General features: G+C 36.9%; 1 protein-coding gene and 1 non-coding gene across 2 annotated transcripts; one reads left to right on the plus strand and one right to left on the minus strand.

Moving 5' to 3' along the window:
* The first annotated feature begins 3274 nt into the window (after window positions 1–3274).
* LOC101103112 (phospholipid scramblase 1) lies at window positions 3275–36678 on the plus strand. Its single transcript, XM_027959555.2, has 7 exons — window positions 3275–3367; window positions 4898–4937; window positions 15031–15251; window positions 24090–24251; window positions 27025–27186; window positions 27488–27489; window positions 36582–36678. The coding sequence occupies exons 1-7, from the start codon at window positions 3275–3277 to the stop codon at window positions 36676–36678; spliced, it is 777 nt and encodes a 258-aa protein (XP_027815356.2).
* A 19742-nt stretch (window positions 36679–56420) lies between these two features.
* On the minus strand, window positions 56421–56492 carry TRNAW-CCA (transfer RNA tryptophan (anticodon CCA)). The gene has a single exon. It is a non-coding gene; the product is annotated as a tRNA-Trp (tRNA).
* Window positions 56493–72089: the final 15597 nt, after the last annotated feature.

A 72089-nucleotide genomic window follows, 5' to 3' on the forward strand; every position in this document is an offset into this window, starting at 1 on the left:
AAGACATTATAGGAAAAGAAAGCTACACATCAAAAAGATTTTTTAATAATTTAACACAAAAATTCTCAAGAAAGTATAAGCAACCTAAACCCAGCAAGATAGAAAAAGAATTACATAACAAGAATAAGCAAGCTTTATTTCAGAAATGCAAGGTTGATTTGAAACTGAAATCAGTTAATACATCATACCATATAAATAGAATAAAACACAAAAGGAGATAATCATCTCAACAGACACACAAAAGCACTTGAAAAAAAAAGTTAAACACCCATTTGTGAGATAAAAAAAATAAAAGAACTAGGAATACAGGGAAAATTCCTCAACCTGGTAAATAACATCTGCCAAAACCAAAACAAAGAAAAGCAAAACCCACAAATAACATCATATTAAATAAAGCCTGTTTTCCCTATAAATTCAGTAGCAAAACACAGATATTCCTTCCACTTCTACTCAGCACCATGCTAGAGGTTCTAGTCTGATCAAGTAAGAAAGAAAATGAAATAAAAAACATGTAAATTGGAAAGAAAGAAGTAAAACTTTTTCTATTTGTAGACGGTACTAACAGAAAATCCAAAGGGCTCCACTAAAGCAAAATTAGAGTTAAGTAAGTTCAGTAAAGCTGCATTACTTAACATAATTGAATCAAATCAATTTTAGTTGCATAAAACTGCAGTGAACCATACTAAAAATAAGAAAATTTTATTTACGATAGCATCAAAAAATAGGATACTTAGAAATAGTTGTTTTAAAGATGTACAAAGTTCTGAAAATCAGAAAATATTATTGAAAGAAACGGAAAAGATCTAAATGAGTGGAAATACATCTAATGTTTATTGATAGGAAGTATTGATATCGTTAGAATGACAATACTCCCTAATACAATCAATGGATTCTATGAATCTCAGAATCACAGGTAGCTTTTTTGTAGATACTGACAAAATTACCCTAAAATGTATGTGAAAACTCAAGGGATCCATAATACACAGAGCAATCTGGAGAAGGAACAAAGTTGAAGGACTCATTCTTCTACATGTCTAAATTTACTACAAACTAAAGTAATTAAGACACTGTAACTGACTTAAGGTGGGCATATGTATCAGTGGAACAGAATGAGAGTCCAGAAAAACACCCTCATGTTGATGGCCAATTGATTTTTAACAAGGATGCCAAAACAATAGAGGAAAACATCTTCAACAAATAGTGCTGGAACCACTAGATATTCCTATGTACAAGAAAAAGTTGGACTTCTACCTCACAGTATACACAAAATTTAACTCAAGGGATGAAAGATCCAAATGTAAGAGCTAAAACACTATTAGAAAAACCAGAGGAATAAATCATTCTGATTTTGGATTAGAAAGTGATCTCTTAAATATAACAGCTATAGTACAAGCAAATGACAAAAATTTTGTACTACATCAAAATTATAAACTTTTGTGCTTAGTGGACATCATCAAGAAAGTTAAAGACAACCTACAAAATGGGAGAAAATATTTGCAAATCTTATGTTTTATAATGGGATTTTAAAACTGTCACAGTTCAACAATAAAAATGCAAGTATTCAATAACATAAGGAAAAAATGCATAAGAATTTGAAGAGAGTTCTTCAAAGAAGATATACAAGTGGCCAATAAAACATGAAAGGTTGCTCATGAACATTAGTTCAGTTCAGTTCAGTTCATTTCAGTCGCTCAGTCATGTCCGACACTTTGCGACCCCATGAATTGCAGCACACCAGGCCTCCCTGTCCATCACCAACTCCTGGAGTTCACTCAGACTCATGTCCATCGAGTCAGTGATGCCATCCAGCTATCTCATCCTCTGTCATCCCCTCCTCCTGTCCCCTGTCCTTCCCAGCATCAGAGTCTTTTCCACTGAGTCAACTCTTCGCATGAGGTGGCCAAAGTACTGGAGTTTCAGCTTTAGCATCATTCCTTCCAAAGAAATCCCAGGGCTGATCTCCTTCAGAATGGACTGGTTGGATCTCCTTGCAGTCCAAGGGACTCTCAAGAGTCTTCTCCAACACCACAGTTCAAAAGCATCAATTCTTTGGCACTCAGCCTTCTTCACAGTCCAACTCTCACATCCATACATGACTACTGGAAAAACCATAGCCTTGACTAGACGGACCTCAGTCGGCAAAGTAATGTCTCTGCTTTTGAATATGCTATCTAGGTTGGTCATAACTTTTCTTCCAAGGAGTAAGCGTCTAGACACCTCCAAATTTAAACCTATAGCTACTAGATGACCCAATTAAACTAAAAAAAAAGAAGAAGAAAGAACATAGCTCTTCAATTTGCATTTTCCTCTTTTCCTAGGATCCTTTCTTCACTTCTCTTAACGTCAACTCTCATTTCATAGCCTGATTCTTTAGACTGCAACCTATTATTTAAAACTCACTTTTGTTTTCAGTAATAAATATTTTTCCAAAATACATCTTTCTCTCACTACAACTGATAGTCATGTCTTACATTAATTTTGTGATGTCTTGTTTGTTTTATTTTTTAACATATCAATACCTGAGAGTAAAACATATATTTGCCCCTAAACAAAGTAAGTAAATTGTTCAATACTTTTAATGTGTTTATCATCACTATTAGAATCATTTTTTAAAACTTTGAGCTGGAAGCATGGGTTTGTAAATTTATTTCATAGATTTAATCCTGATGCAAGCTGAAGAAAATACAGAGAATAATGAGAATTTAATAAATGCCAATTAGAAAATTTTGACTCCATATATATTTGTTCTGTTAGGACATGGCACTACAGTTAGCACCCCAAACCTCATTTTTAAATAGTTTATCTGGTCTTTATGCAGGATAAAATGTTTTCATGTCCACCATAACATATCCCTCAACAGTGGAGGGGAAATGTTTATCCAGTCACTGTCAAATGATTCTGAGCCTAAAGATTTAATTTTATTTAAATAGATCAAGGCCACATAGGAATGTGTATAACAAACACTCAGTTTATTACTCTTATATTAACTGGGGACTTCTTGTAGTCCTGAGGTTCCTTTTTTTTTTTTTTTTTCTTGAGAGATAGACTCTGTAAATAAAACCATAAATATTTCAATTGAGAACACTTTAAAAAAATATGGATGATGTTCACCATTTAATTTAATGCTTACCATTAAATGAAGAAAAACTAAACCTGAATTGAGGTTGATTCCTGTCTCTAACCATGTTAATGTTTCTGTAATGTTAGATTTTGAAGACAAAAGGAGAAATCTTTCCAATCTGTCACAGTCTTGAGTATTTACATAATCTCGATTATGGCTTTTTGTAATATACAACCCAGGACACACTGGATGCAAACATCAGGGTCAACAGCGAACTGTCCACCTGGATTAGAATATTTGACTCAGGTACAATAATGTGTTTCTTAATTTAGTTGATGGAAAATAATATGAAGTTCGATAGTTTCAAAATATTATTTGTTACTGGAAAATATTTTTACTATAGATTAAAATACTACACTTATAACTTCAAAAATTTTACATTTTATTTAATTTTAGTTTCTGATTGAGGCAGTAAACATAATTTAAATACAGTCATTTCTTTGGAGAAAGAAATGGCAACCCACTCCAGTATTCCTGCCTGGAAAATCCCATGGACAGAAGGTCCTGGCAGCCTACAGTCCATGGGGTTGCAAAGAGTTGGACATGACTGAGTGACTGAGCACATCCCTCGGCATCTATGGGGAATTGGTTTCAGGACCAGCCTGGCAGATACCAAAACCACAGGGTTCTCAAGTCCCAGAGCCCACCCTCTGAATATGTGGTTTGGTGTCCACAGATACAACCAACTGTGGATCATAAACAGGGCATGGTCAGAGGTTACCTGAATCTGCAGATGTAGAACCAAGAACTGTATGCTGACTATATAGTTACTCAAAAGAATCTGCTTATAAGCAGACCCTAATAGTTCAGACAATGTCTCTTAAGGCCCAACTATGGTAAAACATTGTTTTTTTATAAATTTATCATCTGGGAAACTTATTTACAAGGCAACCCACTCCAGTACTCTTGCCTGGAGAATCCCATGGAGGGAGGAGCCTGGTAGGCTACAGTCCATGGGGTCGCAAAGAGTCAGACACGACTGAGCAACAAACTACTACTACTTTTTAAAACAGGAACCTGGATTTGGGGAATGTAAGTAAAAATTACTTAAGGACTCTTCAGTTCATCTAATGCTTAGATAGTACAAGCCTGGTTTACAAATGTAAAATATGAACACTAATATTAGAAAAAATATCTATTCTCCACAAAATTTAATGATAGAGAATAATTATCTTTGTGACATCAATTCTGATTTAATTTCCTGTAGGGCTATCTCTGAATAATAAACTTTGGCATTTCACATTACTAATTACTGGCTACATCTTATTTTTTAACTCTTTAAAAGTGAAACAGTATGCATGTTCCTTCTTAAAAAGGTTATTTACATTTTCAGTGCTTAATTGTAAATTTGTTCCAAACACTAATAAAAATCTAATTTCATTTTTTAATATGGGCAAAAACTACAAGAAACTTTTTACTTTAAATTGCAATACAGATATTTCTCTCTGAATTTCAAAAATATATTTCATAAAATTATTTAAAAATTTTTGTGAACAATAATGTTGAGACATTAACAATAGAGCAAAGAGAATACACTTTATAGATTATCTGATAATATTTTGTCATTTCCTTTTTCTATGGTAAAAAATATTAAAACTTCACATGTAGACTCATATAAAGGTATGATATTTGACAGAAAAAAATGAGAATTCTTGATAATGAATCAATTACTTTAAATATCCTAAATGTAAGTATGAATGTATATAAGTATTGTTATGTGCTTTAAATTTAGTTTGATTACTCCATTCCACATATGTTTATTTTCTACTGTAATAGATAAATCACTTATTCGTGTGTCAACGTTTTGATCTGGAAGGTATGTACCAAATGCACTGATATATTAATTCTTAAATATGTAATTTGTTTTGCTATAGATCTACCAATCCCTATAAATTAAAGTGCTTCTTTTGTCTGAAAAAAACTAAACCTTGAAATATACGGAGATTGTATAGAAGATCTTGAGATGATGCAAACATGAATATGATCATAGTCTTCTCATGGGAAGAGAGGCAGAAAGATATTGGCTCCAGATTATAACTGAAAATTCTAGTCTGCATTAGTCTTGCTAAGAGCAGGTCCATTTCCTGAAAACATTCACCCGTCCTGAATTCCTTTAAGATAGGTATTTGAGAGAAGCAATGATTTCAGATTCTTCGGGAATTCTGAATAGAAACAGGATACAAGTAAAGTAATGGGGAGTCCAATCCACTCTTTAGTCTGAGAAATTAAACTGTCCTTTAGAATGCAACTGTTTACCTTTATCTCAACTTAATACCAAGATACATTGCTAAGTATAAAAAGCAGTTAGAAAGTAGTGCATATTGTAGTTTGTGAGTGTATGTGTATATAAAATACATTTAGTCTTTGCATATGTTTAAGATTTCTCTAGAATAATGCATATGAAATTGGAGAAAGGAGAAGGAATACAATAAGCCTAGAAGGAAGAATTATTTTAAATGTTATGTTCTTTGCATTTTTGAATTTGTGCCATGCATATGTAATTTCTAACCATAAAAGGAAATGAAATTTAAAAGGAAGCCAGAAGGTTTTTTTTTTCATAAATTTTGAGTTATAGTCTATCTGTGAATGTTAAATAAAAATGAATACATTCTAAATATGTTGGTACAATATGAAGACATAATTATGTTCATTTTTATGAATTATGTTCACTTTTTAACGGTTAGTGGAAAATATTGTAACTAAGTTTCAAAGGTCGATATTAAAACAAAATGTTAAACGTATATTAGAACAACATATATTCATTATACATATATTCACTAAAGAACATTTTAAATTAAGAAAAGCAGAAGATAACCATCTATGCAAAACTACTGATAAAGCTGTTCTGAAGCCTTTTAAAAAATATTCCTTTGATGAGGCTTTTTGAAATCATTTTTACTCATTGTCCATGAAATAAAATATATTGAATATAGTTCCCTGTGCTATACAGGAAGATCTTGTTTTCCTGTTTTATGTATAGTAGTATAAATGTGTTAATTCCAAACTCCTAGTTTATCTCTCCCCACGTCCCTGCCCTGCTTTCGATTTAGGTAACCATAATTTCATTTTCTATGTCTTTGAATCTAGTTTTGTTTTATAAATAAGTTCATTTGTATCATTTTTTAGATTCCACATATTCAGATATCCTATCAAGAGATATCATATATTATTTGTGTTTATCTGAGTAACTTCACTTAATATGATTATGTCTATCCATGTTACTGCAAATGGCATTTTATGGCTGAGTAGTATTTCTGTTGTATATATACACCACATCATCTTCATTCAATCATCTACTGATATACATTTAGGTTTGCTTCCGTGTTGTGGCTATTGTAAATAGTGCTGCTATGAACACCAAGGTGTATGTATCTTTTCAAATAGAGTTTTCTCCAAACGTATGTCCAGGAGTGGCACTGCAGGATGATTTGGTGCTAGTTTTAGTTTTTTAAGGAGCTCTTAAAGTGGCTCTACCAATTTACATTTCCACAAACAATTTAGGAAGGTTCCCTTTTTTTCCACACCCTCTCCATTTGTCATTGTAGACTTTCTAATGATGGCTATTCTGACTAGTGTGAGGTGATACTTCATTGTGGTTTTGATTTACATCTCTCTAATAATTAGTGATGCTGAGTTCTCTACAGATATATGCCCAGGAGTGAGACTGCAAGATCATATAGTAAGGAACTATTTTTAGCTTTGTAAGGAACCAACATAATGTTCTCCATAGTGGCTGTACCAATTTACACCCTGACCAATAATGTAAGAGGGTTTCTCTTTTTCACACCTTCTCCAGAATTTATCATTTATAGACGTTTGAATGCTTGCCCATTCTGACAGGTGTGAGATGATACTTCATTGTAGTTCTGTTTGCATTTCTCTAATAATTAGTGATATTTAATATCTTTTCATGTGCTTATCAGCCATCTGTATGTCTCTTTCAGAGAAATGATTATATAGATCTTCAGCCCCTTTTTAACTGAGTTGTGTTCTTTTTGACTTTTAGCTGTGTAAGCCATTCATATATTTTGGAAATTTGATCCATTGTCAGTAGCATCATTTGCAAATATTTTCTCCCAGTCCTTAGGTTGTCTTTCCATTTTGCTTATGGTTTCCTTAGCTGTGAAGAAGGCAGATACAAAAAATTCTTACTACAATTTATGTCAAAGAGGGTTTGGCCTATGTTTTCCTCTAGGAGTTTTATGGTATCCAATCTTACATTTAGGTCTTTAATCTATTTTGAGTTTATTTTTGTATACAGTGTTAGAGAATATTTTAATTTCATTCCTTTACATATAGCTGTTCAGTTTTATCAGCATCATTTATTGAAAATACTGTCTTTTTTTCCATTGTATATTCTTACCTTCTTTGTTACAGATTAACTGACTGTGTCAGTTTATTTCTGGGCTTTCCATCCTGTTGCATTGATGTATATGTCTGTTTTTGTGCTACACTGCTTTGAATACAATAGCTTTGCAATATAGTTTGAAATCAGGGAGTTTGATTCCTCCAACTCCATTCTTCTTTCCCAAAATTGTTTTAGTTATCCGAGGTAATTTTTGTTTTCATACAAATTTTGAGATTTTATTTTTGTTCTAGTTTTGTGGGTAAAAAAAATGCCATTGATACTTGATAGGGATTGCACTGAATTTATAGTATAATCATTTTAACAATACTGATTCTTTCAATACAAAACCACTGTATATATTTCCATCATTTGTGTCATCTTTATTTCCTTCATCAGCATCTTAGTTTTCAGACTACAGGTCTTTTGTCTCTTAGGTAGGTATATACCTAGGTATTTTATTCTTTCTGATGCTACAATAAATGGGATAATTTCCTTAAATTTTCTGTCTGATCTTTTGTTGTTAGTGTACAGAAATGCAAAAGATGTCTGTAAATAAATTTTGTATTCTGCAACTTCAACAGATTCATTGTGAGCTCTAATAATTTTCTGGTAGCTTGCTTAGAATTTTCCCTATGTTTTCCCATCATGTTTTCAGCAAACAGTGATAGTTTTACTTCTTCTTTTCCAGTTTGGATTCCTTTTATTTCTTTTTCTTCTGTGATTGTCATGGCTAGGACCTCATAAATATGTTGAATGAAAGTGATGATAGTGCATTCTTGTCTTGTTCCTAATCTTAGAGGAAATGCTTTCACCTCTTCACCACTGAATATGGTGGTAGCTGTGGATTTGTCACATATGGCGTTTATCCCTGGTGCTTCATAAGGTAAAGAATCTGCCTGCAATGCAGGATACTGAAAGGTTGTTGTTGAATGAAAAAAAGATGCCGTGATTCTTGGCCCCTGAAGGAGAAGAATTCAATCCAGGGCCAGAGACAAGGCTTGATCGTTCAGAGCTTTTGTGTAATAAAGGTTTATTAAAGTATAAAGGAGATAGAGAAAGCTTCTGACATAGGCATCAGAAGGGGGCAGAAAAAATACCCCTCTGCTAGTCTTTAGCTGGATATTATATAGTCACTAGCAGTCTCTTAATGAAAGAAACAGAAGGCAATGGCAACCCACTCCAGTAATCTGCCTGGAAAATCCCATGGATGGAGGATCCTGGTAGGCTGAAGTCCATGGGTTCACGAAGAGTTGGACACGACTGAGTGACTCCACTTCACTTTTCCTTTCATGCGTTGGAGAAGGAAATGGCAACCACTCCAGTATTCTTGCCTGGAGAATCCCAGGGACAGGGGAGCCTGGCGGGCTGCCATCTATGGGGTCACACAGAGTCGGACATGACTGAAGTGACTTAGCAATGAAAGAAAAGAATGTCTTAAAACTCAGAATGGCACCAGGCTCCTCACCCATAAGATGCATTTTGGGATAATCTTGGCACCAAATGGTTTATCCTGGGCCATAAAATGATTAACTTGAGTCTTGAAGAAGGACAGATCACCATACAAATAGTTTCATTTACATAGATTAGGGGAACAATATCTGAGTATAACATGCTGGTTTGTCAAGGAGGTTCTGAGCCAAGAGGCGGAACAACTTGAAGACAGAGTATGGAGTAAATGCACAGTATGTTAGCATAGCTTAAGATAAACATTTCCAGAAGAGAAATGCATTGGTTATCTCTAGGTTTGAGAATAGTTAACTTCAGGTGAAACCAGGTGTCATTATGGCAGCACAGTGTTTTAAGAGAAACCTCCTTTTAAAATTCTAATAGATGGAGAAATATACCATGTTCATGGATCGGAAGAATCAATATAGTGAAAACGAGTATACTACCCAGAGCAATCTATAGATTCAATGCAATCCCTATCAAGTTACCAACGGTATTTTTCACAGAACTAAAACAAATAATTTCACAATTTGTATGGAAATACAAAAAACCTCGAATAGCCAAAGCAATCTTGAGAAAGAAGAATGGAACTGGAGGAATCAACCTGCCTGACTTTAGGCTCTATGACAAAGCCAGTCATCAAAGACAGAAATATAGATCAATGGAACAAAATAGAAAGCCCAGAGATAAATCCACACACCTATGGACACCTTATCTTTGACAAAGTGGCAAGAATATACAATGGAGTAAAGACAATCTCTTTAACAAGTGGTGCTGGGAAAACTGGGCAACCACGTGTAAAAGAATGAAACTAGAACACTTTCTAACACCATACACAAATATAAACTCAAAATGGGTTAAAGATCTAAACGTAAGATCAGAAACTATAAAACCCCTAGAGGAGAACATAGGCAAAACACTCTCCGACATAAATCACAGCAGGATCCTCTATGACCCACCTCCCAGAATATTGGAAATAAAAGCAAAAATAAACAAATGAGACCTAATTAAATTTAAATGCTTCTGCACAACAAAGGAAATTATAAGCAAGGTGAAAAGACAGCCTTCTGAATGGGAGAAAATAATAGCAAATGAAGCAACTGACAAACAACTAATCTCAAAAATATACAAGCAACTCATGCATCTCAACTCCAGAAAAATAAATGACCCAATCAAAAAATGGGCCAAAGAACTAAACAGACATTTCTCCAAAGAAGACATATGGGTGGCTAACAAACACATGAAAAGATGCTCAACATCACTCATTATCAGAAAAATGCAAATCAAAACCACAATGAGGTACCATTTCATGCCAGTCAGAATGGCTGCAATCCAAAAGTCCACAAGCAATAAATGCTGCAGAGGGTGTGGAGAAAAGGGAACCCTCTTACACTGTTGGTGGGAATGCAAACTAGTAAAGCCGCCATGGAGAAGAGTGTTGAGATTCCTTAAAAAACTGGAAATAGAACTACCTTATGACCCAGCAGTCCCACTGCTCGGCATACACACCAAGGAAACCAGAATTGAAAGAGACACATGTATCCCAATGTTCATCACAACACTGTTTATAATAGCCAGGACATGGAAGCAACCTAGATGTCCATCAGCAGATGAATGGATAAGAAAGCTGTGGTACATATACACAATGGAGTATTACACAGCCATTAAAAAGAATACATCTGAATCAGTTCTAATGAGGTGGATGAAACTGGAGCCAATTATACAGAGTGAAGTAAGCCAAAAAGAAAAACACCAATATAGTATACTAATGCATATATATGGAATTTAGAAAGATGGCAATGATAACCCTGTATGCAAGACAGCAAAAGAGACACAGATGTATAAAACAGTCTTTTGGACTCTGTGGGAGAGGGAGAGGGTGGGATGATTTGGGAGAATGGCATTGAAACATGTATAATATCATATAAGAAACTAATTGGCAGTCCAGGTTCGATGCAGGATACAGGATGCTTAGGGCCCCGTGCACTGGGATGACCCAGAGGGATGGTATGGGGAGGGAAGTAGTAGGGGGGTTCCGGATGCGGAACACGTGTACACCTGTGGCAGATTCATGTTGATGTATGGCAAAACCAATACAATATTGTAAAGTAATTAGCCTCCAATTACAATAAATAAATTTAAATTTAAATAAATAAATTTGTATGGAGAAGGGAAAAATCTTGCTAGCTTGTTTCCTCCTGTTGCTTAAGAGAGATAAAAATGTCTGACACCTGCAGGCTATTTCCTCCATTTGGAGATCCCTGACCTTCCTGCCTGTTACCCTCTCAATACCCAGGTTAGATCTCTGGATCAGGAAGATCCCTGGAGAAGGGAATATCTACCCACTCCAGTATTCTTTCCCTGGGAATTCCATGAAAAGAGGAGCCTGGCAGGCTACCGTCTATAGAGTCACAAAGAGTTGGACATGACTTAGCAACTAACACTTTCACTTTCATATTCCCTCTATGTCCAGTTTCTGAAGATTTTTTTACAATAAATGGATATTTAATTTTATCAAAAGCATTTTCTGCCTCTATTGAGATGATCATGTCTGTTTTATTTTTCAATTTATTAATGTGGTATATCACATTTAACGAGCTGCAGATATTGAAAAATCATTGCAAACTTGGGGTAAAACACACATGATTATGGTGTATGATCCTCTTAATGTATTGCTGGAATCAGTTTGCTAGTATTTTGTTGATGATTTTGCATCTATATTTATCAGTGATACCTGTAATTTTTTGTGTGTGTGCGATATCTTTGGTATCAGGGTGATTGTGGCCTTTTAGAGTGATTTCAAAAGTGTTCGTTTCTCTGCAGTTTTTTTGGATTAATTTCAGAATTAGTTAAATCTTCTCTAAATGTTTGGTAGAATTCACCTGTGAAGCCATCTGGTCCTGAATTTTGTTTGTTGGGAGTTTTAAAATTACTGATTCAATATTTTTTGTTCCTTCTTGGTTCAGTCTGAGATTGTATCTTTCTGAGACTTCTTCCGTTTCTCCTAGAGTATCCATTTTATTGGCATATAGTTGCTCATACTAGTCTTTTCTAATCCTTTGTATTTCGGTGGTTTAGGCTGTAACTTCTTATTCATTTCTGATTTTACTGATGTGGGCCTTTTTTTTTTTTTTTTGGATGAGTCTGGTTAAAAGCTTACCAATTTTATCTTTTTTAAGAAACAGCTTTTAGTTTCATTGATTTTTTTCTGTTGCTTTTCAATCTCTTCTATTTCTGCTTTTATATTTCTGATTCCTTTCCTTATACTCACTTTGGGTTTTCTTTGTTATTCTTTCTCTAGTTGCTTTAGGCATAAGGTTAGGTTGTTTATTTGAGATTTTTCTCATTTCCTTAGGTGAGATTTTAAAGTTATAAACTGGCCTCTCAGAAATACTTTTGTTGCATCCCATAGATTTGGATTGTTGTGTTTTCATTTATTGCTAGGTATTTTTAAAATTTCCTCTTTGATTTCTTCATTAATCCACTGAATGATTAGTAGCATATCATTTAGCCTCCATGGGTTTGTCTTTTTCGTGTGTGTGCCCCCGCCCCCCCCCCCCCCCCCCACCACGTTGTTGATTTCTAGCCTCATATTGTTGTGCAAAGAAAAGAGCCTTCATGTGGTTTCAATTTTCTTGAATTTATGTAGCCTTTCTTCGTGGCCCATCTTGTGATTTACCCTGGATAATGCTGCATGTGCACTTGAAAAGAATGTGTATTCTGCTGCTTTTGGCAGCAGAATGTTGGAATGCTCAGTTAAATCTGTCTGGTCTAGTGTGTCATTTAAAGCCTCTATTTTTACTGATTTTACTGTCTGGATGATCTGTTCATTGATGTAAGTGGGATGCTAAAGTTCCCCAAATTATTATGTTGTAACTGTTCATACCAGACCACCTGACCTGCCTCTTGAGAAATCTGTATGCAGGTCAGGAAGCAACAGTTAGAACTGGACATGAAACAACAGACTGGTTCCAAATAGGAAAAGGAGTATGTCAAGGCTGTATATTGTCACCCTGCTTATTTAACTTCTATGCAGAGTACATCATGAGAAACGCTGGGCTGGAAGAAGCACAAGCTGGAATCAAGATTGCTGGGAGAAATATCAATAACTTCAGATATGCAGATGACACCACCCTTATGGCAGAAAGTGAAGAGGAACTAAAAAGCCTCTTGATGAAAGTGAAAATGGAGAGTGAAAAAGTTGGCTTAAAGCTCAACATTCAGAAAACGAAGATCATGGCATCCAGTCCCATCACTTCATGGGAAATAAATGGGGAAACAGTGGAAACAGAGTCAGACTTTATTTTGGGGGGCTCCAAAATCACTGCAGATGGTGATTGCAGCCATGAAATTCAAAGACGCTTACTCCTTGGAAGGAAAGTTATGACCAACCTAGATAGCATATTCAAAAGCAGAGACATTACTTTGCCAACTAAGGTCCGTCTAGTCAAGGCTATGGTTTTTCCAGTGGTCATGTATGGATGTGAGAGTTGAACTGTGAAGAAGGCTGAGCACCGAAGAACTGATGCTTTTGAACTGTGGTGTTGGAGAAGACTCTTGAGAGTCCCTTGGACTGCAAGGAGATCCAACCAGTCCATTCTGAAGGAGATCAGCCCTGGGATATCTCTGGAAGGAATGATGCTAAAGCTGAAACTCCAGTACTTTAGCCACCTCATGCGAAGAGTTGACTCATTGGAAAAGACTGATGCTGGGAGGAATTGGGTGCAGGAGGAGAAGGGGACGACAGAGGATGAGATGGCTGGATGGTATCACTGACTCGATGGACATGAGTCTGAGTGAACTCCAGGAGTTGGTGATGGACAGGGAAGCCTGGCATGCTACGATTCATGGGGTCACAAAGAGTCGGACACAACTGAGCAACCGAACTGAACTGTTCATTTCTCCTTTTATATCTGTTACTATTTGCCTTATGTACTGAGGTACTTCTATGTTGGGTGCATACATATTTATAGTATTTTCTTCTTGAATTGATCCCTTGATTATTATGTATCATCCTTCTTTGTCTCTTCTAACAGTGTTTAAAGTCTATTTTGTCTGATATAAGTATTGCTTGCTATTTCAGTATTCGATTTCTATTTCTGTGGAATACCTTTTTCCATCCCCTCACTTTCAATCTGTATGTGTCTTTACATCTGAAAGGAGTCATTTTTAGGTAGAAAATATATGAGTCCTCCTGGTTTTATATCCATTCAACCAGTCTAGGTCTATTTGTTGAAGCATTCAGTCCACTTACACTTAAGGTAATCATTGATGAATATGTTCCTAACGACATTCTTTCAATTGTCTTGGATTTGTAGATCTTTTTCTTCATTTTCTCTTTTGTTCTCTTGTGATTTGATGACTATCTTTAGTATTGTGTTTGGAGTTTCTTTTTCTTTTCTGAGTGTATATCTATTAAAGATTATTGTTTTACAGTTACCATGGTGAAACCCAGCATTTTAAATAGATACCCAATAATTCTCAAGAAGGGATAATACATATTACCTTTCGCTGTTAAACATTTACTTTGCTTCCATTTTATTTTTTCTAAGTTGTGTAGCAGTAAATATTTGGTACAGAGAGCGATTTTTAAATTTTTAGAAGTTTTTGTGTGATCAGGGGAGTAAGATTATTAGGACAAAAGATAATATTTCCATTTTCTTGCCAAAAAAAAAGGTGAATTCATTATCTTATGTGGACGATATATGAGAGTGCTCACTGTCTCCCCTAATTTAAGTGAAATATTTTTGCTTGGTTTCTATTAGCCAGATTGAAGACTAATAAAGTCATTTTCATGACCTATAGGAAGAAAACTGGAGAGGAGCAATTTTTTTTAAAGTAACTCAAAGCCTATAGTTACAGGTTAATTTCCCTGAACTTCAAAAATGAAATGCTATGCATGGAATTTTAGCATAAAAGGAACCAGAGAACAGCTACCATTTCTTTTATTTTTCTATATGGGGAAACTAAGAAAGTAGTGAAGAACATTCCTTAAAGCCAAGGGGTTTCTTACTCAACATTATGCAACTTATTTGTATTTGAACATAATTTGGTATGCAGTGTATACAGATCATATACATATTATTCATAATCACCATTTTATTTCATTCTTTAGTAGTCAGTCCCTTTGAAACTAATAAAACATATGATGTCATGAATAATCAAGGACAACGACTTTACTTTGCAGAAGAGAAAAGTAATTGTTTCATCAGACACCTCTGTGGACCTTCAAGGCCCTTTACCATGACAATTTATGATAATGTAGGATGTGATGTCATTACTCTGCATAAAGCTCTAAGATGGAGCTGTTGCTGGAGTAACTGCTGCCTACAAAAGGTCAGTAAATATTATTTCTACAATGTGATTAAAATGTATTTGAGTTCCTTCAAAAAAGCCTCAACACTGGGAAGTATATTAAAATTAAAACACTGGGACAAAGGATAATCTGGAATAAAATATGTCAGAGTGAGAATTATATAATATCTCATACTGTCAGAATAAGACCCATGTGTAACACTGTAAATATTTTTCCGGCAACGAAAGTTAAAAGAAGTTTAGATTTTTAGAAGTTTTCTATTGTAAAATATCATTGTGACTTTTCCAAACTTTAAACATCTTATTTTGTATTGTTGGTTAACAATTTTGTGGTAGCTTAAGGTAAACAGTGAAGGGACTCAGCCATTTATATACATGTATCTATTCTCCCCTAAACCTCTCTCCCATCTAGGCTGGCATATAACATTGAGTAGAATTTCATGTGCTATGCAATAGGCCCTTGTTGGTTATCCATTTAAAATATAGCAGTGTGTAGTGTGTACATGTGGAGAAGGAAATGGCAACCCACTCCAGTATTCTTGCCTAGAGAATTTCAGAAGAGCCTGATGGGCTGCTGTCCATAGCGTTGCACAGAGTTGGACATGACTGAAGCGATTTAGCATGCATGTATGCATTAGAGGAGGAAATGGCGACCCACTCCAGTATTCTTGCCTGGAAAATCCCAGGGACAGAGGAGCCTGGTGGGCTGCTGTCTATGGGGTTGCACAGAGTTGGACACGACTGAAGCGACTTAGCAGCAGCAGCAGCAGTGTGTACATGATCTTCCCAAAATGCTAACTATCCCTTCCCCCTGCAACCATAAGTCATTTTCTAAGTGAGTCTCTTTCTGTTTTGTAAGTTCATTTATATCATTTCTTTTTAGATTCCACATATAAGGAGTGTCATAAGCTATTTCTCCTTCTCTGTCTGACTTCACTCAATATGACAGTCTCCAGGACCATCCACGTTGCTGCAAACGGCATTATTTCATTCTTTTTAATGGCTGAGCAATATTTAGTTGTATATATGTACCACATCTTCTTTATCCATTCCTCTGTTTATGGGCATTTAGGTTGTTTCCATGTCTTGGCTATTGTAAAGAGTGCTACAATGAACACTGGGGTGCATGTATCTTTTTCGATAATGTTTATCTCCAGATGTATGCCCAGGAGTGGAACTGCAAGGTCACAGGGTAGCTGTTTTTAGTTTTCTAAGGATCTTCTATACTATTCTCCATATTGCATTTCCCTGTGTGTATTTATTAGCTACTGAATATATAGTGTTTAAGTCTTTTGCCCTTCCTAAACTAAGCCAATTCATCTTACTGAGTTAGTTATACGCATTCTTTAGATAGTGTGAATACAAACCTTTTCTCAGATATGTGCATTGCCAATATTGTACCCAGGATTATGGCTTGGCTTTTCATTTTATCACCCTTGGAAAAAAGGAGGGTTTCAATTTTGATAAAATCTAATTTATCATATATATTCTCTTATGGCCCATGCCTTTAAGAAATTACCTAAAAAAATTTGCCTATCACAAAATAGCAAAGACTTCCTTATATTTCTTCCAGAAATTATATATTTAAGTCTAGTTCCATCTGAAGTTAATTTTTTGTACCTGTGAGGGAACAGCTGAGATTTCTTTTTTATTATTTAATGTCCAATTTTTTGAACACTATGTTTTGAAAAAAGACTACCCTTACCATAGAATTGTCTTTTATATCTTTGAAAATAAATTGTCAATATATGTGTGTACCTTTTTCTGGAATCTGCTCTCTTCCACTGTTCCACTGATCTGTTGTTGTTGTTATTGTTTAGTCACTAAGTCGTGTTCAATTCCTTGTGACCCCATGGACTGCAGCATGCCAGGCTTCCTTGTCCTTCACTAACTCCCAGGGTTTACACTGATCTATACATATAGCTGTATACAGATATGTCCCCTTATGCCAATACTACATTGTACTGAGTACCTAGCTTTAAAGTCTTAATACTAGCCAGTATAAGCATTCTAATTTTAGTTTGCTTTTTTAAAATTGTTTGATTCTGTTAAGTACTTTGCACATATAAGTTTCAAAAGAATATTTCATATTACTTGAAACTTCATGCCTAGATAATGATTTGGATGGCATTGAATCTATTTGTTAATTTTGGGAAATAGTGGTTTATTTGGCTCCCCAGGTGGGCTCAATGGTAAAGAATGAAGGAGGTACAGGAAACACAGGTTCAATCCCTGGGTCAGGAAGATCCCCTGGAGTAGGAAATTGCAACCCACTCCAGTATTCTTGCCTGGAACATTCTGTGGACAGAGGAGCCTGGAGGGGTACAGTCCATGGGGTCGCAAAGAGTTGGACAAAACTGAGACACTGAGCATGATTTATTTTACTTATTTATTTATTTTAATTTTTGGTTGTGCTGGATCTTAGTTACTGTGTGTGGGCTTTCTCTAGTTGTGTAGAGCAAGGGCTACTCTTTAGTTGTGGTGCATGGGCATCTCATTGCAGTGGCTTCTCTTGTTGCATAGCACAGGCTCTAGACTCATGGGTTTTAGTAGTTGCAGCATGCAGGCTCAGTAGTTGTGGCACATGGGCTTAGTTGTTCCACAGCATATGGAATCTTCCTGGACGAGAGACTGAACCAGTCTCCCCTACATTGGCAGGCAGATTCTTATCCACCGTGCCAGCAGGGAATTTCAGGAAGTGTTTTTTTACTAATATAATATCTTTGCTTGATGACTATGGTATAGCTCTCCTTAGATTTAGGTCTTCTTTAATAACTCCTGGTATTTATTTTCAGTACATAGTCTTATAAGTACCCTATTAGGACTAAATGAATATTTAGTCCTAAATATTAAAAATACTAAAAATATTTCACATTTTTAGATACAATTAAATGAATGTGAAAGTTGCTCAGTCATGTCCGACTCTTTGCAAGCCCATGGACAATAAAGTCCATGGAATTCTCCAGGACAGAATACTGGAGTGGGTAGCCTTTCCCTTCTCCAAGGGATCTTCCCAACCCAGGGGTCAAACCCAGGTCTCCCACACTGCAGGCAGATTCTTTACCAGCTGAGCTACAAGGAAGATACAACTAAAAATATATTCAAATTAAATATTTCATTTGTGTTGCTCACATATAGAAAAACAATTGAGCCTTGATTATTGATCCCTTACCCTTTGACAGCCAAAAATCACTTATGAATTCTATTAGGAATTTATATATTCCTTAAGGTTTTCTCCAAGTACATAATAAGAAAAAAACTTTTACTTTTGCTTTTCTTATCTGTATGCTTTTTATTTATATGTGTATATGTATAAATGTCACATTTATTTATTGTCAACTTTCTAGTCAAGAAAACTATTATAATATTGAACATAAGTAAGAAAGGATAGTCTTGCCTTTTGTACTGATTTTTAAGATCTAATCTTTATCATTAAGTATGACATTCTTCCGTAGTTTTTTTACATATAAAAAACTTTGTTTCATATACTTTCTTAGGTTGAGGAACCTCTCATTTATTCCTAGTTTTCTGAGTTTATATCATAAATAAATTATGTATTTTGTCAAATATTTTTCCACATCTACTCATTTGATTATGACTTTTTTAATCTGTGATTATGTAAACTGCATCAAATGATCTTTTTAAATGTTAAATCAACTTGACATTCTTGAGGTAAATTGCACTTGTACACATTTGTTATTCTTTTTATATATTTCTGGATTCACTTTGCTAATAGTTTGTGTTTATGTATATGATATATATGCCTGTATTATTCCTTTAAGTTTTTGTGTGGCTTCGGAACCAGGATAATGTTGGTTTCATAAAGAAAGTTGGAACTATTCCTTATTTGTTTCTAAAAAAGCTTGTGTAGGATTTGTATTATTATCTTATTTAAATATTTTATTATGTTCTTTCAGTTCAGTTTAGTTGCTCAGTCGTGTCCGACTCTTTGCAACCCCATGAACTGCAGCACGCCAGGCCCCTCTGTCCATCACAAACTCCTGGAGTCCACCCAAACCCATGTCCATTGAGTCAGTGATGCCATCCAGCCATCTCATCCTCTGTCGTCCCCTTCTCCTCCTGCCCTCAATCTTTCCCAGCATCAGGGTCTTTTCCAATGAGTCAGCTCTTCGTATCAGGTGGCCAAAGTATTGGAATTTCAGCTTCAACAACAGTCCTTCCAATGAACACGGAGGACTGATCTCCTTTAGGATGGCCTGGTTGGATCTCCTTGCAGTCCAAGGGACCCTCAAGAGTCTTCTCCAACACCACAGTTCAAAAGCATCAATTCTTTGGGACTCAGCTTTCTTCACAGTCCAACTCTCACATCCGTACATGGCCACTGGAAAAACCATAGCCTTGGCTAGACGGACCTTAGTTGGCAAAGTAATGTCCCTGCTTTTCAATATGCTATCTAGGTTGGTCATAACTTTCCTTCCAAAGAATAAGCATCTTTTAATTTCATGGCTGCAGTCACCATCCACAGTGATTTTGGAACCCATAAAAATAAAGTCAGCCACTGTTTCCACTGTTTCCCATCTATTTCCCAGGAAGTGATGGGACCGGATGCCATGATCTTCATTTTCTGAATGTTGAGCTTTAAGCCAACTTTTTCACTCTCCTCTTTCAACTTCATCAAGAGGCTTTTTAGTTCCTCTTCACTTTCTGCCATAAGGGTGGTGTCTTTAGTGAAGCTATTTCAGTCTGTAATAGTGGGTGTGTGAAGGATTTTAGACTTATATTCAAAACTTGTTTTAAATATATATATAGATAATCAGGTTTTCTTTTTCTTCTTAAGTCCATTTTTGTAATTTGTTTCTTTCAAAGGATTTGTCTATAGAAGCTGTTGAATTTTAATTGGCATAAAGTTGTTAATATATTCTTTACTTTCCTTTTAAGTTTGCAGATTATGTAGTAATAGCTCCCTTTTCATTTCAAACAGCAGTAATTTGTGTTTTCTTTCTTTTTTCATGTTTAGCTTAAGGAACTTTACTTTTGGTTTTGTTTTCTCTTTTTTGGTCCATTTCCTGTTTCATTTTTTTCCTCTAATCTTTTATTATTTCTTCCACAATTTCTCCTACCTCCTTAAAATAGGAACTTTTATTAAAAAGTCTTCACAACCTTGTACAGCACGTACTGGGGCCAGACCTCAAATAAAAAGCCACAAAAAATCAAGAAACTCTCAACCAGTGCCATTCCCTTTTTCCAGATGTTGAGTCATGTCGTTTTTATCTTCAGAATCATTTTAAGAGATTCTAATAGGAGGGCAGAATTCTAGGAATTTCCCTTCTGTTTGATTGTGTAATGTTAGGAATATGGTTTCTTGGTTCTTTTTGAGATTTACCTTCTCTTTACACCATTTCCACCTTTACCTGAACTTCTCTTTCTTTAACCTAGATCTTCCTGTCTTATGCAGTTTTTATTCTACTCTCTGTTATGAAAGGGAATCTTGGATGGATGACATTGTAAAAAGTTATGTCTAGACATCAGCCCCAGTAGGTCCCCCCATCGTCTTCTTGTACTGACAATGGAGGCAGTAGGGGCTGTGCTGTCGCATCCCATTTTCAGTTATGTTTCTCAGACTGGTCCTTTGAGATTCTTTTTTTTTCTCTTATTGATTCTTGCCAAATGAAACACCTCCCATGACAAGAGTTATCCGCATATGTTTGTAAAGTACTTCTCCCTCTGTTTATACTATTTTATTTTCTTTTAAATTTATTTATTTTAACTGAAGGCTACTTATCTTCTGAGGGGGATCTGTTTCTCTTTGTGATGATACTGGTGAGTGGTATCTGGATTCCTTGTATCTCAGGAGTTATCTTGCTGCTGTCACTTGTTTTACTACATCTACTTGTATTTTGAGATGTGAGGCTATAATTTTTCCATCTACTTTGATAAAGAATTTCACAGTGGTTTTGTTTGGTTTAGCAATCATACTTACTGTGTCCTTTCTATGAGGATTTTGAGAAGACTCATAAACTATATCACCACTACCACCTTATTCACTTAAGGTCTTATTTTTTGATAGAATAATAAATACATATGTATATATAAAAAGGAGGAAGTTAAAGAGGAAAGGAGAAAGAGAAGGTGGGAGAAAGAAAAAAATAAAGTTAGCAGAAGTATATTCAGGAAAAATAATGTCTGTCAAACTCTTAGTTCCCATGTCTGCTTTATTCTTCTTCAGAAGCAGCTGCTATTATGAGTTAAAGAATTATTCTATGAACATTTGTATAATAGATGCATCAGTTCACTTCAGTTCAGTTGCTCAGTCTGTCTGACTCTTTGCGACCCCATGAATCCCAGCTCGCCAGGCCTCCCTGTCCATCACCAACTCTCGGAGTTCACTCAAACTCATGTCCATCGAGTCAGTGATGCCATCCAGCCATCTCATCCTCTGTCGTCCCCTTCTCCTCCTGCCCCCAATCCCTCCTAGCATCAGTCTTTTCCAATGAGTCAATTTTTCACATCAGGTGGCCAAAGTATTGGAATTTCAGCTTCAGCATCAGTCCTTCCAATGAACACCCAGGACTGATCTCCTTTAGAATGGGCTGGTTGGATCTCCTTGCAGTCCAAGGGACTCTCAAGAGTCTTCTCCAACATCACAGTTCAAACGCATCAATTCTTTGGCGCTCAGCTTTCTTCACAGTCCAACTCTCACTTCCATACATGACCACTGGAAAAACCATAGCCTTGACTAGATGGACCTTTGTTGGCAAAGTAATGTCTCTGCTTTTCAATATGCTATCTAGGCTGGTCATAACTTTCCTTTGAAGGAGTAAGTGTCTTTTAATTTCATGGCCGCAATCACCATTTGCAGTGGCTTTGGAGCCCAAAAAACTAAAGTCTGACACTGTTTCCACTGTTTCTCCATCTATTTTCCATGGAGTGATGGGACATCAGATGCCATGATCTTCGTTTTCTGAATGTTGAGCTTTAAGCCAAGTTTTTCACTCTCCTCTTTCACTTTCCTCAAGAGGCTTTTTAGTTCCTCTTCACTTTCTGCCATAAGGGTGGTGTCATCTGCATATCTGAAGTTATTAATATTTCTCCCAGCAATCTTGATTCTAGTTTGTGCTTCTTCAAGCCCAGAATTTCTCATGATGTACTCTGCATAGAAGTTGAATAAACAGTGTGACAATATACAGCCTTGATGGACTCCTTTTCCTATTTGGGACCAGTCTGTTGTTTCATGTCCAGTTCTAACTGTTGCTTCCTGACCTGCATACAGATTTCTCAAGAGGCAGGTCAGGTGCTCTGGTGTTCCCATCTCTTTCAGAATTTTCCACAGTTTATTGTGATCCACACAGTCAAAGGCTTTGGCATAGTCAATAAAGCAGAAACAGATGTTTTTCTGGAACTCTCTTGCTTTTTCCATGATCCAGCGGATGTTGGCAATTTGATCTCTGGTTCCTCTGCCTTTTCTAAAACCAGCTTGAACATCAGGAAGTTCGTGGTTCACGTATTGCTGAAGCCTGGCTTGGAGAATTTTAAGCATTACTTTACTAGCATGTGAGATGAGTGCAATTGTGCAGTAGAAGGAATGTTTGAGCATTGTTTGGCATTGCCTTTCTTTGGGATTGGAATGAAAACTGACCTTGTCCAGTCCTGTGGCCACTGTTGAGTTTTCCAAAATTGCTGGCCTATTGAGTGCAGCACTTTCACTGCATCATCTTTTAGGATTTGAAGTAGCTCAACTGGAATTCCATCACCTCCACTAGCTTTGTTTGTAGTGAGGCTTTCTACGGCCCACATTCCAGGATGTCTGGCACTAGGTGAGTGATCACACCATCATGATTATCTTGGCTGTGAAGCTCTTTTTTGTACAGTTCTTCTGTGTATTCTTGCCACCTCTTCTTAATATCTTCTGCTTCTGTTAGGTCCATACCATTTCTTTCCTTTATCGAGCCCATCTCTGCATGAAATGTACTTATGCTTATCTATCTATCTATCTATATATACTCACATATATATGTGTGTGTCTGTTTGAGGTGTGTTTGTAACACGGTAGATATTTTTTTGCAATTTTTTAACTTAAAGATTATATTGGTATGTATAGAACTTCCTCAATCTCATAAATGGTTGCATAATAAGCCATTTTATGGGTGATATGCCATAATTTATTCAACTAGTCTATTGATTTTTATGAACTGGATTTTAAATCACAATGAGCATAAAGAACTTCAATGAAGTCATATTTGTATTGTCATAAAGGTACAAAAGTTCTTGGCATATTGGATAATAAACAGTTTTGGTGTGATTTGTGCTTTTAAGGCATATCTAATAGGCATAAAAATTTAAAAAGTGATCCTCATAAGCACCAACTGTTATTATCATCCCTCTTTTACAAGTGGAAAATTAATTTCAGAGAGGTGAGTGATCTGTCCATATTTCATGTGGTTAGTGAGCAGCAGCATTAGATCTCAATTCAGGGATTTCAACATCCAAATTCTTCTTTTTCACTTCCATGCACGTGGGCTAAGTTGCTTCAGTTGTGTCCAACTCCTTGCAACCCTATGGACTGTAGCTCATCAGGCTCCTCTGCCCATGGGATTCTCCAGGCAAGAATACTGGAGTGGATTGCCATGCCCTCCTCCAGGGGATCTTCCTGGCCCAGGGATCGAACCTGCATCTCTTGCATCTCTTGCATTGGCAGTCGGGTTCTTTACCATACCACCACCTAGAAAGCCCTTTCACTTCTGCATCAGTCCCCAAATATAGGGCATGCCTAAAACTCAAGAGTTCTGTTCACATATACAAAAACTTAAGTAAAAGGTGGCATATAAGTAAATATAGTATTATTTACAAATCAAATATATCTAATTTGATTAATACTATATGTTTTTTAATATTTTGTAGCTAAAAGTTGAGGCGCCTCCTGGAGAAATAATTGGATATATTTATCAATACTATCACCCATTTTTGCCAATGTTTAAAATAAAAAATGAAAATAAGGAGAATTTAATGAAAATCAGAGGGCCATGTGTGGTTTCTAGCTGTCTCAAAGATCTAAATTTTAATGTGAGTAATTCATTATGTTTTAGGATATCATGCTCAAATTAGTTAATAATTTGATACTTTTCTAATGCAGATAATTAAGGTGATTAAAACAAAATTAAAACGTTATAATTATTACTATACCTATTTGCTTAATTTTAAAATTGAATTTTTAATTCATAATTTCTTTGCTTAATTAAGCCCTACAGTTTGTGAAGCTTATAAGGCATCTTTTAATCTATATTTTAAGTGTTTAACTATCAAACAAGAAGCTTTGTATCTAATATTTGAAAATATGGAAAAAGAAAATTACCTTTATTTCAATAGATAATGACATAATCCAGCATTAATTATAACTAATATATTAATGCTAAATTTTATAAAATTCTGAAATTGCTATGATATAATTTTGTTAATCTTTTATGTGCTTACTGATTTACTTCTCATAAAATGGCCAACATTCAGATAATAATTTAGGAAGTAAACTACTAAATATAGTTAATAAAACTAACCCACTACAGTTGTTTAAATCTGTAGATTCCTAATCAACAGAGAATATTGTCTTGGTATGATAAGATATTCTATTTGAAAAATGTACTGCTTGTCAGCCTTTTATCAAGGATACTTCGCTTGTTTTAATATCTGAAACGTATAATCAGAAATTTGGACACAGTTAAAATGCTACCTGAGTTTTTTCCTCCTCTAGAATTATGTCAGTTCAGTTTAGTGATGCTAATTCTGATTGGCACTTACATGCACTGATTAAAGAAGGCATACTTAAAAATTAATTATAATAATAATGCTTTATTTGAAATTTTAATAAAATGAGCATACAGGACTCTTATTTTTCTATTTCAAGTTGAAAACCAGTGGAACAGGGTGTTCTGTGCTTAAAACTCTGGAAGGTAAAGCTACTTTGCCTCATTTTTTAATAATACCAGTGTTTTATCTCACATTATGGTACAGTAAATTGTACTTTATTCTACTGTCTTAAGAACTTTCTCTACGGTATTTAATATACTTCCTATTCCCTCTAAATTTGAAACAAAGCCATTTTATAGTTGGCACTTGTAGGTAACCTCCAAGAGTAAGGAACAAGAAAAGGAGGTAATGATTCTGTGAGAAACTCATCTTGTGCACAAATGTGGGCAAATCTTTTAATACTTTTGGTTATGAAAAAGAGGAGACATGTAAAGCGGCAGCTGGTTATAGAGCAGGACTAGGGTGTGGCAAATAAGATGTTTGTCTCAGGTAAAAAATTACAAGGGGTACCAAAAAACCTGATAATTAAGATAAATGATACCTAAATATATTTTTAACATCAAAATTAATGCAAAAGTCTATTATAAACAAATACCAAACTTTAGATAAGACAGAAACTAACTGCATCTATATGACCTGTCTCCCTGTATTACCATAAACCTGTTCCTGAGTGGGTCAGGGCACAGAGTGGACAGGGAGGTATATTTATGAAAGGTGTTTCCTTAGTACGCTTTGATTTTAAAGGAAACAAGCCAAATTGGAGGAAAACTGTGGAGAAACAACATAAACTGAATATTTGATGAACTTTGTCTCTTACTTGGTATGGAACCTAAGGCATACAGGGAACTGGTCTTGAACAGGCGTAGAAATGGCCCATTCATCACACTAGAAAGGAAGCAGGGAGTGTTGGTGCACATAGAATAACTTCCTAGGCTGGTGTGTGCAAGTTTAGTAAGTTCCTGTCCAGTTGCTCCTATTTTCTCCTCAGTGGAAACGATAAGCTATTTTGCTGAGGGTAATAGGGAAAGATGTGTTCACAGTTCTGGAAAAACTGGATGTTTGACATAATCATGTAAAAATCTTCCATATTTCTATTCCCCAATTTCCTTAGCATTACTTACAAGGCTAGGCAGACCTAGTCCTCCATACCTCTTTTCTTACTCATTTTCTACCACTATCTCCTTTACTCATTTTGCTCCAGCCATGTTCCTTCCTAAATCACAGCCTTTTTACATATAGCTGACTCTCTCTAGGAGGCTCTCATTTTCCCTATTCCTCTGTCACTAGGAATTTCCCTATTCCTACCAATCCTCCAAATCTCAGCTCAAATGATGCTTTGCCTAAGAAGTTTTCTCTAAAATCATCCCTCCAGTTCTTTCAGTCTGCCTATTATCTCCCTATTATACTCCATCATATCACACTTCCTTTCCCTTCTGGCATTCATTACAAAATAAGCAGTGGAATTTATCACAGATGAATTGTTTTATATTTACATGAGTATCTCTTATGTTGAGAAATAATATTAGCTGGTACGAGAAGTTGTACTCTAGGGAGTCTAAATGAGTAAAGGAAAAAAGGGCATAAGGAAACTGCAGAGGGATTCAGAAAATTAGGATCTCTTAGGAAAGAGTTGGCTGTGCGGAAGAGCTGAAAAGCTAGTGGTTTTCACTTCACAATTAAATGGATTCCCCAATCAAATTTAAGCAAATTATATATATTAATATAATTTTATATAATATGCATTATATATAAAACATACATATATATACATAATATATGTATGTATACACACATATACATAAAATCACTTGTATCCAATCAATTTGAAAATTTTCCTTTAGGTAGACATTGTCTGTACATGTTTTTAGAGGCTATCTTCTGATCTTATTGAATATTCTTTTTATTTCAGGGTACATCATTATTATATTATAACTCATATGGGTCATATGTAATTACTAAAATTGATGTAGCAATGCCTGTTGTTTTTATTTCAGGGGTTTTAATCTAAGATTTAAAATATTTTTTTTAATTTTAGTTATTGTCCCTGGATGAAGAAATGATTATTGGTAAGATTTCAAATCAGTGGATTGGATTTATGAGAGAACTTTTCACCAATACCAATACATTTGGGATCCAGTTTCCATTTGATGTTGATGTCAGAATAAAAGCATTGATGCTTGGAGCAAGTTTCCTCATTGTGAGTCTATTTTCATTCTATTTTAGCTGCACATTAATTTTCTGAGATTATCACTATACTTTTGCTATTATTTCTCCTCAAATCACCTAGATCAATTGCAATCTGTGCTTTTGGTCTAGTCCTAGGTCCCCAAATTACATCATGGATTGAGTGTTCACACTGCAAAGGAAATAAAAGCTAGAATGTCCTGGAAATGTAATCATTAGAGTTGAATTCCTTTGCCCTAATGAAAAATAAGAATACTTCACTGAAAATAAGAATACAATGTTTCATTCAATGTAATTTACTGTTATTTTTTCAGTGGTAAGAATCCATTTGCCAGTGCAGGAGACTCAGGAGACTTAACTTCAGTCTCTGGGTCAGCAAGATCCTTTGGAGGAGGAAATGGCAACCCACTCCAATATTCTTGCCTGGGAAATCCCACGGACTGAGGAGTCTGATAGTCTATGGTCCATGGGGTTGCAAAGAGTCAGACATAACTGAGCGACTGACCACATACATACACCAAGAATTTAAAATTTTATAATAAGAACTTTTTAAAACAGTTCATTGAAAAAGGTAATATTGCTCATTTGGAGACCATAGATATGTAGAAATATTTAAAAAGAATTTGTCATTCTTGATTTTATTGGGTCTTAGGAGAAAATGAATATAGCAACTGTCTTCATTCTCCAAATATTATGAAATAACAGGAAATGGCAGAAGAAGTATGCAGGGATGTGTCATACAGTATTAAGTAATTTGGAGAAAGAGAAAAATAAACAGATTAGATAGCAGATCAAATGTAGATGAGGAAAAAATTAGTGAACTGGGATATATAGTTGAGGAAATTATTCATAATAACCTACAGAGACAAGGAAATATGAAAGTCAAGAGTCTCACGATAGGATAGGGAATAATAACTGCTATAAAAAATTTCTAGAAGAAATGAATTCAGTGAGGCAAAAAGGACAACATATCTTAAGTAATATAATTAAAAATTAACACCTATATAAATCACAGTGAGGTAGCAAAATAGTAAAGAAAAATAAGTAACCAGAAAGAAAAGAAAAATCTACTACAAACAAGACTGACAATTGCCTTCTTAGTAGAAAGAGTGGAAGCCAGAGAGAATAGAATAATGTCTTCAAAGTACTGATTTAAAAAACAATTTTAACTCTCAATTTCAATTTTCTTCAAGAATATCTCAAGGAGAAGAGCAAAATAAATAAGTTTTTTTTTTTTAAAAAAAGCACATTTTTTATTCACACAGACCATTTCTAAAGGAAATAATTCAGGAAGAAGGGACATAATCTGAGAATAATCATCTGAGGTTCAATAATACGAGCAAATAAAATGCTAACTATATTTGTGAATGTAAATGTGTTTTTACAAATAAATATCAGAAGAGGTTCAAGACAGCAGTGTAAGAACCTCTTGAATTCACCTCCTCCCATGGGAACATCAAATTAACTCCTACATATGGAATAATTGTGGCTTCTCCAGTGGCTCAGAGGTAAAGAATTTGTCTGCAATGCAGCAGATGAAGGAATCATACATGACTGAAGTGACTGAGCACACACACATGTACATGGAATATTTCCTTCTGAAAAAAAGGCTGAAAACTAGCTAAACAACTCTTCAATGATGAAGGATAAAAAGATCAATATAGGATGGAGAAACAGATGTGTTCTCACCAAAAAAATGCACATCTGGTGTGGAGACACACAATTGGGAGGGCTCTCACAAATACAGAGCTTACTAGAAGCAGAGGGTTGGTGCCCTACTTCAGGCACTCCAAGTCTTGGGACCTGCACTGGAGAAATGAGCCCCCAAACATCTGGCCTTGGAAACCAATATGGCCAAGGTTCAGGACATTCAAAGTGCTGCAGGGAACAGAGATTCCTCTCTTAAAGGGCTTACATGCAGACTCACCCCAAGACAGCACATAAGCTGCAGTTTGAAAAACATCTAAATGATATTAGCTAGTGAAGGGGGTTAACTAGCTAACCTTAAAGCATGTTCTAGAGGGAAGAGGGCCTGTGGGACTTTCCAGATAAAGCTGCTAGCATTTTATGCTCTTATGTTCTCATTCTACATTGTAAGGGCCAGCACTAGTAGGTGCCAGTTTTGCTACTGTGCTAGTGCTGGTGATCATACTCTGCCAGCAGCCTTGTTAAAGCCAGCAGACATGCCTTGGTTCCAAGCTCAACTGCAGTCCTGCTAAAGCCAACAGATATATACAGTCAACACAGGGGGATATCCCTTGATCACCTGACTCTGGTGGCCAGGGGTGCTTGGGCTTCTGGGCCTCAAGTGACTGAAACAGTCTGAGAGATAGTTCTTCACAGGCTACCGTGTGCCAGACCATGACATAGACAGGAGGCTAAAACATAGCCCTAGTCTTCCTATGAAAAAGTCTTCTTTACTTGGGCTGGAGTCTCAGCTTGAGGGGCAGGTTTCAAGTTTACCATACATCTAGAGGCCATGAAGTTGTTCTCAGGGAACATAGGCTGGGGGGTTCTATTGTACTCTCAGTCTTGCTTCAGCTCAAATTATTCACTAAGAAGGAGGTTACACATTCATCTAGAGTCCCAGTATCTGCAAATGTCACCAAGGGATACACCCAAATTACTTGGTTTGGAGTCCAGCAGGGTTTATGACTATACTCCCAAAGAGCTGAATATATTTACATACCCTAAAAACTGCTGCTTGAGGATATGGCATCCAGTGAGCCTGTAACTAGGTCCTGACAGATTCCTCCTTTGAACACTGAAAAGTCTTGATTTCAACCACTGGAACCTATCAACAACAAATCTGGGTGCTTAGATAATCACAAAAGTTTGAGAGATAACTAACAGCAAGGGTTAGGTAAATGATAAGGTTCATCTCCTATACAAGACCATTCCTTCAAGACTGGGAGAGGTAGCTGCTTTGCCTAACATAACACAGAGTCAAGCAAAATGAAGAAACAGAGAAATACACTCCAAGTGAAAGATCAAGATAAAACATCAGAAAATAAAATTTAATGAAATGGAGATAAATAACTTACCTAACAAAGAGCTCAAAATAATGGTCCATAGAAATGGTCACTAAACTCAGAAGACTGAATGAACACAGTACATTTTTATACTCTGCAAAAAGAAAACCATTAGAACTAATAAATAAATTCACTAAAGTTGCAGGTTACAAAATCAATACACAAAAACCTGTTGTGTTTTTATACACTAGAAATGAACTATCAGAAAGATAACTTAAGAAAAGAATCTCATTTACAAGGAAATCAAAAAGAATAAAATAACTAGGAATAAATTTACCAAAAAGTGAAAGACCTATACACTGAAAACTATAAGACACTGATGAACAACTGAAGAAGACAAATAAATAAATGGAAAGATATTATGTGTTCATGGATTGGAAGAATTAGTTCAGTTCATTCACTCAGTCATGTCCAACTCTTTGCAACCCCATGGACTGCGTAATGCCAGGCTTCCCTGAATATCACCAAATTCCGGAGTTTGCATAAATTAATGTGCATCCAAGTCAGTGATGCCATCCAACCATCTCATCCTCTGTTGTCCCCTTCTCCTCCTGCCTTCAATCTTTCCCAGCATCAGGGTCTCTTCAAATGAGTCAGCTCTTTGCATTAGGTGGCCAAAGTATTGGAGTTCCAGCTTCAGCATCAGTCCTTCCAATGAATATTCAGGGTTCATTTCCTTTAGGATGGACTGGTTGGATCTCCTTGCAGTCCAAGGGACCCTCAGGAGTCCTCCAACACCACAGTTCAAAAGTATCAATTCTTTGGTGCTCAGCTTTCTTTAGTTCAACTCTCACATCCATACATGACTACTGGAAAACCCATAGCTTTCACTATATGGACTTAATATGCTGTCTAGGTTGGTCATAGCTTTTCTTCCAAGGAGCAAACATCTTTTAATTTCATGGCTGCAATCACCATCTGCAGTGATTTTGGAGCCCAAAAAAATAGTCCGTCACTGTTTCCATTGTTTCCCCATCTATTTGCCATGAAGTGATGGGACCAGATGCCATGATCTTCATTTTCTGAATGTTGAAGTTTTTTTCAGTCTCCTCTTTCACTGGTCCATATTTCCTAAAGTAAATAGAACAAATAATCCTAAAATATATATGGAACCACAAAAGATACTGAAAGTCAAAGCACTCTTGAGAATGAAGTACAACACTGTGGGCATCATGCTCCCTGATTTCAAATGATATTAAAAAGTCATAGTAATCAAACTAGTATGATATTTGTATAAAAACAGATACATAGATAATGAAAAGGCATAGTAACTTCAGAAATAATGCATGCACATATGATTGATTTATGACAAACTAGCCAAGAATATACAATGGGAAAGTATTGGCTCTTCAATAAATGTTAATAAAACTGAATAGACACATGCAAAAAACTAAAATTAGACTACTGTCTTATACCATTCACCAAAATAACTTAAAATGTTTTAAAGAATTAAATATAAGACCAGAGACCATAAAAATCCTACAAGAAAACACAGGTGATGAACTCCTTGATCTTGTTCTAAAGGAGGAATTTTTGGATCTGACTCCAAAGGCAAGGGCAACAAAAGCAAAATAAACATGTGGCTTTATTTCTTGTTTTTTAAGGAATCTCCATACTGTTTTGAATAGTGGCTTTATCAACTTACATTTCTACCAACAGTGCAAGAGTTTTCCCTTTTCTCCATATCCTCTCCAGCATTTGTATTTTGATGTAGATTTGTATTTGTAGATTTTTTTATGATGGCCATTTTGACTGGTGTGAGATGATACCCCATGGTAGTTTTGACTTGCAATTCTCTAATAATAAGCAGTGTTGACCCAGCAGTCCCACTACTGGGTATTTAGCCTGAGAAAACCATAATTCAAAAAGACACATGTACCCCAATGTTCATAGCACCACTATTTACAATAGCTATGACAAAGAAGCAACCTGAATGTCCATTGATAGATGCATGGATAAAGAAGCTGTACACACACACACACACACACACACACATAATGGAATATTACTCAGCCACAAAAAGAAATGAATTTGAGTCAGTTAAAGTGAAGTAGATGAACCTAAAGCCTATTCAATGGAGTGAAGTAAGTCAGAAAGAGAAAAACAAGTATTGTTAATATATATATACATATATAGTATATATTTGAGGGAAGCTCAAAAGGCAGGGAATATATGTATACTTATAGATGATTCATGGTGTTGTACAGCAGACACCAACACAACACTATAAAGCACTTATCATCCAATTAAAAATAAATTTAAAAAACAACACATGAAACTACATCAGATGAAAAAGATTCTGAACAGCAAGGACACCATCATCAAAATGAAAAGGCAACTTACTGAATGAGACAAGATGTCTGCAAATTTATATCCAACAAAAGTTAATATCCAAAATATAATTAGAACTCATACAACTCAGTAGTAAAGAATACACTACAAGCATTACAATATAAATTTTTAAATGGGCAGAGAATCTGAATAGACATTTTCCCAAAGAAGACATGCACATGGCCAAGAGACACATGAAAAGATGCTCAACATCACTAATCATCAGGGAAATGTAAATTAAAACTTTAATGAGATGTCAGCTCACATCTGTTTGAATCACTGTTATCTAAAAGACAAGAATAACAAGTGTTGGCAAGCATTTGGATAAAAAGGAATCTGTGTACACTATTGGTGAGACTGTAAACTGGTACAACTACTATGGTAAACAGTATGCAGGTACCTCAAACAACTAAAAATATAACTTCCATATGATTCAGAAATTCTACTTCTGGGTATTTACCCTAACAAAATAAAAACTTTACCTTGAAAAGATATTTGCACCCTCATGTTCATTGCAGCATTATTTAAAGTAGCCAAGTTATGGAAAATATAATGTAAATATAATGTAAAATGTAAATATCCATCAATAGATGAATGGACAAGGAAGATGTGGTACACTTATGATAGACTACTATTTAGCCATAAAAAACACTGAAATAAGTCAGAACAAGAAAGACAAATATCACATGATTTCACTTGTATGTGGAATTTAAAAGACAAAACAAACAAAACTGAACCACATTAAGCTAATAGAAGAGATTGGAGAACAGGCAAAATAAGGGGAAAGAATCAAGATGTAAAAACTTTCTACTTATAAAATAAATAAGTCGATATGATATATAACATGATGACTCTAATAATATTGTATTGCATATTTGAAAAGTGCTAATATAAAACATTTTAAAAGTTCTGTTTACAAGAAAAAATGTTGTAACTTTATATGGTGGTAGATTGTAACTGAACTTACTGCAGTGATCATTTTGCAGTGTATACAAATATCAAATCATTATGTTGTATATCTGAAACTAATACAGTATTTTATGTCAATTGTGTCTCATAAAAAACAATAGTAGCAAATGTCTAATTTGTGAGATCAAAAAAAGCAACACTAAAATAATAGGCAACAAAAGTGAATAAGCTGTGAGAAAATTACTAGAATTACAATGTCATAAGGTCTTTGTATTGTTCAGGAGGTGAATTAAGTGTGCATGTTAATTTCATGGACAACCACTGAAAAAATGAAAGGACTTTATAAACTGCAAACTAGTAGAGAGGAGAAATAGGAATAAAATACAAGCAAGTAAACAAATGAGTGAAAGAATCTATTTCAGGGAAAGAGCAAGAAGCAAAAAGCATAGACAAAGTGGGACAAATAGAAACAGGAAATTAAACTGGTAGAAAAGAGCTACCTATTCAGGTATATCAATATGTCAATTAAATATATTCTATACAATATCTTGGACTTCCCTTGTAGCTCAGTTAGTAAAGAATCTGCCTGCAATGCAGGAGACCCAGGTTCAATTCTTGGGTTGGGAAGATCCTCTGGAGAAGGAAATGGCAACCCACTCTAGTATTCATGCCTGGAGAATCCCATAGACAGGGGAGTCTGGCAGACTACATACAATCCATGGGGTCGCAAGAGTTGGACACAACTTAGCAACTAAACCACCACCATCACACAATATCTTATAATACCTACAATAAATGTAAATGGCCAAATATTGCAAGTAAAAGAATAGATATGGTTCGATTTGAGTTTTAAAATATTCAGAGGCTCTATATAGGAGACAGACCTAAAATAAAGACAAAAAAATTGAAAGAAAGTAAAAATGGGATAAGTTAACAGAAAAATGCTAACCATAAGTAAGCTAACAAAGCAAGGTCGCTATCAGGAAAAAAAAAATAGATGTTAGGACAAAAAACACTATTAGGGGCAGACAGAGGGTAACTACATAATGATAAAAGTTTTACTCAGAAGATACAAAAATTCTAGGGTTCTGTGTACCTAATATAAACCTCAAAATATAGAGAAACATGTTATATAGTTAGTGAGAAACTCATCATCATAGTGGAAAATTCACACAGTTTTTAATTTTTACTCATTGTAGAAGACAGAACCTTAGTAAAGTTATTTAAATTTGAACAAAAATATTAAGAAGATTGATTTAAAGAATGTATGTAGAACTCTGTATCAAGCAAGTAGATAATATATTTTCAACAAACAATTTTTTATAAAAATTTTTCTCATACTAGGTCAAGAAGGAAGTCTCAACATGTTTCAGAGAATGGGTATAATTTGGATCTTAGTGTCTAAGCAAGTAACAGTAAATTAGATATTGATGAAGATACACATTTTAAAATATTTTGTACAGGAAAACATGTAAATAAGTCAGGGATAAAAAGTAACACAATAAACATTTTAAAGTACATTAAATTGAATAATATTATATTTTAAAATTTTTAGAATGCAACTAAAAATGTTAAATAAATACTTTTGAAGAAGAGAAAAAAAGTGAAAAATTAATGAACCTAGTATCTATATAAAAGGTTAGTAAAAGAACAGAACAAACCCAAGGGACCATAAGGAAAGAAGTATTGAATTACTGATCAAAGATAAATGAACAAATAGGATTCACATATGTTTTCTAGATAGAAAAGAACTTTCAAAGCAATTAAGTCACAGAGTAAAAGACTGCTAAATTAGAATATCTTAACTTCTGTGCATGTGTGCTCAATTGCTTAGTCATGTCCAGCTCTTTGCAACCCATAGACTATAGCCCACCAGGCTCCTTGTCCATGGAATTTTCCAGGTAAGAATACTGGAGTAGGTTGCCATTTCCTTCTCCAGATCTTAAACTTCTGTACCTCAAGACAAATCATAATACTAAACTTTCAACAGCAGATAATAAAGTAGCTAAAATATATGATTCATAGAAATAATATCATTATATTAATAAAAAATTTTACTTAAGTGAGAAAAAAATCAAATCTCAAATGAAATGGATATATAATATTAAAAACTAATTAATACAGCCATTAATAAGGGAATACAGATAACCAGTAACTATATGAAAACATTTTCAAAAACCTATCAAGTAAAGGAATAAACAACAATGAAATATCTCTTTTAATTTTTTTTCCCAATCAGGTTACAGGAATAAGAAACTCAAGAGCTATACATACAACTTTGGGGGGACAAACTGAAAATATCCATTAAAAATTATAATGTTGATATTTTTTCATATGTATTGCTTTCTTCCAAAAAATGAAGAGATGCAGACAATTATGTAGGGCTCCCTTGGTGGTACAATGGTAAAGAATCCACCTACAATGCAAAAGCTGCATGAGATGCAAGTTCAATCCCTGGGTTAGGAATATCTGCTGAAGAAGGAAATGGCAACTCACTCCATTGTTCTTGCAGAAATTCCATGGACAGAGAAGCCTAGCAGGCTATATATAGTCCATGGGTCACAAAAGAGCTGGACAAAACTTAGTGACTAAACAACAACAGACAATTCTGTGTACATTAGTAAACAGAAATGTATACTCTATGTTGCAAAATTCACTCTAATAAATAAAAAATGTTAAAATCTAAAATGTAAGTTATAAGATTTATTAATCACATTATAAACTATCCATGAAGTAGAATGTTAATAACTCAAATGCTCAATGACATGAATATTCAGTGTATATTATTTAATGAAAAAAGTAGGATATAAGCATATCATAATACTAATTTATGTACCTGGAAGGAATTTAAATCAAAATATTAATGGTAGATCTTGGAGAATTGAAATTATAAAATTTTCTCTTTGGTATTTCTATATTTTTCTGTATCGAGTATACACGAATGAGAAAATACAGAGGAAAATAAAGTAAGGTGAAATTAGTTGCTGTTCTCTAAGGGAAACAAATTAATATTATATTCAAATTTATTATTTTGGTGTATTAAGAGTAGTCAAATAACCATACTTAATCCTTTAGAAGTTGCCTGTTACTGCTATTAAACCAGCTTAATCATATTTGTATTTCATTTTCATTCTAGGACTACATGTATTTTGAACTCTGGTCATAAGAGTCAGCCTGAAAAATCATGCCAGATATTACTGGCATTAAGTTTTGCCAGTCCTCACCAAAATTAAACAACTTTTACTTAGAATATATAATAAAGTTTTATTTCACTAAAATTATTTGTATGATTTTTTTTTCCACATAATAGGACACACAGCATTTAATTTTCTACGTACTGAACCACACCAAAAATTTAGGAACTTAGAAATGATCATTGGAAGCAAAAATAAACAAATGGAATCTAATCAACTTTATAAGCTTTTGTACAGTAAAGGAAACCCATGAACAAAACAAAAGACAACCTACAGGCTGGAAGAATTTTTTGCAAATGATACTATCAACAAGGACTTAATTTCCAAAATATACAAATAGCTCATACAACTCAATAACAAAAATAACAAACAACCCAGTCAAAAAATGGGCAGAAGACTTAAGAGACATTTCTCCAAAGTAGACATACAGATGGCCAATAGACACATGAAAAAATGCTTAGTATCATTAATTAATAGAGAAATGCAAGTCAAAATTGCAATGTTGTATCATCTCACACGAGTCAGAATGGCCATCATCAAATGACAAATAGAGAGGGTGTGGAGAAAAGGGAACCCTCTTACATTGTTAGTGGGAATATAAATTAGTGCAGCCACTATAGCAAACAGTATGGAGGCTCCTTAAAAAACTAAAAATAGCATTGCCATATGATCCTGCAAAGCCACTCCTGGGCACATATTTAGAGAATACTCTGAATTCATAAAGATCCATGCACCCCAATGTTAAAGCAGCACTGTTTACAATAGTCAAGACATGGAAACAACCTAAATGTCCAATTACAGATGAATGGATAAACAAGATGTGCTACATATATACAATAGAATACTATTCAGCCATAAAAAGAATGGAATAATGCCATTTGCAGCAATATACATGAACATAGAGAAACATACTAAGTAAGCTAGATTGAGGAATGACAAATGGCATATGATATCACTTACAAGTCTAATCTAAGTAGAAAATGATACAAATGAAGTTATTTACAAAATAGAAATAGATCCATAGACACAGAAGACAAACTTACGGTTACCAAAGGGGAAAGGTACACAGGGATAAATTAGGAGTTTGGGATTACCATATACACACATACCATTTTATATAAAATAGACAACCAACATGGATTTACTCTATAGCACAGGGATTTATATATGTATAACTGAATCACTCTGTTCTATACCTGATGGTAACATAACATTATGAATCAACTATTCAGACATGACTTAGGAACTAAACAACAAAAATATACTTCAATGAAAAAAAAAAAAGATCATTGTATTTAGCTGAGGATTCTGCTGTATAATTCTCCTTATCAAGTCCTGGATCATTCATGCATGTGCAGTCACTTAACAGATTGGCTGGGGACTGTCTCATCCCAGATGGTCTCATTCATATGTCTGGCTGTTGCCTGAGTTAGTAGGGGCATCAGGCCACATAGCTTTCATCATCTAGAAGGCTGGCCAAAACTTACACATGATGACTATATTAGAAAAGCAGCAGGAAAGCAAGCTCAAATGTTCACACTCATCCCAAACCTCTGTTTCTATTATACCTACTAATGTCCCTTAGGGCTTCCCTGATGGCTCAAATGCTAAAGTGTCTACCTGCAATGCGGGAGACCCAGGTTCGATTCCTGGGTCGGGAAGATCCCCTGGAGAAGGAAATGGCAATCCACTCCAGCACTCTTGCCTGGAAAATCCCATGGACGGAGGAGCCTGATAGGCTACAGTCCATGGGGTCGCAAAGAGTCGGACACGACTGAGCGACTTCACTTTCACTTTCTAATGTCCCTTAGCCAAAGCAAGTCAAATAGCCAAGTCCAGATGCAAGAAGTGGAAAAATAGACTCTACTTCTTTATGGGAAACGCTGAAAAATACTGCGGCTTTTTAATTCTCTCCTTCTACCACTTTTTATTCTCCCTTTTACCCCGTCCACCCGCCGGTTATAATTATTTCATTCTCCCCACATGCAAAGTATCCTCAACCTTCCCAGAACTTCCAAAATTATCTTTCACTTACAGCATCAGGCTCAAGTCTAATATCATGTGATGTGCATCATTTGTGAATGCAAGCAAGGATACCTGGATGCAGTTTCTCTTGATTCAGAGACTTCAAAACTAAAAAGACCCACCAAAAAATAGCACTGTGTTTTGTGCTGTGTTCAGTCATGTCCGACTCCATGGACTGTGAGCCAAGGTGAAAATAACTACAGTAAACAAATGGTACTGATCAATAGCAGTTTTAGAACTCAGATGGACATATGCTGCCAGCTCCCCTTACTCTAGGAACAGACAATGTTCTGCACTCTGGCAGTGGCTCTCTAGTCCACTGTTCTCTGTAGCTATGACTTTGGGGATTTTGGCTCTGCCTTCTGAGACATTTTCCTTCTCTAAATTAAATGGCTATGTTTTTAACTGAATAGTTTTGTAGCCCTTTTCCTACTTACAAAAAGGTGGAGATAGAAGTTTTTAAATTTTAAACTGTCTCAGTCTCTTTTAAGTCTCTGTCAATATAACTCTCTTAAAAACTCTGTGGCTTTCCATGTATCAGATTTAGAAAAAGCTACATTCAGTCTTCTTTTCAGGTCGGGCTTCTATCTCTGAATTTAATAACAAGAGTCTAGTTTATATGTAGCTGGGTTCTGAAAGCAACCAGAGGACACAACCTTATGCATAAGCACTTTTCAAGCCTCTGTTTACGTCCCATTGACCAACTCAAGTCACATGTCTAAATCCACATTCAGTGGACTTTTAAAGAGATCCCATTCCTTGATTTGAGGCACTGTAAAAACATTTTTTTCACAATCCACCACATTATTTAACGGGTGATTTTTCTTGATTTGAGTGTGCCATAGATTGACTATTTCTGTCCCTCACAACTGATATTTTGAAATTTAATCTCCAGTGTGATAATATTGGAGGTGGGACCTCTAGAAGGTGATTAGTTCATGAGAATGGAGCCTGCAATGAATGGGATTCAGGCCCATATAAAAAAGGCCCCCTCAGGGAGCTCCCCTGCCCATTCACCATGTGAAGGTTTAGCAAAAGACTATAGTTCAGGAAGGGGATCCTCATTAGACACTTAATCTGCCAGCATCGTGATCTTGGACTTTCCAGATTTCAGAACTGTGAGAAATAAATTTCTGGTGTTTATAAGCTACTCAGTCTATGGCATTCTGTTATAGCAGCCCAAACCGACTAAGTCAGTGTTACTTAAAAAATAGTTTTTTGTTTTCTTTTCCTTTTCCCACTTCTGGATATTTATTGAAGAAAAAAAAAAACCAAAAAACACTAACCTGTGGGAGACAGGAAGAATAGAAGAAAAGCAGGCCCCAGCAAGGAATTTATAATTATTGATAAACTGGATGCTTCAAGGCATGAGACTCATGGAATAAGTCCAGAGGGAACAGTTCATAATCTTGAAAACAAGATATGATCCTGGGGTTGGAAAACAGACCCCAGACTGTTTCCCAGCTGGAGTCTCAGAGTCACATGTTTTACATATCGGAAGGAAAATCTATAGATAAGAATATTAGTCTTACTTACTAATTTGTTATTGATTACTGTTTCTTGGTTACTTAATGGTTAATGATCACTTTGTTCTTTGGCCCTGAAGGCCACATGAGTTATAGCTTAACTCTCTGCACATTCTTTCCTTCATGGCTGAGAGCATAGTAAAGCTGGCATGGATTCAGTTTTGGCACCTTCACCTTGGAGGAGTCTTGGCCCCCTGATCCTCGCCTTTCACTGAACTCACGTGTCATGTTTCTCATTCTCCCGCCGCATCACACTTTCTGCAACCCTGGTTGTCGAACCAGACTTGACACTAACTGGAAAAGATACATGCTCATTGTGTTGTTGTTGTTCAGTCTCTCAGTCATGCCCAACTTTCTGTGACCCCATGGACTGCAGCATGCCAGGATTCCCTGTCCTTCACCATCCCCCAGAGCTTGCTCAAACTCATGTCCATTGAATCAGTGATCCCATTCCAACCACCTTGTCCTCTGTCATCCCCTTTTCCTCCTGCCTTCAATCTTTCCCAGCATCAGGATCTCTCCTAATGAATCAACTCTTCACATCAGCTGGCCAAAGTACTGGAGCTTCAGCTTCAGCATCAGTATGTTCATTGAGGTGAATATGATTTCTGGTGTTCCTTTATCAGAAGTTAGTCGAAGTTTTTTCTCCTACTCCTGTGTTTCAGGGGTACGTCTTGAAGAAGTCAATGTGTAAATGCTGCCTATTTCTAAGATTCAAGCTCATAAATTTCTTTGGGTGAACAGGCTAATTTTCCCCAGGTAGTGTTAATGGAAAGTCAGATCTGGCTGCTCAACACTTGAAAGCTAATAGTCCAGAGGCAAGGTTGGTCAAAAGGAAGTTTGCTTTATTTTGGATACCAGCAACTGTTGGAGAGGGTCCACATGTCCAAAGGCCCACTCCCCACTGACAATTGAGGACAAGAGTTTTTAAATGGGGAGTTTCTGGGGTGTATAGGGAAAAGGAAGGGACTCCAGACAGAAACAGCAGTCAGCTCTGACAGTCATCTTGAAATTGGTCATGTGATTCTCTGACCAGCATCATCCTGATTGTTTTAAGTCCAGTTAATATTCAGGTCCAGGGTCATTTTTTTCCAGTTTTTCCGAGGCCAGGTCTTGGAATTGTGCCACCTATGCCAAGGACAGTCTGGTCCTCCTGCGGTTAACTTCTTCTGTCAGGTGGGGTTTTTAGTTTCTATAAGACAGCTCAAAGCATATGGCTCAGAATATTATTTAGTCTTTGTAGAGGAACTAAAGGTCCTTGACTTTGATTAATGACTAAACTATAATTATTTTATCCTGTTTGCTTTTCCTTTGTTTCTGGATTTTCTCACTTCTTAGATTAAATTTATTCTTTGACTAAAGCTATTCTACAGACAAAAGGCAGGCTGAGGAATTTGCAGGCAGAGGGAGGAAGGACTATAAGGTCCCGCTCTGTTTCAGTAGTAAGTGAAAGAGGCAAGTACCTCTGAGAGTCAGGATAGTGGAAGCAGACAAGAGAAAAATTAGAAAGATTCTCTAAGAATAATGCAAATTTATCTAATGTTTGTGCATGCATGAGAAAAAGGTTTTGATGAAAACTTTTCAGGTGAACGTGCATATCATCTGTAAATACATTGATGAGGCCCATGGCACACAAAAGAGAAACTCTTACAGGAATCTCTTTGCAGGAATGAGTCAGTGCTGCTGTCCATGTGCCAATCTATTAGCCCAAACCTCAGTCCAGTAGCCATCACTTTCAAGATGAATTTAGTCAACTGGTGTACCACACACTCACGTCCTTCAATAATGGTTCTGTGCTGGCAATCTTGACCTCTTTACCAATCTTCAATTTAGGCATTTACATTCATATTTCCACCATGATAATATGGAGAAATCTACCTGAAAGTTGGTGAAATGATAATGGGATTCAAGCCTATTAACCTTTTTTTTTTTTTTGTATTATGAGAGAAAACTATAAAGAAAGGGCTCCTTGAGACCCAGAATAATTCTTAGGTATAAGGTCAATTGCTCTGTGAGTCATGTGCCTGCTCATTCACTTCAGTCATGTCCAACTCTTTGTGAACCCAGGGACTGTAAACCACTAGTCTCCTCTGTCCATGGGATTCTCCATGCAAGAACACTGGAGTGGGTTGCCCTCCTCCAGGGTATCTTCCAGACCCAGAGGCTAAACCTGGGCCTCCTGCAGTACCAGCATTGATCCTCCTGCAGATCTTTTTAAAGTTTATTATTTTTTTTAATGAAGGATAATTGTTTTACAGAATTTTGTTGTTTTCTGCCATTCATCAACATGAATCAGCAATAGGTATACATATATCCCCTCCCGCTTGAACCTACTTCTCATCTCCCTCCCCATCCCACCCTTCTAGGTTGATGCAGAGCCCCTGTCTGAGTTCCCTGAATCACACAGCAGATTACCATCGGCTATCTATTTTACAGGACTGAGAAGGAGCAATGATTCCTCAAGAGACTGATCCAGACTTGCCTGTGAGTGTCTAGGAGGGAGATGTGGGTTGGTGCTGGCCTGTTGAAGGGTTGAGGGCACTGAGTATGCCAGTACATGCATGGGATCTTTTGAAGTAGGTCACCATTACCTCCACCACAGTTTGGCTCCAGGTAAAAAACAGGGAGGGAACACAGCTCCACCCATCAACAGAAAATTGGATTAAAGATTTACTGAGCATGGCACCATTCATCAGAACAAGACTCAGTTGCCCTCTCAGTCAGTCTCTCCCAACAGGAAGCTTCCATAAGCCTCTTATCCTTCCCCATCACAGGGCAGACAGAATGAAAACCACAATTACAGAAAATTAACCAATCTAATCACATGGACCACAGCCTTGTCTAACTCAATGAAACTATGAGCCATGCCATGTAGGGCCTCCCAAGACTGATGGGTCATGGTGGAGAGGTCTGACAGAATGTGGTCCACTGGAGAAGGGAATGGCAAACCACTTCAGTATTTTTGCCTTGAGAACCCCATGAACAGTTCAGTTCAGTTCAGTTCAGTTGTACAGTTGTGTCCGACTCTTTGTGATTCCATGAATTACAGCACGCCAGGCCTCCCTGTCCATCACCAACTCCTAGAGTTCACTCAGACTCACGTCCATTGAGTCAGTGATGCCATCCAGCCATCTCATCCTCTATTGTCCCCTTCTCCTCCTGCCCCCAATCCCTCCCAGCATCAGAGTCTTTTCCAATGAGTCAACTCTTCGCATGAGGTGGCCAAAGTACTGGAGTTTCAGCTTTCAAAGAAATCCCAGGGCTGATCTCCTTCAGAATGGACTGGTTGGATCTCCTTGCAGTCTAAGGGACTTTCAAGAGTCTTCAACACCACAGTTCAAAAGCATCAATTCTTCAGCGCTCAGCCTTCTTCACAGTCCAACTCTCACATCCATACATAACTACTGGAAAAACTATGAACAGTGTGAAAAGGCAAAATGATAGGATATTGAAAGAGGAACTCCCCAGGTCAGTAGGTGCCCAATATGCTACTGGAGGTCAGTGGAGAAATAACTCCAGAAAGAATGAAGGGATGGAGCCAAAGCAAAAACAATATCCAGCTGTGGATGTGACTAGTGATGGAAGCAAGGTCTGATGCTATAAAGAGCAGTATTGTATAGGAACCTGGAATGTTAGGTCCATGGATCAAGGCAAATTGGAAGTGGTCAAACAGGAGATGGCAAGAGTGAACATCGACATTTTAGGAATCAACGAACTAAAATGGATTGGAATGGGTGAATTTAACTCAGATGACCATTATATCTACTACTGTGGGCAAAATCCCTTTGAAGAAATGCAGTAGCCATCATAGTCAACAAAAGAGTCCAAAAATGCAATACTTGGATGCAATCTCAAAATGACAGAATGATCACTGTTCGTCTCAAAGGCAAACCATTCAATATCATGGTAATCCAAGTCTATGCCCCAACCAGTAATGCTGAAGAAGATGAATTTTAATGGTTCTATGAAGACTTACAAGACCTCTTAGAACTAACACCCAAAAAAGATGTCCTTTTCATTATAGGGGACTGGAATGCAAAAGTAGGAAGAAACACCTGGAGTAACAGGCAAATTTGGCCTTGGAGTACAGAATGAAGCAGGACAAAGGTTAATACTGTTTTGCCAAGAGAACTCACTGGTCACAGAAAACACCCTCTTCCAATAACACAAGAGAAGACTCTACACATGGACATGACCAGATGGTCAACACCGAAATACAACTGATTACATTCTTTGCAGCCAAAGATGGAGAAGCTCTATACAGTCAGCAAAAACAAGACTTGGAGCTGACTGTGGCTCAGATCATGAACTACTTATTGCCAAATTAAGATTTAAATTGAAGAAAGTGGAGAAAACCACCAGACCATTCAGGTATGACCTAAATCAAATCCCTTATGATTATACAGTGGAAGTGAGAAATAGATTTAAGGGCCTAGATCTGATAAGAGTGCCTGATGAACTATGGATGGAGGTTCATGACATTGTACAGGAGGCAGGGATCAAGACCTTCCCCAAGCAAAAGAAATGCAAAAAAGCAAAATTGCTGTCTGAAAAGGCCTTACAAATAGCTGTGAAAAGAAGAGAAGTGAAAAGCAAAGGAGAAAAGGAAAGATATGAATGCAGAGTTCCAAATAATAGCAAGGAGAGATGAGCAAGCCTTCCTCAAGGATCAGTGCAAAGAAATAGAGGAAAACAATAGAATAGGAAAGACTAGGGATCTCTTCCAAGAAAATTAGAGATACCATGAGAACACTTCATGCAAAGATTGGCTCATTAAAGGACAGAAATGGTACGGACCTAAAAAAAAAAAAGCAGAATATAATAAGAAAACCTGGCAAGAATACACAGAAGAACTGTACAAAAAAGATCTTCATGACCCAGATAATCACAATGGTGTTGATCACTCACCTAGAACTAGACATCCTGGAATGTGAAGTCCAGTGGGCCTTAGAAAGCATCACTACAAACAAAGCTAGTGGAGGTGATGGAATTCCAGCTGAACTATTTCAAATCCTAAAAGATGATGCTGTGAAAGTGCTGCACTCAATAGGCCAGCAAATTTGGGAAACTCAGCAGTGGCCACAGGACTGGAAAAGGTCAGTTTTCATTCCAATTCCAAAGAGAGATGATGCCAAAGAATGTTCAAACTACAACACAATTGCACTCATCTCATGTGCTAGTAAAATAATGCTCAAAATTCTCCAAGCCAGGCTTCAAGAGTATGTGAATTGTGAACTTCCAGATGTTCAAGCTGGTTTTAGAAAAGGCAGAGGAACCACAGATCAAATTGCCAGCATCCTCTGGATCATCAAAAAAGCAAGAGAGTTCCAGAAAAACATCTATTTCTGCTTTACTGACTATGCCAAAGCCTTTGACTGTGTGGATCACAACAAACTCAGGAAAATTCTGAAAGAGATGGGAACACCAAACCACCTGACCTGCTTCTTGAGAAATCTGTAGGCAGTTCAGGAAGAAACAGTTAGTTTCTGGTTCCAAATAGGAAAAGGAGTACGTCAAGGCTGTATATTGTCACCCTGCTTATTTAACTTACATACAGAGTACATCATGAGAAACGCTGGGCTGGATGAAGCACAAGCTGGAATTAAAACTGCCAGGAGAAATATCAGTATCCTCAGATATGCAGATGACACCATCCTTATGGCAGAAAACGAAGAACAACTAAGGAGCCTCTTGATGAAAGTGAAAGAGGAGAGTGAAAAAGTTGGCTTAAAGCTCAGTATTCAGAAAACTAAGATCACGGCATCTGGTCCCATCACTTCATGGCAAATAGGTGAGGAAACAATGGAAACAGTGACAGACTTTATTTTGAGGAGCTCCAAAATCATTGCAGATGGTGACTGCAGCCATGAAATTAAAAGATGCTTGCTCTTTGTAAGAAAAGTTATGACCAATCTAGTTACCATATTAAAAATCAGAGACATTACTTTGTCAACAAAGGTTCATCTAGTCAAGGCTATGGTTTTTCCAATAGACATATATGGATGTGAGAGTTGGACTATAAAGAAAGCTGTGCACCGAAGAATTGGTGGTTTTGAACTGTGGTGTTGGAGAAGACTCTTGAGAGTCCCTTGGATTGCAAGGAGATCCAACCAGTCCATCCTAAAGGAATTGAGCCCTGAATATTCATTGGAAGGACTGATGTTGAAGCTGAAACTCCAATACTTTGGCCACCTGATGGGAAGAGCTGACTCATCTGAAAAGACCCTGATGCTGGGAAATTTGAGGGCGGGAGGAGAAGGGGATGACAGAGAATGAGATGGTTGGATGGTATCACCAACTCAATGGACATTGAGTTTGCGTAAACTCCAGGAGTTGGTGATGGACAGCGAGGCCTGGCATCCTGCAGTCCATGGCCTCGCAAAGAGTTGCACACGACTGAGCAACTGAACTGAACTGAGCTGATCTGTTTTTTATATGGTAATGTAAATTTCCATGCTTGTCTGTCCATACCTCTCATCTTCTCTTCTCCCCACCATGTCCATAAGTGTTTTCTCTATCTCTGTTTTTCCACAGCTACAAAATAGTTTTTAATAAATGATTTTCTTCAGTTCTCTCTACTGTGTAACTGACTGATAATTATTCATGATTATTTCTGGATATGGTTGGTTTCAATGAAAGATAAGATCCAAAGAACATATCTACATGTTCTCTACATGAGAACTACACAGACAACTGTCTTAAGGGGAACAAAAGAGGTAAAGACTCAGTGAAATATAATAAAACAAGGACTGAATATTTACACACAAAGGCTACTCTTACTCTTCTTTTTAAAGGGTTTGGATAGAGCAGCCCTTGTCATACAAAGATTGCCATTTCAGATTTTGAATAAATCCTATGCCTGTGGTTAAGGATTTCTGTCTGCAGAAGGAAGTAGTAGGTTTTGATTGCACAAGCTCATGCTTGAAATGGGTATGACTTGGATCATTCTAGAAAGATGAAATGGAAAATCTGAAGGAGTCAAAAATGGCTCATCTACAGAGAGAGGGCTCGACTTGAGTCACCTACTCCTTTTCAGTAAGAGGTAAATGGACCCACATGTATGCCCAAAAATGTTTACCGGGTGTTTGGCCTGGGAGCTTCCCTGGTGGCTCAGTTGGTAAAGAATCCACTTGCAATGCATGAAACCTGGGTTCAATCCCTGGGTTTGGAAAATCCACCAGAGAAGGGAAAGGCTACCCACTCCAGTACTCTGACCTGGAGAATTCCATGGACTGTATAGTTCTGTGGGGCACAAAGAGTCAGATATGACTGAGCAAGTTTCACTTCACTTCACTGGCCTGGGAAACTTACTTAAAGAATCCCATTCTTTGGCACATTCAGAGGGAGTGAGGGCTTGCTCCTTCCTTCCACAGGACATTGGCCTGTTAACTTCTCCCCAATTTTCTATAGTGTATAACATTTTTTAGCAGTCTTTTATGAACTTTTAATTACAAAGAAACACACACACAAGACTGACTCTCTCTTACCACACTGGCGATGAGACTTGGAACCAAACTGATTTCAAGAAAAAATAATACAAATATTTCATGCCCAAATTTTGTGAAGCAATTTAATGTCCAAATTATCTGTCTCATTCCCAGTTCCTACTATGAAAATTATCTGCCTAAAAGCCCTGAAAGTTACATCTACTTTTTTACTCTCCATCCAGGTCTGACAAAATCAGGGTATGGCACCACTGGGGCCAGGTACTCAGCCCCTCTAAACTGTGTCTGTGGTAACAGTACCTACTTAAAGCATTGTTTGCAACATTAAAATTTGATTATTTTTAGCACAGTGTATGGTACACACTGAATGATTTGTGTATATTAATATTACCATAGCCATATTCAATTGAATGTTGATAGTTCAGATAGTCTCATACCCACAGTGGAATATTAATATACGAAGAAAACTGGACCTTATTTACACACCAGTATCTTGTTTGTTTGTCTCCATTTATACAGATATAAACTCACTTTTTAGAGGCCAAAGGAGTTTGAAGTTGCTAAATTTGAGTATTTTCTGCTTTCACTTTGATCAGGCCTCCAAAGGATAAGCACAAAACACTAATATTTCAAAGCTCACATTCCAGAACAAAGTTCTAAACTATTTCTATGGGATAAATAAACTTGTCTCCAGCTCACAACTTATCAAATATATTTAATGCAATAAAACAGGAGAGGAAGATGAAGGATGAGCTATGTATCTCTTTCCAGTCTCATCCTCTGTGATTTGGGCATTGGTGTTGGAAGCCAGTAAAACTGATAAAGAAGAGACCATGTAGGCATTTTGACACAAGTGAAGTTGTTTTAGAGACAAAGTTTATCCCTACTGTTATAGATGAGTTGAGGCTCTCCTAGCTCTCTGAAATTAGAAGCTTTGACAGCACCTAGACCCACTGTCCTTGGTATGAAAAGTGATATTCCTACAACAGGTCATAGTACAGGTGAGGTTTCTTTAGATGACATTGGAGATGGATAAGTGGAAGCAAGGACCCAAGAAACAGCGAGCAGCATGCAATGTCAAGATAATAGGGATAGACCAAATTTTACAAATACATTAAGTACTTCTAGACTCTAATATGACTTGGTCACATGAAGAGTCTTGCTAATAACCTCATAGGGAGCTAGTGAGCCAGCAGGTACTTGGGTTAAGTTGTTATTTTTGTAATTAATACTCTGAAGAGTATTTGAGTTTTATCAGGTGCTGTGTGCTATGCTTAGTTGCTCAGTCGTGTCCGACTCTTTGTGACCCCGTGGACTGTACCCCTCCAGGCTCCTCTGTCCATGAGGATTCTCCAGGCAAGAATACTAGAGCAGGTTGCCATGCCCTCCTCCAGGGGATCTACCCAAGCCAGCAATCGAACCCAGGTCTCCTGCATTGCAGGCAGATTCTTTACCATCTGAGCCACTTGAAAATAACTTAGCTACACTAATTGAGGGGTGTTCTTGTTGGTATGTGTGTTTTATTTTCTGAATGTGAAACTCCAAGAAGTACCATTAACCTTGGGTGCCTCATTTTTTTTGTCACTTAATATGTGAACATGTCGGATTCACATATGCTCCCCAATTTATCAGCAAGTGAATACATTTGATATGAAATGAAATTCATGAAATGAAATTTTCAATTGCTTTACAGAAGCAATCCCACATGCAAAGTCTGCAGGGCAATTATCAGTACTCAAACTACTAGGTGACTAGAGAAATTTTTGGTTTAGATTAGTTTTAGTTTGAATTCCACAGTTTATAAGCCAAATGTCTACTGAATGACTGTCTAAAGGTAATTTCTACTTCTAAGCAAAAGAGTTACCTTTGCTGTTGTGTACGTATTATGAACACTGGTAGAACAGTACTGCTTTCTTGTTTTTTATGTGAGGAAAAAAATGTTAGAATCAATATGGTTACAACTGCACACAAGTCTTGGGACATTGATGCAGCCTGGAGATGCAGCTGTCTGGAATTAATTTTGCTACTACATGCGTAATTGTTGTAGATTATTTCTTCATGACTATGTATGTGTCAGATACATGTGACCACCCCACACCATCAATACTAGCTTAAAATGCTTGAAGTCATCAAAGCAGAGCTTCCTTAGCTTCTTACTAATCTACCAACAACTTATCTGAATTCAGACTCATACTTTCTTTTTTTTCCCCTCCTTATCACAAAAGAAGGGGAAACACCTTCCTGTCAAAAAGGCAACCAGATGTCCATCAACAGATGAATGGATAAAGAAGCTGTGGTACATATATACAATGGAATATTACTCGGCCATAAAAGGGAACGCCTTTGAGTAAGTTCTAATGAGGTGGATGAACCTAGAACCTATCATACAGAGTGAAGTAAGTCAGAAAGAGAAAGTTAAATATCATATTCTAACACACATATATGGAATCTAGAAAAATGGTACTGAAGAATCTATTTACAGGGCAGCAATGGAGAAACCGGAGAAGGCAATGGCACCCCACTCCAGTACTCTTGCCTGGAAAATCCTATGGATGGAGGAGCCTGGTAGGCTGCAGTCCATGGGGTTGCTAAGAGTTGGACACAACTGAGCAACTTCACTTTCACCTTTTACTTTCATGCACCGGAGAAGGAAATGACAACCCACTCCAGTGTTCTTGCCTGAAGAATCCCAGGGATGGTGGAGCCTGATAGGCTGCCGTCTATGGGGTCACACAGAGTTGGACATGACTGAAGTGACTTAGCAGCAGCAGCAGCAGCAGCAGCAGCATTGGAGAAACAGACATAGAGAATAGACTTATGTACATGGGAAGAGGGGAGGAAAGGGTAAGATGTATGGAAAGAGTAACATGGAAACTTACATTACCATATGTAAAATAGATCACCAATGGGAATTTGCCATATGGCTCAGGAAACTCAAACTCAGGGGCTCTGTATCAACCTAGAGGAGTGGGAAGGTGAGGGAGATGGATGGGAGGTTCAAAAGGGGGGAGATATATGTATACCTATGGCTGATTCATACTGAGGTTTGACAGAGAACAACAAAATTCTGTAAAGCAATTATCCTTCACTAATTTAAAAAAAGAAGGCACCCAAATCATTGGTTTCTATATGCCTTCATCCTCCCAAAGCATCTTCCCCAATCAATTAGCTCCTTTCTCTTCATCTCCAACCTCTCTCCCTATAGCGGAGTGTTGCTCTTTTGAGTTAGCAGATTAAACATAATCTGATAATTTTTTAAAAGGACAAATTCATGAGCCCCACCCTAGACCTACCTAATCACAAACTCTGGAGTTGGGGCCCATCAATTTGTGTTTCAACAAAATGAAGGTAATTTAATCATCACAAGAGTGTGAGAAGTACTAGATTTTTCTATACATTAGAATCACCTGGGAGCTTTAAAAAAACTATTGCTGCTTTGTCCCATCCCCAGAGACTGATTTCATTCATCTAAGGTAGAGCCTGTGCACTGGATTTCTTTTAGCAGAATTTTTAAGGACAGTTTTAGGTTCACAGCACAGAGATCTTTCCATATACCTTTTGCCCCCACATACACAGAGGCCCTGTAATTTTTGAAAGCTCTCCAGGTGATCCTCATATGTAGTGACATTTGGGAACCACTCCCAAGAATATTTTTATTAGTATTAAACATGCTCATGATTCTCTTATTTTTCCCCACATTTCCTTCAGTCACACAGCTTCCTCTAGCTTTAACATTTTTATTGTTGTTCTTTTATATCTAAGCTTGATTCTTCTTTTTAAAATATATTTTTTATTTATTTGATTGTGCCAAGCCTTAGTTGCAGCATGTGGGATCTTCAGTTGTGGCATGCAAACTCTAATTTGCAGCATGTGGGATCTAGTTCCCTGATCAGGGATCGAACCTAGGGCCCCTGCATTGGAAGCATAGCTTCTTAGCTACTGGACCACCAGGTGAGTTCTAAGCTTGATTATTCTCTGCTTTACTTCTCTACTTCCTATTTACCACCCAGATCACTGTGATTTTTCTCCCATATCCACCATACCCTCCTTATTTGACCAAGGGACTCTTTCAAACCTTATCTTATTTGACTTCTGTAGGGCATTTGGTGTTGCTGACAATTCCTTCTTGAACTTTTCTAGTTCACTGGTTTCCACAGAAGCTGTTCTCTGGGGTGATTCCCCAGTTCTTCCCACTCATTCTTAGTCTCTATTAGATCTTCCCTGTGCTCACCCCTTAAGTGCTGATTTTCTCCAAGTTTGCATCCCAGGCTTTCTTCTGATCTAACAGCGAGAAAGTCAGAGGTACATGGAGAATTTTTTAACTTGTTTTATTAATGAATAGCATGTGAATAGTTTAAAAAGCCAAACACCACTAAAAAAAAAATCTTAGAAGTCTCTGGCTACTCCTCTTTATTCATTTTCTCATAAAAACAAACAAACACACTTGCTGGGATTTTTATTCAGAATTCCATTGAATCCACAGATCAATCTTTGAAAACTGACATTTTCACAATATTAAACATCCACTCTGAGAACATAGTACCATTCTCTTTTATGTAGGTTTTTAATTTCTATCATCAAAGTTTTGTAGTTAGCAGAGTAGAGGTCTTACATATTTTTCATTACTTTTAACTTGATATTTGATGTTTTTATGCTGATGTACATGGCATCTATTATATTTTTAAATTTTTGTTTCTAGTCTATGGGAATAAATTGATTTTGTTTACACTGGCTTGCATACTATGACTTTGCTTAATTTACTTATTAGTTCTCATAGTTTCTTTGCAGTCTTTTGGATTTTTTTGTGCACACAATCATCATATGCAAATAAAAATGAGTGCAATTTTACACTTTTCAATTTTATGGATTTTTCTCTCTTTCTTGCTTTCTTTGAACTTGATAAAACCTCTAGTATAATGGTGAATAAACATATTAGCAGGAGATTTCTTTTTTCTCAACTTTTTTTAAGGGGAAATCTTTTGATAGTTCACTTTTATATATGTTGTTAGCTCTAGGTTTTTGATAGATACTCTTAATCTAAGTAAGTTTAATTATATTACTAAATTGCTGAGATTCTTACCAACTTTGTTATTGTTGTTCAGCTGCTCAGTCACATCCGACTCTTTGTGACCCCATGGACTGCAGCATGCCAGGCTTTCCTGTTCTTCACTATCTCCCAGAGTCTGCTCAAACTCATGTCCATCGAGTCAGTTATGCCATCCAACCATCTCATCCTCTGTTGTTCCCTTCTCCTCCTGCCCTCACTCCTTCTCAGTATCAGGGTGTTTTTCAGTGAGTCGGCTCTATGTATCAGGTGGCCAAATACTGGAGCTTCAGCTTCAGCATCACACCTTCCAATGAATATTCAGGGTTGATTTCCTTTAGGATTGACTTGGTTGATCTCCTTGCAGTCCAAGGGACTCTCAAGAGTTTTCTCCAGCACCACAGTTCGAAAGGATCAATTCTTCAGCACTCAACCCTCTTTATGGTTCAACTCTCACATCTGTACATGACTACTGGAAAAACCATAGCTTTTCCAACTTACATTTAATTAATTTTTATGCATCTAGTCATAAGGTCACATGATTTTTCTCCTTATTCTGACAAGCTGGTGAATAAAATTGATTGATTTTGAACTATTTAGCTAAACTTTAGCTAGTCCTAAAATATCAACCATATTTCCATACCGCACTTGATCATAATGTTTAGTTCATCTGTTTTTGCTGGTGAGTACTAATTGATAGTCTGTTAAGATATTTATATCTATGTTCCTGAGTGACTTTAGTCTGTAATTCTCTCCCCTTACAATATTCTTCTTATGTTTGGGAAATAGGGTTAATGTGACCCAATGCTATGCTGATAAATGTTGTCATTGGTTTTCCAGGGGAAATAAAAGGCCTTGATTTATAGTGATTGATGCTTACGTTGGTGAACATACTCCCATTACAGCTGATTTCAGTCTACCAAAGTGATGTCATTGAATACAGATTCAGAAGTAGATGCTCACAGTAGGTTCTTGTTAGCTGGCTGCAGTATAACACTACTCTGAAGTAAAAAAGGAAAAAAAAAGGGGGGCTGGAATTTGTTCTTACATTCTGAAAGAATTGGTCTACTATTTTTACTTCCTCTTTAAATTTTTGTTGACATTCATGTGGCATTAATTAGTGAATCTGAACATTGATCCTATCACTTCTGAAATAGGTATAACTTTTTCTTAATGCAAGACATTTTATTTTCTTCCTCTACAAAGAGTAAGTCTTCAATTGCACTGTACCTTTCAAGAAAACCTATTAGTTAAAACGTGAGTGCCATAGTCCAGGAAAAAGAAAAGCAAATGAAGCAAAGAGCAAAAAGAACCTTATGATTCTGCTGACAAGTACATCTGTAGTTAGCTAAAATATTACCAGTGGATTTGTCAAATGGTATTGAAGGAAGATTTATGCTAATAAAGGCTCACTTTATCTTATGTTAAGACATTAGTTTAATCAGTGGCTCACTTCCTCTTTAGCTAAAACATTAGATAAATCATGTTGGGAAAATAAAACCCAGAGGCAGAAACTAATTGGGAATGTTGCTTTTAGGTAATGAAGCACTTACGCATACATTTTGAGGACTCATTAAGTTTCAGTTTGGGGATGTTTTCACATAACTCATGTAAAAAATGCATAGTTGTTGAGATATATAACTGCCAAATTCTGAGTAAAAAGGGAATTTGGCATTTTACTTCATCAAACATTCCATCAAAATTTTGACTAAATTGTAGGGGTCCAAAGATAAAACAATGAACAAAGCTGTATTCTACTAACTAAGGAGATTAGTAGGGGAGACATATATTTAAACAAATATATTTAAACCCAATATAACTCCACTGGGTGATAAGGGCCATTAAAGAGATTTATATTAAGTACTGGACTGGAAAAGGTCAGTTTTCATTCCAATCCTGAAGAAAGGCAATGTCAAAGAATGTTTAAACTATTGCACAATTGCACTCATCCCACATGCTAGCAAAGTAATGCTCAAAATTTTCCAAGCCAGGCTTCAACAGTATGTGAATCGTGAAATTCCAGATGTTCAAGCTGGATATAGAAAAGGCAGAGGAATCAGAGATCAAATTGCCATCATCTGTTGGATCATCGAGAAAGCAAGAGAGTTCCAGAAAAACATGTACTTCTGCTTTATTGACTACACTAAAGTCTTTGACAGTGTGGATCACAACAAACTGTGGAAATTTTTTAAAGTGATGGGAATACAAGACCACCTTACCTGCATCCTGAGAAATCTGTATGCATGTCAAGAAGCAACAGTTAGAACCAGACTTGGAACAACAGACTGGTTCCACATTGGGAAAGGAGTACATCAAGGCTGGACATTGTTACCCTGCTTATTTAACTTACATGCAGAGTACATCACCTGACTGGATGAAGTGCAAGCTGGAATCAAGATTACAGGGAGAAATATCAATAACCTCAGATATGTAGATGACACCACCCTTATGGCAGAAAGCGAAGAACTAAAGAGCCTCTTGTTGAAAATGAAAGAGGAGAGTGAAAAAGTTGACTTAAAACTCAGCATTCAGAAAACTAAGATCATGGCATCTAGTCCCATCACTTCATGGCAAATGGATGGGGAAACAATGGAAACAGTGACAGACTTTATTTGGGGGGGGGGGGTTCCAAAATCACTATAGATGGTGACTGCAGCCATGAAATTAAAAGACGTTTGCTCCTTGGAAGAAAAGTTATGATGACTAACCTAGACAGCATATTGAAAAGCAGAGATATTACTTTGCCAACAAAGGTCCATCTAGTCAAAGGTATGGTTTTTCCAATAGTCATGTATGGTTGTGAGAGTTGGGCTATAAAGAAAGTTGAGTGCCAAAGAACTGATGCTTTTGAACTGTGGTGTTGGAAAAGACTCTTGAGAGTCCCTTGGACTGCAACAAGAGTCTACCCTAAAGGAAATCAGTCCTGAATATTCATTGGAAGGACTGATGCTAAAGCTGAAACTCCAATACTTTGGCCACCTGATGTGAAGAACAGAGTCATTGGAAAAGACCCTGATGCTGGACAAAATTGAGGACAGAAGGAGAGGGGTACGACAGAAGATGAGATGGTTGGATGGCATGAATGACTGGATGGACATAAGTTTAAATAAGTTCCGGGAGTTGGTGATGGACAGGGAAGCCTGGTGTGCTGCAGTCCATGGGTTTACAGAGTGGGACACAACTGAGCGACTGAACTGAACTGATAGTTAGTACTATAGAGAGAGCAATACTTTTTTCTAGGTAAGAGACTGAGTCTACTAACAGTGTTATAGTCTTTTTGTCAGTCTTTTTGTCTCTCCTCTCCCTCCCTCCCTTCCTCTCTCCCCCTCTCTCTCTGCCTTCCTCCTCCTTCCTTTCCCCCTCCCATAGATTTATTTTTAAGATCAATCTGAAAAAGGGTCAAAGCATTCCTTCTGTAGGTCTTCCCTGGTGGCACAGTGGTAAAGAACCTCCCCTGGAGGACAAAATGGCAACCCACTCCAGTATTCTTGCCTGGAGGAGTCCAAGGACAGAGGAGCCAGGTAGGCTACAGTCCAGGGGGTCGCAAAGAGTCAGAGTTGGAGATGCATGAGCCACTGAACACATTCCTTCAGTAAACCAGAGGAAGTAAGTAAGTGAAGTCACTCAGTCATGTCTGATTCTTTGTGACCCCGTGGACTGCAGCCCACCAGGCTCCTCAGTCCATGGGATTCTCCAGGCAAGAATACTGGAGTGGGTTGCCATTTCCTTCTCCAGGGGATCTTCCCGACCCAGGGATCGAACCTGGGTTTCCTGCATTGGAGGCAGATGCTTTAACCTCTGAGCCACCAGGGAAGCCCTAGGAAGTCACTTTTAAGTCCTATGGTTTGCAAAAAGATTGCTCAGCCCAAAGGAAAAGGAATTCACTCCCAGAAGCATCACTGTGGGCATAGAGCTATTCAGCACAAGTAAGCACATTTAGGGTTAATGAGTACCACTCTCATAGGAAAGAGAAATCTGATATCTGAGAGTCAAGCAATTTTACTCATGGTGAAAATATCTGAATCAATCCCCAATCTGTCCAGGAAAAGTCTTGCTTGTTGATTAGGATAGGTTTCATCACATCTTTAAGTATGACAGCTGTTTAAAGAGTTTTTGAGGGGGCGGTCCTAAGATGGCAGAGGAGTAGGACGGGGAGACCACTTTCTCCCCCACAAATTGATTGAAAGAACATTTGAACACTGAGCATATTCCACAGAAGAACTTCCGAATGCTGGCAGAGGACATCAGGCACCCAGAAAGGCAGCCCATTGTATTCGAAAAGAGGTAGGACAGAAGATAATAGATATAAAGAGAGACAAAAGAGGTAGGGATGGAGATCCATCCCAGGAAGGGAGTCTTAAAGAGGATGAGTTTCCAAACACCAGGAAACACTCTCACCAGCAGGTCTATGGGGAGTTTTGGAATCTCAGAGGCAACATAACCAGGAGGAAAAATAAACAAATAAATAAAACCCATAGATTACATGCCTAACGGCAACTCCCAGCATTTGCATCTGCCACCAGCAAGTCGGGGGCTGAACAGGGAGGCGCGGGTTGCATTGCTTAGGGTAAGGACTGGGCCTGAATGCCCCGAGGGCAATCTGAGAGACCTAACGTGAGATAGCAACCCAAACTGTAGGAGAGCCAGAGAAAGAGAAAGAGAGGGGAAAAAAAGAGAGAGAGAGAGAACTATTCCACGAAAAGCCTTAACCTAAGGCACTGCCAGGCCTGCTCATAGAACAAAGGACTGAGCGAATACCAGAGGAGAGCTAGCAGGCTGTGGACCAGCCCATCCCCTGCCAGACACAGGGAAGCAGGCGAGGGGCAGCCAGAGACGGAGAGGGGCAATCTCGGCCCCAGAGAGGGATCCTCTACCAAACTGCAAGCAGGCTTCCAGTCGCTAACCAAGACTTCTTGGGATTCTGGATGGTTGACATCCGCCGGGAGGGTCGCAGCCAGAGATCAGCTCCCCAGAAGAGACACAGGGCACACCTGAGACAGGCGTGCCTGCTGCCACCCAGGAAACTGAGCAGTTGGGACTGGGGAGGTGATAAGACACACTCCCCACACGGGGAGACTGTGCTCACCAAGCACCTGGTTGCCTGAGCTGCTTGGACCTGGGAAGGGCACAAAACGCAGGCCCAACCGAGACTACACCTTTGTAGAGTACTCAGAACCTGAACTTGAGCGGCTTAGACCTGGGAAGTGCACGCAAACCAGGGCCCACCTCAGAGGGAGGAACATGGCAAACAAATATTGCTGGCATATGTGGGGAGTGCTCTCAGTGTTTCGGCCGCACAGGGTTTGCCACCACTCATGGTGCTTGCACTTTCCCAGTCTATACTTCTCAGGCTCTAGGTTGCTCTGCTGGGGAACTGTCTGAGGTGGGCCCTGAGCCTAAATAAGTGAAACCTTTGTCCCCTCATGTCAGGGTGGAAATTAGACACTGAAGAGACCAGCAAACAGAAGCTAAAATAAACAGACGGAACCACTTTGGAAGTGACAGGTGCAACAGATTAAAACCCTGTAGTTAGCACCAACTACATTGGAAGGGGCCTATAGGTCTTGAGAAGTAAAAGCCATATCAAGGAACTATCTGAACTGAACTGACCCCACACTGCCCACAACAGCTCCAGAAAAAGTTCCTAGATATATTTTTACTATTATAATTTTATAAATTTAAAAAATTAAGTCCTCTATTACTCCTTTAATTTTCATTTGTATAACCTACTATTACCTTGCAAAAAAAGACCCTATTTTTTAAAGCAAATTTCTTATATATTTTTTATCATTTTTTTGACTTTGTTTTGTTTTTTTAATATTGTATTTTTGAGAGTCTAACCTCTACTCTAGATCTTTAATCTTTGCTTTTTGGTATTTGTTATCAATTTTGTACCTTTAAGAGCCCAATCTTCAGTACCCATTTTTACTTGGGAGTGTGATTACTGGCTTGATTGCTCTCTCCTCCTTTTGAATCTCCTATTTCTCCACCAGGTCGCCTCTGTCTCCTCCCTAAACCTTCTTTTCTCTACCCAACTCTGTGAATCTCTTTGTGTGTTCCAGGCTGTGGAGAACACTTAGGGAACTGATTACTGGCTGGATCTGTCTCTCTCCATTTGATTTCCCCTTTTCTCCTCCTGGACACCTCTGTCTCCTTCCTCCCTCTTCTTTTCTCCGTGTAACTCTGTGAACCTCTCTGAGGGGGCCAGACTGTGGAGAGCACATAGGGAATTGATTAACGGCTAGCTTGCTCTCTCCCCTTTTGATTCCCCCTCTTCTCCTCCTGGTCACATCTATCTCCCTCCTCCCTCTTCTCCTCTCCATGTAACTCTGCACACCTCTCTGGGTGTCCCTCACTGTGGAGAAGCTTTTCATCATTAACCTAGATGTTTTATCATCGGTGCTGTATAGATGGAGAAGTCTTGAGGTTACTGTAAGAATAAGACTGAAAACCAGAGGCAGGAGTCTTAAGTCCCAAACCTGAGAACACCAGAGAACTCCTGACTCCAGGGAATATTAATTGATAAGAACTCATCCAAAAGCCTCAATACCTACACTGAAACCAAGCACCACCCAAGAGCCAACAAGTACCAGAGGAAGACATACCACACAAATTCTCCAGCAATGCAGGAACATAGCCCTGAGCTTCAATATACAGGCTGTCCAAGTCACACCAAACCCACAGACTACTCAAAACTCACTACTGGACACTACATGGCACTCCAGAGAGAAGAAATCCAGCTCCACCCACCAGAACACTGACATAAGCTTCCCTAGCCAGGAAACCTTGACAAGCCGCCTGTCCAACCCTACCCACAGCAAGGAACCTCCACAATAAAGAGGAGCCACACACTGCCAGAATACAGAAAGGCCACCCCAAACACTGAAATCTAAACAAGATGAAAAGGTAGAGAAATACTCAGCAAGTAAAGGAACATGATAAATGCCCACCAAACCAAACAAAAGAGGAGGAGATAGGGAGTCTACTTGAAAAAGAATTCAGAATAATAATAGTAATAATGATCCAAAATCTTGAAAACAAAATGGAGTTAGAGATAAATAGCCTGGACAGAAGGATTGAGAAGATGCAAGAAAGGTTTAACAAGGGCCTAGAAGAAATAAAAGAGTCAATATATAATCAATAATGCAATAAATGAGATCAAAAACACTCTGGAGGGAACCAACAGTAGAATAATAGAGGCAGAAGATAGGATAAGTGAGGTAGAAGACAGAAATGGTAGAAATAAATGGAGCAGAGAGGAAAAAAGAATTAAAAGAAATGAGGACAATTTCAGAGACCTCTGTGATAATGTTAATCACCCCAACATTCGAATCACAGGAGTCCCAGAAGAAGAATACAAAAAGAAAGGCCATGAGAAAATACCTGAGGAGATAATAGTTGAAAACTTCCCTTAAATGGGGAAGGAAATAGCCACCCAAGTCCAAGAAACCCAGAGAGTTCCAAACAGGATAAACCCAAGGCAAAACACCCCAAGACACATATTAATTAAATTCACAAAGATCAAACACAAAGAACAAATATTAAAAGCAGCAAGGCAAAAACAACAAATAACACACAAAGGGATTCCCATAACAATAACAGCTGATCCTTTCAATATAAATTCTTCAGGCCAGAAGGGAATGGCAGGACACACTTAAAGTAATGAAAGAGAAAACCCTACAACCCAGATTACTGAAGCCAGCAAGGATCTCATTCAAATATGAAGGAGAAATCAAAAGCTTTACAGACAAGCAAAAGCTGAGAGAATTCAGCACCACCAAACCAGCTCTTCAACAAATGCTAAAGGATCATCTCTAGACAGGAAACACAGAAAGTGTATAAACTTGAACCCAAAACAACAAAGTAAATGGCAATGGGATCATACTTATCAATCATTACCTTAAATGTAAATGGGTTGAATGCCCCAACCAAAAGACAAACACTGGCTGAATGGGTACAAAAACAAGACCCTTATATATGTTGTCTACAGGAGACCCACATCAAAACAAGGGACACATACAGACAGTGAAGGGCAGGAAAAAGATATTCCACGCAAATAAAGACCAAGAGAAAGCTGGAGTAGCAATACTCATATCAGATAAAATAGACGTTAAAATAAAGGCTGTGAAAAAAGACACTACATAATGATCAAAGGATCAATCCAAGAAGAACATATAATAATTATAAATATATATGTACCCAACATAGGAGCACCACAATATATAAGGCAAATGCTAACAAGAATGAAAGGGAAATTAACAATAATACAATAATAGTGGGAGACTTTAATACCCCACTCACACCTATGGACAATTAAACAGAAAATTAACAAGGAAACATAAACTTTAAATGATACAATGGACCAATTAGACCTAATTTATATCTATAGGACATTTCACCCCAAAACAATGAATTTCATCTTTTTTTCCCAAGTGCACATGGAACCTTCTCCAGGATAAACCACATCCTGGGCTATAAATCTAGCCTTGGTAAATTCAGAAAAATTGCAATCATTCCAAGCATCTTTTCTGACCACAATGCAGTAAGATTAGATCTTAATTACAGGAGAAAAACTATTAAAAATTCCAACATATGGAGGCTGAACAACACGCTGCTGAATAACCAACAAATCACAGAAGAAATTTTTTTTTAAAATCAAAATATGTATAGAAACGAATGAAAATGAAAACACAACAACCCCAAACCTATGGGACACTGTAAAATTAGTGCTAAGGGGTAGATTCATAGCAATACAGGCTTACCTCAAGAAACAAGAAAAAAATCAAATAAATAACCTAACTCTACATCTAAAGCAACTAGAAAAGGAAGAAATGAAGAACCCCAGGGTTAGTAGAAGGAAAGAAATCTTAAAAATTGGGGCAGAAATAAATGCAGAAGAAACAAAAGAGACCATAGCTAAAATCAACAAAGCTAAAAGCTGGTTGTTTGGGAAGATAAATAAAATTGACAAACCATTAGCCAGACTCATCAAGAAACAAAGGGACAAGAATAAAATCAACAAAATTAGAAATGAAAATGGAGAAATCACAACAGATAACACAGAAATACAAATGTTCATAAGAGACTACTATCAGCAATTATATGCCAATAAAATGGAAAACTGGGAAGAAATAGACACATTCTGAGAAAAGTATAACTTTCCAAAACTGAACCAGGAAGGAATAGAAAATCTTAACAGACCCATCACAAAACTGTAATCAGAAATCTTCCAGCAAAAAAAAGCCCAGGACCAGACAGCTCACAGCTGAATTCTACCAAAAATTTAGAGAAGAGCTAACACCTATCCTACTCAAACTTTTCCAGAAAATTGAAGAGGAACGTAAAGTTCCAAACTCATTCTATGAGGTTACCATCACCCTAATACCAAAGATGCCACAAAAAAGAGAAAAGTACAGGCCAATATCACTGATGAACATAGATGCAAAAAACCTTAACAAAATTCTAGCAAACAGAATCCAACAACACATTAAAAAGATCATACACCATGACCAAGTGGGCTTTATCCCAGGGATGCAAGGATTCTTCAATATCTGCAAATCAATCAATGTAATACACCACATTAACAAATTGAAAGATAAAAACCATATGATTATCTCAATAGATGCAGAGAAAGCCTTTGACAAAATTCAACATCCATTTATGATAAAAACCCTCCAGAAAGCAGGAATAGAAGGGGCATACCTCAACATAATAATAACTATATATGACAAACCCACAGTAAACAGTATCCTCAATGGCGAAAAATTGAAAGCATTTCCTCTAAAGTCAGGAACAAGACAAGGGTGCCCACTCTCACCACTACTATTCACCATAGTTTTGGAAGTCTTGGCCACAGCAATCAGAGCAGAAAAAGAAATAAAAGGAATCCAGATTGGAAAAGAAGTAAAACTCTCATTGTTTGTGGATGACATGATCCTGTACATAGAACACCCTAAAGACTCCATCAGAAAATTACTAGAGCTAATCAATGAATATAGTAAAGTTTCAGGATATAAAATCAACACACAGAAATCCCTTGCATTCCTATACACTAACAATGAGAAAACCGAAAGAGAAATTAAGGAAACAATTCCATTCACCATTGCAACGAAACGAATAAAATACTTAGGAATATATCTACCTAAAGAAACTAAAGACCTATATATAGAAAACTATAAAACACTGAGGAAAGAAATCAAAGAGGGCACAAATAGATGGAGAAATATACTGTGTTCATGGATGGGAAGAATCAATATAGTGAAAATGCAATCTATATACTCAATGCAATCCCTATCAAGCTACCAATGGTATTTTTCACAGAACTAGAACAAACAACTTCAAAATTTGTATGGAAATACGAAAAACCTCGAATAGCCAAAGCAATCTTGAGAAAGAAGAATGGAACTGGAGGAATCAGCCTGCCTGATTTCAGGCTCTACTACAAAGCCACAGTCATCAAGACAATATGTTACTGGCACAAAGACAGAAATATAGATCAATGGAACAAAATAGAAAGCCCAGAGATAAATCCACGCACCTATGGACACCTTATCTTTGACGAAAGAGGCAAGAATATACAATGGAGAATCTCTTTAATAAGTGATGCTGGGAAAACTGGTCAACCATTTGTAAAAGAATGAAACTAGAACACTTTCTAACACCACATACAAAAATAAACTCAAGATGAATCGCCAGTCCATGTCTGACGTAGGGTGCAGCATGCTTGGGGCTGGTGCATGGGGATGACCCAGAGAGATGTTGTGGGGAGGGAGGTGGGAGGGGGGGTCATGTTTGGGAACGCATGTAAGAATTAAAGATTTTAAAATTTAAAAAAATAAAATAAAATAAAATAAAATGTAGCCTTAAAAAAATAAATTAATTAAAAAAAAAAAAGATCTAAAATTAAAGACCAGAAACTATGAAACTCCTAGAGGAAAACACTCTCTGACATGAACCACAGCAGGATCCTCTATGACCCACCTCCCAGAGTAATGGAAATAAAAGCAAAAACAAACAAATGGGACCTAATTAAACTTAAAAGCTTTTGCAAAACAAAGGAAAATATAAGCAAGGTGAAAAGACAGTCTTCAGAATGGGAGAAAATAATAGCAAATGAAGCAACTGACAAAGAATTAATCTCAAAAATATACAAGCAACTCCTGCAGCTCAATTCCAGAAAAATAAATGATCCAATCAAAAAATGGGCCAAAGAACTAAACAGGCATTTCTCCAAAGACATACAGATGGCTAATAAACACATGAAAAGATGCTCAACATCATTCATTATCAGAGAAATGCAAATCAAAATCACAATGAGGTACCATTTCACGCTAGTCAGAATAGCTGCTATCCTAAAGTCTACAAACAATAAATGCGGGAGAGGGTGTGGAGAAAAGGGAAGCCTCTTACACTGTTGGTGGGAATGCAAACTAGAACAGCCACTATGGAGAACAGTGTGCAGATTCCTTAAAAAGTGGAAATGGAACTGCCATATGACCCAGCAATCCCACTGCTGGGCATACACACCGAGGAAACCAGAATTGAAAGAGACACGTGTACCCCAATGTTCATTGCTGCACTGTTTATAATAGCCAGGACATGGAAGCAACCTAGATGTCCATCAGCAGACGAATAGATAAGAAAGCTATGGTACATATACACAATGGAATATTACTCAGCCATTAAAAAGAATACATCTGAATCAGTTCTAATGAGGTGGATGAAACTGGAGCCTATTATACAGAGTGAAATAAACCAGAAAGAAAAACACCAATACAGTATACTAATCCATGTATACGGAATTTAAAAAGATGGTAATGATAACCCTATAAGGGAGACAGCAAAAGAGACACAGACATATAGAACAGTCTTTTGGACTCTGTGGGAGAAGGCGAGGGTGGGACGATTTGACAGAAGAGCACTGAAACACATATATGATCAGGGATGGGATGGGGAGGGAGGTGGGAGACGGGTTCAGGATGTGGAATACATGTTCCCCCATGGTGGATTCATGTCAATGTATGGCAAAACTACTAAAAAATTGTAAAGTAATTAGCCTCCAATTAAAATGAATAAATTTAAAAAGACATATATGTGGAGTCTAGAAAAATGGTAAAGATGAATCTATTTGCAAAGCAGAAACAGAGACACATATGTAGAGAACAAATGTGTGGATACCAAGGTGCTAAAGGAGGGAGGGGAAATTAGAAGATAGAGATTGACATATATACACTTTTATGTATAAAACAGATAACTAATGAGAACCCAGGGAACTCTACTCATGCCCTGTGTTGACCTAAATGGGAAGAAAATCCACAAAATAGGGGATATGTGTATATGTATAGATGATTCACTTTGTTGTACAGCAGAAACTAACACAACATTGTAAAGCACTACACTCCAATAAAAATTGTTAAAATAGTCTATGATGAGTGAAAGTGACCTATCTGAAAATGTTTCCTAAATGGTTACACTAGTTCGTTTCAGCAGAATCTGAATTTTTAAGAAAGGAGATGAAAACAGAGATGGTAAGGAATGTGCTTAACATCACAGCAAAATAAGAAAAAAAAAAAAAAAAGAGTTGTTGAGCTATTTCCCAAAAGCAGGACCTGTTACATAATTTGCATAAAAATGAAGTGCCACTTATTCAAGTGCCACTGAACTTTCAAGATGCCAATAGCAGCACATTAATCCAAGCACAGCTTCAAGGTCCATGAAGCCATCCCTGACCAGAGGATAGTATCACTGTATACACTGAAGCAAGATAAATCTTTCTTATTTGGTCTAGAATGTAGATCATTATCTTTTAACTATAGCAAATACAGGTCTGAATCCTACCTCCATCACATATCACCAACTGAATGTTGGAAAAGTTATGAAATTTTCCATTTCCTCACTGAAATGTGGCCATGTTAATTAAAATTTCCACTGCAAGTTCTAATACTATACATGAATTTACACATGTGAATTTTCTTCTGGTGAATTTACAAATAATTAAATATATATCCCTTGTGGCTCTGCTGGTAAAGAATCTGCCTGCAATGCAGGAGACCTGGGTTCAGTCCCTGTGTTGGGAAGATCCCCTGGAGGAGGGAAAGGCTACCCACTCCAGTATTCTGGCCTGGAGAATTCCATGGACTGGTATAGTCCATGGGGTTGCAAAGAGTTGGACATGACTGGGCAACTTTCACTTTCAAATATATTATAAAAAGTGTGCAAATTAGTGGCTTTATAACATTGCTATGTTAGTTTTAAAACATAATTATGTTAAGTTGACACAGTCCTTTAATTACTTTTTAAAAAAATTTCCTTCTCCATTAATGATAGCCCTCATTTCAGTTGTGAGGTATCAATCACATATATTCACCATAAAGATCATTTTAAGATAAGATTTTTAGACATTTAAATAAAAGTTATATATTTAGGTTTAAGAACATAATATCATATGCACTATATAATCTGTATATTATATTCTCCATTGTAATATTTCCATTATAATACCCCAACACTACTTTGGGGTATTCACAGACAAATTCATTTAATTTACATTGTGTTTAACAATTTAAAAAATCATTTACTAAAGCAGTTAGCATCTTGGCATAAAAATACATAAATTAACAGAACAGAATAGAGACCGGAAATAAACCTAAACAGATATGGTCAAAATTTACAAAGAAGACAAGGAAAGGACAGTCTCTTCAGTAACTGCTGTTGGGAAAACTGGACAGCCACATGCAACAGAATGAAATCACACACAAAAGTTAACTCAAGATGTACTGGAATATAAAGCCTGAAACTGTAAAACTCCTATTAGAAAACATAAGCAGTAAGCTCTCTGTCATCAGTCCAGATGATGATTTTTGTATTTGACACCAAAATCCAAAAGCAACAAAACCAAAGGTCAACAAGTGGGACCACATCAAACTAAAAGGCTTCTGTGCTGTGCTATGCTAAGTCACTTCAGTCGTGTCTGACTCTTTGCAACCCTATGAACTGTAGCCTTCCAGTCTCCTCTGTCCCGGGGATTCTCTGGGCAAGAGTGCATGGGTTGCCATGCTCTCCTCCAGGGGATATTCCTGACCCAGAGATTGAACCCATGTCTCCTACAGCTCCTGCGTTATAGGCAGATTCTTCACCACTGAGCCACCAGGGATCAGCAAAGGAAATTTTAAAAAATGAAAATGCAACCTAATGAATGGGAGAAAATATTTGCAAATCATATATCCAATAAAGGGTTAATATCCAAAACATATAAAGAACTCATACAACTCAATAGTAAAAACAAGCAATCCATTTTAAAAATTGGCAGAGGGTCTGAATAGACATCTTTCCAAAGGCATGAAGATGGTCAATAAGCACATGAAAAGATGCCTAACACCACTTATGATCAGGGAAATATAAATTAAAACCTCAGTGAGCTATCACCTCACACCTGCTAAAATGACTATTATGAAAAAAGCACAAGAAATGACAGGTACTTGCAAGACTATGGAGAATAGGGAACTCTTGTGCTCTGTTGGTCAGAATGTAAACTGATGCAACCACTATGGAAAACAGTATGAAAGTTCCCAAAAACTGAAAAATAGAACTACCATATGATCTAGCAATTCCACTTCTGGGCATTTATAAAAAGAACAGAAAAACACTAATTTAAAAAGATACAGGCACACTTATTTTCACTGCAATGTTATTTACTCTAGCCAAGATATGAAAACAACCTAAGTGTCCATCAACAGATGAACAGACAAAAAAGGTGTGAAATATATATATATGCATAAATGCAAAAGAATACTACTGAGCCATAAAAAAGAATGAAATCTTGCCATTTACAAAAACATGGATAGTTAGTTCTCGAGGGGATTATACTATGTGAAATAAGTCAGACTGAGAAAGACAAATATTGATTTCATTTTTGTGTGGAATCTAAAAGAAAATAAAAACTAAACTAATAGATACAGAGAAGAGATTGAAGGGTGGGAGAAATGAGTAAAGGGAGAAGTTACAAACTTTCAGTTATAAAATAAATAAGTCATGGGAATGTAATGTACAGTGTGGTGACTATAGTCAATAATATTATTAATATATTACATATTTTAAAATTGCTGACAGTAGATCTTAGAAGTTCTGACCATAAGAATAAAAATTTTGTAACCGTATGGTGACTGATGTTCCCCAGACTTATGGTGATAATCATTTTGCAATATATATAAATATCAAGTTGGTATGTTGTACACCTAAACTTGGGCTTCCCTTGCGGCTCAGCAGTAAAGAATCTGCCTATCAATGCAGGAGATGTGGTTTTGACCACTGGCTCAGGAAGATCCCCTGAAGAAGGAAATGGCAATCCACTCCAGTATTCTTGCCTGGGAAATCCCATGGACAGAGGAGCCTCGCAGGCTACAAGGTCATGGGATCACAGAGACAGACATGACTTAGCAACTAAACAACAACACCCAGAACTAAATAATGCTACATATAAACTATACCTTAATTTTTTTAAGTAAAAATAATTTATTTACTTATATTTTAGATTTCATTCTTATGCAGAAAAACGAATATTATCTTGACTGTGGACCTCTCTCTCTTTCTAGGTTGTCTCGTAACTTTCTCTTTTGTTTCCAGGTATGTTTTAGGGAACTAGCTTTTTCATAACATCATTAAAAACTGAAACCACAACTTCAATTATTTAACTTTCTGAGTAAGATCACTGTTATGCTCTCTCCATTAAAAAGAGAAAAAAGAAGGGTACAGAATACCTCTCCCAACACCCAACCCCATGGTCCAAGCACATCTCCCTAGAAAATTGCAAAAACAAGAACTCACACTCCTACTGACACTGTCTGTGAATTCCCACCTACATTATGTGATGTTTGCTCCTATGTGCTCTGTGCCCTGAGCCTTTGAATACAACTCTTACTTAAATCATTGTGGGATAACAAGGGCAAGCATTACTCATCTTACCAGTGAGAAGCACAAAGGCAGATGAATGAAGTGAAATATCCAAGGTCACAAATCTAGTGATCAAAATTGATGTGGCAATTGACCTTCTTATTACAGAATAAATCATCAGTGATGCAAACTTCTTAAGAATAATATCTAACATATTACTCTAAACCAGATCCTGCAACAAACACTTTTCATTCATTGACATATTTAATCTTACAACAAATCTCTAGGACAGATACTAATACCATCCCCTTTTTACAGTGAAAGAAACTAAAGCAAAAGAAAATTTAGTGATTTCTTCAAGGTCATTTTACTACTAGGTAAGTTACAAAGCTGGAGTTCAAATCTAGGTGTGGTCTGGGTCTAGAGTAGATGTCCTCACTTTCAAACAGTATTTGAAATGACATGTGGCTCAGGAACTCTTTCCCAGTGATGAGAGAGTTGCCCAACTGTGCCTGTTCTGCATCATACAAGGTCAGGGTGTTGTACAGGGCAACCAAGGATGCCTTTGTAGAATATTTGTATTTCCGAGATTTTCTCTGGAATTAGCTGATAGGCTATATACATAAAACAAATATTTCAGTTGTAAAACTGTGTATATAGCATCCTAATTTTTTAAAAGGTAAACACAACATCTTTTTGGATATACAGAACTAACAGTACAGTAGCATCTCCTAGCCATGGATGTTGTCCTAGCCAGAACTCTGAAATATAGGCCTAATAAATCTGAGCAGGTGAGAAGGATTATATAAGTTTTCTTGATCTGAAAATCATGATGTTACCACCTCTCGCTTCTGAAGTAAGGAGTTTATATTCTAATCTGATGTATTCAAAATATGAGAAATGCAAAAGAGTCTGAAAATTCATATATTTATAATGATGATTATTACAAAATATTTCCTTTAAATAATTACATATAAAATGTTCTTCATTTAGAATTATGTTTAAAGACATACGTTTTATAGCATTAAAATACTTTTCCACTATTTTCTTGCTAGCATGAAACTCAGTCATCTCAGTTTATCCAAATAAATCATTTTAGTTTTGGTCAGACCTTGCAGAATAAGGTAAAATATTCAACAGGAATATAAATGCCATAGATTAGATATTGTCAGGTCATGGCTGAGAAACTCAGTCTAATTTTGTGGTAGATACAATAAAATTTCTCATATTTTTCCTATGTCCAAAAATATTCTTATTTTGGTGGCATACCCTTGAAGATAAATGTAAAGGAACCTTATCTCTGGATGGTTATCGTGGCAATGGAAAGGAAATTACCCTACCATCTGACATAGATATGTTTAACAGCAATACATTCATTGTGTTAGAGGGTCTTCAAAATGCATCTTAAATGAACTTAAACATTTTCATCTTAATATAATTAACACAAAGTGAAAATGAGAGAAATGGAGCAAGCCATGTGTCTCTAGTTCCAGCGCTTTTGCTATTCTGTCAGCTCTTCCCTTGGCCTTCACCTGCTGGCCTACCAGGAAAGTGACATTAGAACTATTGCCCCAAGTAGACCACAATCAGCTAGATAAATCTAAACATGGTGTCTACTAAACATAAGATATTTAAATAGGGCCCAGAGTTTCACACAGTTCATTCAGCAACTGAGAGAATTACTATGCAGAAAATCTGCAAGGATGTAGATGAGCTGAAGAACACAACCAACAGGGAATAACTAGCATATAGAAAACACTCCAGCAATTAACAACAAAATACACATTCTTTCACCAAGATAGGCCATATTTTTGATCATAAATAAATCACAACAAATTAAAGAGTTGAAATCTACAGAACATGTTTCTGATTATAATAGAAACAACTAGAAATAAACAGAAAAGAAAAAAAACCTCTGAACATTTAGAACATAACACACTTCTAAATAACAAGACATAAAAAGGATACATGGAACTGAATGAAAATAAAGAAGCAATGTATTAAAATATGTAGGATGCAGCTAAAACAGTGCCGAGGGGAAATTTTACAGTAGTGTGTGTATGAGTGTGTGTGTGTGTGTGTGTGTGTGCACGCGCAATCATTACTGACTCTTTGCAACCCCATGGACTCTAGCTGGCCAGGTTGCTCTGTCCCTGGAATTTTCCAGGCAAGAATACTGAAGTGGGTTGCCATTTCATCCTCTACGGGATCTTCCCAACCCAGAGATCAAACCTGGATCTCCTAAGTCTCCTGCATTGACAGCTGGATTCTTTACCACTGAGCCACATGTTAAAATTTTATATTACAGAAGAGGAAAGATCTCAAGTTAATAATATAAGTTTCTACCTCAAGAAATTAGATAAAGAGAGGCAAAACAAGCCCAATGCAAGCAGAAGGAGTGAAGAGAGTGAAAAGACAAGCTACTCACTAAGAGAAAATATTTGCAAACCACATATCCAATCAAGAACCACAGAATACACAAAGAACTCTCAAAACTCAACAGTAAAAAAAAATACAATTTAAAAATGATAAAAGACATGAACAGATAGTTCACAGAAGAAGATATACGAACAGCAAATAAGTTTATGAAAAAATGTTCAACATCATTAGCTATCAGGGAAATGTAAATTGAAACCACTATCTATCTATCAGAATGGCTAAAATAAAACTAGATACCACGCGAAACATTGGCAAGAATCCAGAGAAAACACATCACTCATACACTGCTGGTGGGAATGTAAAATGATATACTAGACCCTCTGAAAATATTTGGCAGTTTCTTATAAAACAAAACAGGCAATTATCATAGAACCCAGAAATTTTCAGCTCAGGCATTTCTCCCAAAGAAATAGAAATTTATTTTCATGCATAAGTCATAGCAGCTTTATTTAAAACAGCCCCAAACTGAAAATAGTCCAGATGTCTGTCAGTTGATGACTAGTTCAACTGTAGCACATTCGTAATATGCAATACTACTCAGCAATAAGAACAAATCATTGATACATGCACCTTGGGTAAAAAAATGTCAGTCCCCAAAGGTCACATACTGTATGATTCCACTTATGCAACAATTTTTAAATGACAACATTTCAGAAGTCGAGGTCAGAGTCCTGATTTCCAGAGTTACCATAGGAGAGAAGATGTATGGAGAAACTAGAGCGAGGTGGGTACGGTCATACAAGGGCAACCTGATGGATTCTTATGATCTGGAATGTTCCATAACATGACTAAGGTGCTAGATACACAAACCAACAACTGTGATAAAATTACATACAACTCAATCCCCCTCTAACACATATGTGTACACACAAACACACACACACCCCAGTGGAGAATAAAGCTGGAGAAACCTAAATAAATTCAATTATATCAATGTCAATATCCTTGCTGTAATACTAAGTTTACAAAATGTGACTGGTGGGGGAATTAAGTAAAGTGTTTAAGGGATTTCTCTATTATTTTTAAGCAACTACATGTGAATCTACAACTATCTCAATAAAATTCAATTTAAAAATGATACAT

The sequence above is a fragment of the Ovis aries genome, chromosome 1 (assembly GCF_016772045.2).
Source record: "Ovis aries strain OAR_USU_Benz2616 breed Rambouillet chromosome 1, ARS-UI_Ramb_v3.0, whole genome shotgun sequence".
Lineage (NCBI taxonomy): Eukaryota > Metazoa > Chordata > Mammalia > Artiodactyla > Bovidae > Ovis > Ovis aries.

What these genes read in the sequence shown, in the direction of transcription:
- LOC101103112 (XM_027959555.2), top strand. Translation starts at nt 3,275, where the DNA reads ATGGCTTTTTGTAATATACAACCCAGGACACACTGGATGCAAACATCA. An exon ending in GTAACTGCTGCCTACAAAAG is followed by an intron (nt 15,252 to 24,089) that starts GTCAGTAAATAT and finishes AATATTTTGTAG; the next exon opens with CTAAAAGTTGAGGCGCCTCC. An exon ending in TCAAAGATCTAAATTTTAAT is followed by an intron (nt 24,252 to 27,024) that starts GTGAGTAATTCA and finishes TTTTAATTTTAG; the next exon opens with TTATTGTCCCTGGATGAAGA.